General features: G+C 40.9%; 4 protein-coding genes across 7 annotated transcripts; 3 read left to right on the top strand and 1 right to left on the bottom strand.

Moving 5' to 3' along the window:
* Positions 1-15610: 15610 nt before the first annotated feature.
* On the top strand, positions 15611-33797 carry slc35f4 (solute carrier family 35 member F4). 3 transcript variants are annotated; one of them, XM_038729851.1, is made up of 8 exons: positions 15611-16111; positions 17230-17271; positions 30086-30386; positions 31017-31236; positions 31329-31454; positions 31556-31748; positions 32085-32174; positions 32744-33797. In XM_038729851.1, exons 1-8 carry the CDS (start codon positions 15895-15897, stop codon positions 32983-32985), a joined length of 1431 nt encoding a protein of 476 aa, XP_038585779.1. In that variant the 5' UTR covers positions 15611-15894; the 3' UTR covers positions 32986-33797. The 3 variants fall into 3 exon arrangements, with proteins under 3 accessions (XP_038585779.1, XP_038585780.1, XP_038585782.1); XM_038729852.1 differs by lacking the exon at positions 17230-17271; XM_038729854.1 differs by lacking the exons at positions 15611-16111; positions 17230-17271 and adding an exon at positions 24751-25320 and having other exon boundaries at positions 32744-33796.
* Positions 33798-36437: 2640 nt separating this feature from the next.
* Positions 36438-38670, top strand: LOC119910829. The gene is made up of 6 exons (XM_038729624.1): positions 36438-36759; positions 36895-36977; positions 37167-37226; positions 37321-37404; positions 38248-38362; positions 38462-38670. Exons 1-6 carry the CDS (start codon positions 36567-36569, stop codon positions 38668-38670), a joined length of 744 nt encoding a protein of 247 aa, XP_038585552.1. The 5' UTR covers positions 36438-36566.
* ap5m1 (adaptor related protein complex 5 subunit mu 1) lies at positions 38029-44617 on the bottom strand. The gene is made up of 8 exons (XM_038728356.1): positions 44402-44617; positions 43610-44270; positions 43284-43511; positions 43060-43199; positions 42032-42117; positions 41818-41930; positions 41543-41639; positions 38029-41452 (listed from the first exon to the last, which is right to left on the bottom strand). Exons 1-8 carry the CDS (start codon positions 44464-44466, stop codon positions 41370-41372), a joined length of 1473 nt encoding a protein of 490 aa, XP_038584284.1. The 5' UTR covers positions 44467-44617; the 3' UTR covers positions 38029-41369.
* A 74-nt stretch (positions 44618-44691) lies between these two features.
* Positions 44692-54443, top strand: exoc5 (exocyst complex component 5). 2 transcript variants are annotated; one of them, XM_038728355.1, is made up of 18 exons: positions 44692-44860; positions 45195-46269; positions 46713-46860; positions 46968-47162; positions 48588-48652; positions 48896-48924; positions 49056-49165; positions 49348-49392; positions 49482-49622; positions 49711-49793; positions 49898-50107; positions 50235-50382; positions 50500-50608; positions 51656-51776; positions 51923-52009; positions 52123-52231; positions 52348-52563; positions 53198-54443. In XM_038728355.1, exons 4-18 carry the CDS (start codon positions 47097-47099, stop codon positions 53384-53386), a joined length of 1728 nt encoding a protein of 575 aa, XP_038584283.1. In that variant the 5' UTR covers positions 44692-44860; positions 45195-46269; positions 46713-46860; positions 46968-47096; the 3' UTR covers positions 53387-54443. The 2 variants fall into 2 exon arrangements, with proteins under 2 accessions (XP_038584283.1, XP_038584282.1); XM_038728354.1 differs by having other exon boundaries at positions 44834-44860; positions 45195-45289.
* The last annotated feature ends 17234 nt before the right edge of the window (positions 54444-71677 follow it).

Genomic DNA, 71677 nt, shown 5'->3' with positions numbered 1-71677 from the left:
CGAACTGTGGGCCAGTCACCGGGTGTTTGGTCGTGGTCTGTAAACAGATCAGCAGGAGGGGGAACAGAAGCTCCCGGTGGAGATGAGACTAACTGACTATCCTGAGGCGGGAGAGCAAAGGAATGAGATATAAGGCTTATATGTATGCCTGTTAAATGTCCAAGTTGCTGTGCAAAAGATAAGGTTTTTGGTATGAGATTGTTTAGGCAACTAGGATGCAGGATGACCTAGTGGTTGGAAAGATCATCCTCAACCAAAGCACAAAGGTTAAGACCCCAATTTAACATGAATTTCAGCTCCTAAAGTGACTTTGAGTAAGACACCAAATCCCTACAAGCCTCTATGATGCTGCTCCGCAACTGAGCATGACATATGTGACTTTTGGACAACAAGAGAAAGATAACTTTGGGGATAAATACATATCTGTTCAGTAAAGTCCCTGACAACAAACTCAATGATTTAATTTTATTTATTCAAAGGGGAAGTGCTTTGATTTTCACATTAAAGTCTGTTTACAGGATTAAGGGAGTATTACTGCAAATGATAAAAAAAAAGCTTTGTGTCCAGAGGGAGCTGTGAAAAGTCTGATAAATTGCCTCAAGTGATGTGGGGAGGTAAAAGAAGTCAGTTTACCAGACCACAGTAGCCCGCTCCTCATCTCTTCTTGAGGCCAGTGGCTAAAGGCTACATTAGCCGCTTCTAGCATAACACACCTGAATCTCTGACAGAACTGTTGACGGACATGAACATGACATGAGCTTTTGGGAAAAAGGGCATTCTAGGAAAACAGTTTCACTAGAACATCTGGATGTTTTAGAACCAGTGTTTAGAGTCATAAGTCTGTGCACAAAGTGGGCCTTGGTTACATTCCATTAAACAGACACTTGTAAATACACTTCAACTATCGCTGCACTAATCATTAGTCATTTAAATCTTTTTCGAAATACACATCTTTACATTTTTTATGTCAAAGTTACAAACTATTGATGTCAATTGAAAATCAAACCCACCTAAACTAGAAAAATGTTCACTATAAACTTTACATTGCTGTGTACCATGCTATTATGATTATGAGCAAAATGCAATCTGAGGCTGAAGCCCGAGTCATGGTTAAAGGTTACTCAGGAAGATTACTGAGTCTGGCAGCATTAATAAGGCTGTGTTTACATTCTGTGGCTCCGTGTTTAAGTAGACCTGAATGACCCGGGATTAAAAGAAGGCTAGTGTTGGTTTGATGGCAGACACACACACCTACACATGCACACACACAGATGACAAAGTGGTGCCAATGAGGGTTTGAAGGCTGTGTTCAGGATGCATGTCATGGGAAACGCTGAATGCAGTAGCAGGTATGAGAGGTGTGGACCCAAATGCAGACCAAAGGCAGTTCAGTCAGAGAACAAAACAGGCTTACGTGCAAGCAAAGGCAAAATCCAAAACTGAGGTATATCCAAAAGTAATCCAAAGCACAGGCAGAGAAATACAAACATGAGGGAATAAATCCATGGAACAGAGAACAGGCAAAACACTCAACACAGACAAAAATCTTCACAGAGACTGAGAACAACAAGGGCAATATATACTGTATACATAGGCAAATGAGCAAAAGGGACATCCCAAAAGGGAGCAAAGGGAGGGAGTGCGCAGGTGAATGACATGAGGAGCTAATTAGACACAGACACACAGTGAAACAGCAAGGCAACCAGGCAGGAAACTAATACAGAACAGATAAAGAATAAACCAAAATGGCTAAAAACACAAGCAGACACAGATCCATAAACAAAAGCACAAAAACACAAGCAGGGGTAACAAACTAATAATCAAGACAAAAATACATTAACCTAACAACAGGAACAAAGCTAGACAAGAACACCAGGCACAGAAGATTACAAAATAAAACAGGAAGTAAAGTACATGGGAACACACAAGGACAGATTTACCAAAGTAAAACACAAAACATGGAAAGACCGCAAAATCAGGGCAGGGAACAGAGACAGGACCAAACAGGAGACAGGACTACACTAAAATATGGAGACATAGGACTAAGGACTCGAACCGGTAAAAAAAATGCAAATAAACATGAGAATAAACTAAGCTACAAAACCCCAAACAAGACAAGATCAAATAAAACTTACAGAACACAGAACTCAAAACCAAACCCATGAAAACAGACTGAACAGGAAAAAAAACATGAACACAAAACCACATTCCTAACAATGCATGTTCCCATCAGACACAGAAATGCTGCCTCATTAATTAGACTTTGGTAAACTAGGTCATTTGGTAAATACTGCATAAAGCCCCAAAGAACATGTACACCAAGATAAACTACTGCTGCTAAACTACTACTAGCAAATGACCCCCCACTTTCAGTGAAAACTAAACAAATTTATTTAACTTGGTTTAAAGTAAATGCCACACGACCTCTTCTTATAACTGATGAAGTTAACAACAACTCACAAATGCACTGGATCTGGGTGATCTGCTTTTAAATCAGCCGATGAAAGAAGAAAATGTGATTATCCTTTTGCTTTGCTTTTCAGACAAAGTTAAACACCCTCAAATGCACAAATTTGATACTTATATGAACTTGATGGGTACCCCTTATAAGTAAGTACATGTACTTCCTGCATAGCAGTAAGCAGTGCCCATCTAAGTAGATTCCCACACCAACAATCTGACAATTGTTTGACTGGTGAATTGTTTGAGATGGTGGCTGTCAGGGATGTTTTTGATTATTTAGGGCTTTTTATGACATGTTAGCCATCGTTACAAGTGGGTTATAGAGCATGGCTTTGGTGGGTTTGACCCTTATTCTCAAGTTGGAGCTTCAGTATATCTTCAGAAGAAACCGCGAGTGACAATCTGGAGCTGTAGAGATAGGAAAACCACTTGTCACATTAACTGGAGGATTTCATAATTTGTCAGACATTAATACAAGACCTTGGTAATCATCAGGTGTCTTTGTGCCTGTGATCAGAAGAAAAACACAGTCTTTTGTTTACACCTGATCCTGTATTCTCCCAACATACAAAAGCATGCACTTAGTGCTGACCTCATCAGTCATTTTGACATATTTTGGAAGTGAACAATTGCCACTCAACTCTAATGTTCCGCTGTCTAACCTCTGGGGTCCCTCCGCTTGCACTCCACTACACCTGGCTGTAAAGAAATACCAGGCCACAGGCACCTGCGCAGCCAGCACGCTGCAGATTGAGAGATTAATCACACAGCGGAAGAATGCTGGTGATTTGTGGGAAACTGTGACAGTGTGGTCATAACATGCAGAAATGTACATGCGGGATGTCCTGGAGACTAAATTGTACTAAATGGGCCATTATTTGAAATTCAAAGCAAGGACTCAAACCAAAGGGGGTTCTCCTGTCTCTTCAGCAGGGAAATTGAAGGGAGCTTTGATGGTGCAGTTACAAATGACTACCCCCTCCCCCATTGTCCTCCCCGTGGTTTTCCTCTGCTTCTTGTTATTCCTGCTTCCTCCTGAGAGGACATATTCCCACACTGTGCCAGAATGATTCTGGGTCCTTTCTGTCGTGACTTTGTCCAGTTTCACCGCAAAGATACCAAGCAGCTTTATGGCTCTGTCGGGGGCGAGGTTAGAGGGGTAAAAGGCTCGCCATCCCAAGGGAGTCCCTCCCCCACCTCTGTCCCAGTAAACTCTGACAAATGGGTTCTGGCAAGTGGTTTTTACTCACTCACGTGCTCCCCTCCTCTCCACCCCCCTCCCACACACACACACACACACACACACACACCACACCCCCACCCCAACCCCTCTACCGTGTCTCCTGGGAGGGCTCTTATCAATATGAAGAAGTCACTGAAGGAAATGCCAACTTAACTTGAGGAGCCTGCATACTGTTGTTCATCTGCAGTGACATGGTGCAGGGAGGGTGGTGGTTGGGGGTGGCATGTCTCGTAACTATTAGGCAGGGTGCCCTGTGGCAACTGGATGGTGTGCTTTCGGGTCTAGGATCAGATTACAGGCCTCGGAGACAGGGCACAGAGCATGTTAGCAACAGGATCAGGCTGAGCACACAACCATGGGAAATGTGCTCATGACTCGACAGACCTTTTTACTCTGGACAGGAAACACAAATCTGCAGATGTTGAACAGCTGGGAGACATCAGAAACCACCACATGGGAAAAAAGTCCTCATGAAATATAGTATTCAGTTCACACTGCTGAGTTTACATCTAATAGCCTGTGAGATAGGGTGTTACCATATGAATTGTCAAACTGAAATTAACTAATTGGATTTGGGAATGTAGAGGAGCAGTGGAATTGATCTTCACTGTTCCTGTTTCTGAGAAATTGTGTTTTTTCCTGTGTGCACATTCTAAACCTGACAGTAGATGCATATTTATCTGAGGAAAGTGGAGCAGGGGAAGAGATGAGAGCACTCTGTAATTTCAAAGATGCAGGCAGATAGGAGCTAAAATACTACACTCATTGTGTTGTCCCAAGCAGATGGTATCTGAAATGATGTGATGCATGCAAGCCAAGAGAGAGTCTCTTGAGAAATGGGAAACAAGTGAAAAACCTCAAAGTAACAAGAAATGGTCATTCCCATGAACTGGCTCATGATACCAGACAAGATATTATACAATTTGGTGTTTGGTCAGTTTTCTGCTGTCAGTTTGAGAACTGATTTACCTTTGATAGCAAGTCGAAAATAGAAAAAAATGTATACTGCACAGTACTGTATTGGATGTCAGAATCAGAAACATCTGTAATAGCGCACTACCCACTGTCCTGAAAATTTGAGAGAACACATATACACACTAAGAATAAGATCATAACTGGTCATCTGCAGTCATTTTCTGTCCAGATGATGTTATTGTTTTTGTGTTTTTATTTAGAATAAAATCTATGCAAGTGCTTAAATAACATATTTGCTATAAAACTCTCATAAATAAAGAATATCGCATAACAAGGATCTGTCTTAAGAACATAAACTATGTGACTTCAATAGTACAATGAAGATAATAACTTCAAAGCCTTTGAAAACCAACAGCTGTGAAGTTAGACTTAGATCGGTCCAAGCTTTTTTCACAACACATTTTCACATTTTCAATAAAAGAATTTAACAGATATCCTCTCTGTCTACATTATTAACACAAATATGAAGGAGCCACCAGGGAGGGCAGACTTTTCTTGGTTCAGCAGTTCACAAACTATCTCGTGCTATTCAACAACAAGTAGAAAAATTCCATCCATCCATCCTTTATCTATAACTGCTTATCCTTTGCAGGGTCACGGGGGCCTGGTACACCCTAGACCGGTCGACAGTTCATCACAGGGCTAGTAGAAAAATTCATAAATTGCAATTAATAAATATGTATAAGATATTGCCGGAGTCAATCTTGTGTTATGTTTGAAAATAGCTAACTTGGCATGGCTGACAGAAGCAAGTGCCAGAAAATAAACACCAACAAGTCAGTTATGAAGATTACAAGTTCTGATTTATGCCATCCTTCTAAAGACCCTCAACAGTATCTGCTCATGAAAATTATTATTTAGCTATTATTGACTGAGTGAAGGAATTTAAGAAATGTGAGCATTTCATAAATGTGATCAGTGAAAAGCGATCAACTGCATGTATCCTTTACAAAATTCAAATTGTCACATATAAATAGCAGACTGTGTGTCAAAGCAGAGTGATGTGAACATATATTTACAGCCCAAATGCATCACAAGTAAATCACCAAACGAGATTTGAGAAATTGTGCTATTTAGGATAATTGCAGCCTCTCATTTGGGTAGATTTTACTCAATTAAATAATCTATCTCAAATGATAATTTTATAAACTTCACTTGCACAAGCATCCAGATATATTACATGCAACGGTCCCAGTCTGTCAAAAGAAATATTGATCATTTAAAATTGTGGAATGCTTTATAGACAGATTTTATCTCACTGACTGACTATAGAAACTGGGGTTTGGACTCAGTTATGCTCTAGGAGACTTGGCAATCGCTATAATATCTGAAATTACTCCTAATCTCAGTTCCCAGAAAGTGGTTGGGAAATGCCTTCTACATGTGCAGTTGGATCAGTAAGTAAGACCAGCCAGTAAATTGTGTTTTTTGTGAGGTGCCAATGCGATAACCTTTGGCATGTGTATAAGAAAGTCAGGTCATTACACAGTGAACACTGAAATTGCATACTGAGTGATATACATATCAGATAAAGGTTCATCTGCCCTTGACCATAAGATTATAGTTCATCTATTCAAATTGAACGGCTAGCCAGCTAGCCGTCAGCTAGCAGTCCATATTTCAGATCTCTGTGAAAAACATGAATACAGATGACTCTTTAATGAGTGATGCATGCTGCCCGAGGAAGATAAGGAAGATAAAATCTACCTGAGCACCAGGATTTTTGAGAGTTGACCATTTGCCCACTTTTCAGCAAGATCCTGAATCTTCCTCTTTGCAGACCTCCGTGTCTGTCTCATGACAATGAGTGTTAAAGTCAGTGTTAGCACAGTACCTCAGAAACAGATGCCTGCTATCCATCAGCATAGCTCCATCCACTGAAGCTTCTTATGTTCATAGTGCAAGGGGGCATTGTAATTGAATTGCATACATTAAAGTTTGTAAGGTTCACACTGAACCACTAGATTCAAGGTGTGCATTGGATTTAATTGGAAAAGCATGAAACTTGAAATTAGGCTTTAATGATAAATTGAAGTTTGACAAGTTTAATTTGGACATTTGTTTGCTGAGTCTCGACTGCAAGGCAGCTGCCTCTCATAAAGGCTGTCACTGTAAGTAATCCTGTACAGGGCTCCCTTCCTATACTTTACTCATTCACATCTCTTGCCCAGCAGCTGAGCCTTATTCGCTAAATTTAGTTCACAGTCACAATAACTGTAGACTTACAGATAAAATTGTTATATACCAAATAATCCTTTATACAGGAAACTGTCTGGTGTTAGTGAGTCAATTACAACAGTTATAACCTCAGAACTTTAGCAACTAGGATCGGTACAATCTCAAATTAGCAGCAAAGTGTATGTAAACTCAAAATTTGCATGTAGAACAATACATGTAGGACAAAAGTAGTTGGTTTAGTGTTTGTACACCAGACAGGTGTACATCATCTTCTCTCAGATATTCACAGTGTTGACAAAGTAATGTATATAATTACAAAATGACTAATACTGTATTATTGTAAGTTTGGGTATTTGCAATGAAAGCACATAAATTCAATCTCACAACAATGATTATAATTATTTTAAGCCTCAGTTTTTCTCTTGGATTCTGAACAAAAGATTTTTATGAATAATAATCCAACTTAACAGAAAAACAAGATAACATACTGCTTATTATGGTTCATCCAATGCTGTGTCAAACTCCTGAAGTAATCAAAGTGTCATATTTTAAAATGTAAGATATAGAAACTCATAAAAGTCCAGAATTAAATCTTTATAAAAGACAGTGGATGTTTTGAAGCCCTGAAGCAGTAGTGGGATCTGTTGTTAGTAGCCACTAGTTTTAATAAAATGACTCTTGTGTCCCTCTAGAGGCAGTTTTCTGGTTTCTCAACATCAAAAAACATGTAATTAAATCACAAATAGCAATCTAAAAGAAATAAATCAAAGTTCAAACAGTAAAACATTTCCTTTTCTGTGAATATTGCATCAATATCACTTACATAAGTGAACACTGAATTCAATCATTCATATATCTATGATTACTGTATATTAATGCAGTTGAGAGAAACATAAGACAAAATGGAAGAGTTATTCTTTGATGGTTCTTCTGTAATGTACATCTCCCAATTGAGAATATCTACATAATTAAGAATATATTCGGTCCAAAATAAGTGCAAATAGCAAGACACAACTCTCTCTGCTTTTCATTCAAAAACATTTCAACATTTGTGTGCAAACTCTTTAACATTTTTACTACTACGTATTTCATTTCCTGTGGCAAAAAGTCCTAGTTGTGCGATTAACAGGCTCACCAGACGGTGGCACTCTGGTAACAGCTGTAAAATGAAAAAGTAAACAACACAATCTCTTGTCAAAGGAAAGGAGGATAAATAAAGTACCAACATTGTGCTCACACTATGGAACCAGGATCAGTATAGATGTAAGAAACTGTGCTCCAAAGCATCATCAGTCTTTAACAAAAATAAATGTATCATCATAATAATACTCCGATGCTTGAAATACAGTGGTGTGAAATAAAAAAATATCACAAGCTCAAATCATTCATTCATTATTAAGTTAATGAGATGAAACATAATGTACTGGTAATGGTTGCATTTACTGTTGTTACTGTTACTGTTTGTTGAACTAGAAGTTAAAAGATAACAGTTTGAATTAGAGATTCTAGCTGTGAAAAATCACTCTGTATGTGCACTATATTAATTTTCTGACATTTACTGTGTTTGAATTGCCAATATAAATTTTCTACACTGTATTAAAAATGTTATTGTAATTTTATTCATGCAAATTCTGTTGTAAAGTGTCAGATTCACCTCGGCGCCTGAAATGTTAGCATTATCCTGCCGCCATGTATCGCAGTACTTAAATGCTTTCTATGAGGACTACAAGATGTTAAAACAATAGTTCCCTAAATCGTCAGTAAGTTTCTCTTTTGCTCACTGGTAGATATGGGTTAGTGAGGGTCAACCAGAGCTAGAACTCAAGTGGTAGTTCACACATGGACTCTCTAAATGTACAGCATAGTCAATGTTGGTGAAACATTGCACAAAACCAAAGCAAATGATCTATTGATAACTCCATCACCAGGTGTCCTTTAGGGATTTCCAGCTATTAGCTGGCATCTATTCTCTGTAAACTCTCTCTGCTGAGACAGCGACCATGGGTGGGACCCTGCATCTTTACCACTTTAATAAACTAATTAGTTTAATCAAACTGGACCTGAGAAGGAGATGGGCATTATGGGCGACACTTAAGGGCGCACAGGGTCAGCGGGGATGAGGATCTATATTTTTCATTACTAAACTAGAACCCAAGAACCCTCAAGCAAATTACTGGACCCATGCATCATCAATCATTTTGACATTATTATCACAGGTAGAAAATTAAAGGATTAGTTTGACATTTTGGGAAATACAATCATGCGCATTCTTGCCAAGATTTAGATGAGAAGATTGATACCAATCTCATGTCTGTATGGTAAATATAAAGCTACAGCCAGCAGCCGGTTGGTTTAGTTTAGCATAAAGACTGAAAACAGGGGGAAACAACTAGCATGACTCGGTCCAAAGGTAACAAAATCACCAGTACCTCTAAAGCTTGTCGTCACTCTAAAGTTGCCAGGTAAACGGAGGAGAATCCAGATTACTGCGATAGACCCATGTTAGCTTTTTCCTACTGTCTCCTGTCTTTGTGTTAAACTAAGCTAACCGGCTGTAACTTCACATTTGCCATACTGACATGTGAGTGGTATCAATCTCATCTAACTCTTAGAAAGAAAGTGAATAAGCATTTTCAATCAAATGTCAAACTATTCATTTAACTTCATTTAAGCTGCTGAGATATCTCATGTTCTTCTGGCACAAATAATACCACAGAAACTCCATGACAGAGAGTTTAATGTATATGAAACCACATAAGGTGAGAACTATGTGAACTATTACACCATAACAGCTTCATTTCTGTTACGTTGAACAACAAGGGCATGTTGCTATCACAATAAAAAAAAAAACTACAACAGCCCTTTAATCACACTTATTTTCATCAGCTTTTATTCTCTGATTGCATGATCCCCAAATGTTGTTTTGTTGCATTTAGGCAGTGTTTGCTGACTAGCACTTCCTGACAACGCAAGTGACAAAGTCACTTGGTCAGTGGCTTTGTGTGTGTGAGGATCCAACAACCAGAGCTCAATGAATGAAAGTTGACATAGTGTAATGGCTGGGAGACGATGATTTAGAGCGACACTGGTTCTGACCCATGAGGCCGTGTGTTCAGCCATGCGTCTCCACCCCCTCGCCCTGGGCACCAGCCACTGAAGACCAATCTACTAGAACAATGGCAGCCTCCCACACCATTCTTCATTAGACAGCGGCCGTGGTACAGAGGGCTCTGTGGAGATTTTCCAAATCCCTAAATAGATCTCCCAGTCAATAGCCATTTTGAGCTTGAATTCCCGCTGTCAGTGTGCCTCTCTTGCATCAGAGTTCAGCGAGTTGGACTCTGAGAATTGACCCTCCTGGCTGATATCCTCCCATATTAGATCGTACTTAATTAGCTGTGGGGAGAGTAGCTTTAGGCTGAGAGTTCAATAGGACCATTAACCTGACTGTGAAGCAGGAAGAGAGACACCCATCTTCACAGACAACTTAACTGTAATGGAGCTGATGTAGCGCTGCGGATGGAGCATACAGTGTTAACATCACAAAATCAACTGACCATCCATCCACAGTGAAGTCAGCTGTGGTTCAAAGGCTGCTGTGTATTGGATTGAGGTTTAAGTCCTGACTGATTGTCTATTGACTTAGATTCAAATGACTAACTGTTTCTGGGGCATTGTAGCATGTGATGGGTTGTAGGAACTTGGATTCTCCTTAAAAATGATAAGCAAACCTTTTTCTCCTAGAGTGTTTGTGTCTGTTAGTGTGTGTGTTGCCACCAGATCAACAAGAATATGGGGAATCTGACTGGAGTACTGCATATCAAACACTGTAGTCAGACCCCTTTGCTAGATGCTTTCATTCAGTTTCACCTGTGGGTTTTCGCTCCACCACTTTGGTCCAGATTGAAGTATTTCATTAACTATGGAATGGCATAAAATGTTGTCATGGTCCCCACATGACAAATGATGAGTGACTTTTCATCCAAAATATCTCAACATACTGAACGGATTGCCCTGACATTTATGTGTCCCTCAGGAGCTGTGAAAACTTTGATCCCTCTGTTTCTTTGCAGAACAAACGTATTTTTCACAACCTATAGCAACCCAAAAGGTGTTCTTATTTTTGACTTCTATGTGATAAATAAATTATTTATTTACCATTAATAAAAACATTAAACTTAACGATGCTTTATTAAGGGTGTTTTATTGGAGCTGTACCAGATTTTCCATTGCAGCTCAAAACAGCTCAGGATATGTAAGTTTGTGAACTATTTTGTAAAGTCATGTTTCAAAACAAACAGATCTGTCAACTCCCCAATGGTGCAACTGAAATAAAATATATGGACGCAATCTGTTGAACAGCATCTGTTATAATAAACATCCTGAAACAATCGAAAGTCAGAGCGGGTGACAAGAGAGACAGAGCCTCAACTAATATCGATGTGAACGTTACGAACAATCTCGCCCAGTCAATCAGACTAAATGTCCTGTCCCTGCTGCTGTCGTCCAGCATTCGCTCCTCAGCCCCCTCACACTAGCAGTCTAATCCATCATCCTGACTGCAGTGAGGACAGATGAAGCATGCGGAAAAGCTGCACCGAGGGATTTAACTTTGTTATCTCCAGAAGCCATAAATCTCCAGCAGTTGCCTCCCAGATTCGACAGGTAAGATCAAGTGAAACAGAACACAGCCTTTGTCCATTTTTATAAAACGAGAACAGAAATAACCTGCATCATGGTAATATGATTTAAAAACATGGCATAGCGTAGCATGTATAGACCTCATGGAGAAAAATAGCATTATGATAACACAGTAGTAGTTTTCACCAGGTTGTGCATAAGCTTATGTATTGTGTAGTCCTTAAGTTAAGTTATTACATTATAACAGAATTATCTGGTCAACTTGTTCTTGATGAACAGTGTGCCCTAATGGACAGAAAACCTTTCCCCCAGTCAATGGACACATTTATATACTTATACAGTATTATCAGTATAACTTAAGGTCCCCATCCACTCAAAAATGTGTTTTGCTTACTGTTGCTTACACTGAGTAACACCAGAAGTTGGTTTTCAGATTAATCTGCTGAAAGGGTAAGTATCTGTGAAGCCTACAGCACACATACACTGAGAGTGGACTTTTCAGTGATGCAAGATGGAGAGCCTGTATATTGATTGTTATTTAACTATATAGTATAAGGTCAAAGGCTTGGTGCTTTTTCATGTACAGACACATGTTTAATACATATTGTGATTTCCATTTTGCTGGTGGTTTCAGTGATGGGCCTTCATTGTCACCTGTCAGGCAACATGGAATCATTTACATGATCTGCGATGCATGGTATCATGTGGAGATGCTGACCTTCAGAAAAGTGGGTACCTATACAGCTACTTATGAAACTTTTATGTGCAAAAACACTTTTAGTTACCTATAGTAGGTATGTGAGATTCAGGCTAATTGCCAGCTGTCTCTGTTGTACAGTTCATGTGACAGTGGCGTCTGAGGGCACTTCTGTGAACAGTAGCGAAGTAGTGAACTGTCTTCCACTAAAAGCATGTTCAAACAGTCATGAAACATAGAAGGGAGTGAATTGGCATGACAGAGAGGCTAAGCTCTGTGGGTGGTCTATTTTTAAACATGCAGTCTGGTCATTGTATATTTTATTTATGTGCGGACTGGCATCCTTAAAAGAGAGCAAGCACACTGACGCGCCAATTGCCTCCTCGAGGCAAATCAACTTTTGCTGCTGAAGAGAGACGAAGAGGAAATCCTTTAGGCCGTTCACTGCTCTGTGAGACTTCATAAGCAGGTGACTGTTTTTCTTTGCATGGAGACAACAAAGAAAGGTCATATGAGGCTTCAAAGGACATTATGATATTTTATCTTGTGCGCAACCTCAATGGATAAAGTGGGAAAGTAAAATCAACACCCCCTGTTGTAAGAAGACAAACATCATTTTCTTTCCTCTGTCATGATTACACATTCTTTGCCTAAACAATTGATCATTCATCCTGTAAATCTGCTCTGATAAGATTACTTATTCTTTATTGTAATCAAATTCCTTTCCCCTCCCTCAAATTAAAGCCATACATTACCACAGAGACCTGGTAATCAAAGTTATTAAATATTTACCAAGCTTTCAAATGTGACCTTTGCAGGCCAACTCCATGTAGCCACTGTTGAGCTCACTATATTCAAATGACAACCCCTTCTTCTGCCGAACAGCCCTCCTTCTCTCTCTCCCCACTACACCAGCCAGGTTATCTTTAGTGCGCATTGAATATTTATACAGCAGGTGGCTGGGGAGTCGGTCATAGATCTCTAAGGTGACTTGCTGAGCCTCTACGGGGGGTGCTGGTGCGCTGGGGTTGGCCTGGGAGTAAGTCACATGGGACATATTGTCTCCTCCTGTGTGTCCTGTGTGTCCTTTTATTCCACTTAGGCAAAGGATTATGTTTTCTGGTTGAATGCTTATCTCAAGCACAGAGGAGAAGAGTCAAAGAGGTGTCAGAGTGAGGCAGCTATGGTCAAACTATAATTTGACGAATCTCCAAACATCATCTCTCAGCATCAAAATCAGAATCAGGATCTAAAAATAGAAGGCACTCTTTGCACACACTAACTGTACAAGCTGCACAGAACAAGCACCGCTGTACAGTAACAGAGAAATCCCTTGTCATACCACATGAAAAAAACCCAACAAATAATAGCAGAGGTTTTGTAATGAACATGATCATTGGAGTTTTAGGGTCAGTCCCTTTCATCTACTCTCCTGAAATAGAAGAGGTTAGAGTAGAGGAAGGTGAGACAGTGTTCATCATGCAACAGAGGATTTGTGTCCGGGGATGCTCTGGCTGCTAATCATGTTGTCTGAGATTGAAGTCAGCCTCATTCCACCCTCATGGCTGGGGGACAATTAGACATGATATTAAAGAAGTTCCCAGAATCTTCCTTTCATGATAGCTTTTAAGATTTTGCTCCAAGGATTTAATAATTTCTGTGGAGATCACTCGACCATGATGCCATTTTCACGCACTGCAGTGCTGTATGAGTGCATTTAAAATGCTTGCATTGTCACAGCTCATGCATAAACAGTTTTCTTAATGTGGCTTACGGCTGCAAAGACTTTTAATGAACCCGCTGCTGTCTGAGAGCAATTCCCCCTTTGAGATGAATTCTTCTTTAATGTATTAGCAGCTGATAGAAAATGATACCTTAGACATGTACCTTAGACATGAAAGAAAGCAACCAACGCATAATCTTCTAATGTAGCTGTTTACATTTTGTATTGCATAAACTATACAGAATTGTTCCACAGCAAAAGTAGGCGATTGAAGAAAACTTTTTTTTGGACTGTAGCTGCACAGACTTGTAAGAAAGTGTCCAATAATAAACAAGCAATTCCCAAAAGGCGTGGAGAAACTTTCTGGGCATTGGCATTTCATTGTTGTAGCCACAAAGCTGTCCCTGAACTGAATGTGTGAGATAAGTGCTTTGGAGCACAAACAAACTGAAACAAAAGAACATGAGGTGGAGATTGTTTCAGTAAGTAAGAGAGGGGGAGGAAGCACTTCTGGCGTCCAAGGGCATCATAAACCCCAGCATGTGTCTGCACAACAATGCCAACAGGGGCGCAAATTCTCCACACACTGGGAATCGATTTCACACAGAGAGTGGAGGACTTGGAAAGAGGCGTATCGGAGAAACACTGAAATACTGCATCTTGTGTTATTGGATTTGGAGCCCATTTTTCAGATTTTTTTTTGCCCAGCATCTGCAAGCTGGGGGATCCAGTCAAGTGGAGCGTCCAAGAGCCAGACTGAGAACCAGTGGCCAAGGAAAAGAGAGGAGAGAGGAAAAGAGATTGTTTTGGGTTTTACTTTAGAGTAAAAATCATGTCACAATGAGTGCTTGAAAATAATAAGAAAAAAAACTTTATTTAGAATGGAATAAAAGTATGTGCACAAACTTCATAATAAGCTATTCTGTTATACTTTTTTTTACAGGAAAACAGTAAAAGTGCTTGAAAATAAAAATAACACTTCAAGCGGTCCACATTCAAGCGTAATGTGTCAGGAGTAAATAGCTGTGAATCAGTGTGTGAGACAAACCTTTCCCACATTTGTTTCTCTCATACATACTTTATTGTGAACAACAAATGGAGACGTCACTGAGAGGTTGAAAAAGGAACAGCAGCATTAGTCTACAAATATCTGTGACCATCAGAGGCAGTGAATAAATGCTCAAAATAGTGTCTTAAAAATACATTTTTGTGAGTCATTTCAGATATTTTTGTTCGGGGTTAAATGAGAAGTTAAGATTTATTTTAATCTGTCTTTTTTATGTTTCTAAAAACAGCTGTAGACATGCGTGCTTATTTTAGACTGATTATTATCCAGTGACTTGATTTTGAGAGGCAAATAGTACTTGAGAGTACTTGTTTTAGATCAATAAAGCTCACTTGAAAATATTACACACTTTAAAGTCAAAGGATCACCTGGGAGTGTAACAGGAGTATCATAGTTGTACAACTGATGCCATAAAATATAACAAATACCACTTAGTTGTCTCAATAAACATAAACAAGTATATAGAGTACCAAGAGTACCAAGTAAACAAGTATGGAGATATTACAGGAGGATAATTGAAAACCATATTTCACTGAATATTTTAGAGATGCAATACATGATGTAGAATACCGTGAAGATTTTTGTTTTAGGGAACTTGTCTTTATGAAGGCTGTAATGAATTTCACGTCTTCTGCTCCCCACTGCTGACTACATCCAATTTTTTATCCTTTATAAATTAAATTCAGAGCATGTGATAGTAGTGACACGCCCCCTAGTGTTTCATGTCTGCCAGGCTCCTGGAGTTTGATAACCTTGCTCAGCGTCCGGGAGCATCACTGAAGGAATGTGAATGTGGATTTGGATGTCCTCCTCTTATTGCTAATTATTGATGCAGCCCCAAGGGTCTCTCGCATGTTGATCAGGGCTCATCCCCGGTCTCTTCTGATCTCTGTCCACTCGGACCTACAATGATAAGCACCGGGAGTGTTTCGGAGAGTGGAGACGAGCCTTGCATTCGGTTGGAGCCCCTGAAAAGCACACACTTGCCGGGGAAGGCGGCACCAGGCGGTGTCTTAATGGGCAGCAGCCCCAAAGTAACAGCCAACGGGTTGCACGACATAGAGGACCGGATTCTGAGGATCACCGGCTACTACGGCTACAACCCGGGATACTCCAGTCATAGAAGTGAGTGAAAAGAAAATAAAGTATGCTGGTGGGATCATCAGTGGATGCGACAATGTCACGCGTGTCTTTGCCAGGTCATCCTAGAAACAAAAAAAAAAGGATTTGATGCGGTGCCAGAGGCGTGTGGAAGAAATACAGTGCACGAATCTTGTATCCTTGCAAATTAGTTTTCATTTTAATCGGGCTGTTGCAAAATCCGTTATTGTAAACTCAGGTGTTTTGACCGGGTTTAAATTATGGCTATTATAGAGCAGCATTATGTCAGTCACTGCAAATATCAGTTGGATGCTGGCTGATGCGCTGGCCCATCCATCTCTGAGACACAGCATTAGAGAGAGAGAGAGAGAGAGAGAGAGAGAGAGACAAATGCAACACTACCAGGCTCTGTAATTACACAGCAATGATGAATGCACAAATCAAGCTGCTGTTTTCAAATTCAATTTCAAAGTTAATTGTTTAACTGTAGCCTATAATGCTCTCCAGATCAAACACTTATGTTGTGAAACTCAACAAACGACCACATGGTAGCTTCCTATTGAATTCTGTAATGTTTGATTGAAAAAATCAGTCTTGCAAATAAATACAGCAACTTTTTCTGTGATGCATGTTGAACATTGCCAGCTATATCCTGTTATGCTTGACATATAGCAGTGCCCCAATGTGTTTAGCTCCTCTGTAATTTTCATTTGTCAACTTGGTTTTTATTGGTAGAGCAATACTCAGAATGTTGCTGACAGGGAGACAATAGCTGGGATAGGAGGAGAGAGCTGATGGTGCACTTTGTATGGGGATGATCTTTAAAATCTTGCCCTCCAGTTCTATTAAAGTATATTGCTAGTGCGAGTGGGTTTATAACAATGGGAAAGAACTGCAATGCTCTGTACATGGCCAATCAGTGGTTTTACAGTGTCTTTATGGTAATAAAGCAAAGTGTACAGAGTAGAATTTCACAAGGTTTGTAGCATTAGCTTAGTCACAGGTTCTCACCTCTGTTACATAATTGGCCTGTTCAATGTATTATGTCATCATTTTTTATTAAAGGTGAGGATGAACTGCTTTTCTTTAATAAATCCCCGAAATGTAATTGGTCATCTACCTGTAAGCCTCTTGTGTTTCAGATGCTGCCACACTTCACGCCTCAAATGAATTGGACTTGTCACGTAAGCTCCCCAACTTCTCCCTCTGGCTGTTTTAACATAAAAACTCAACTACAAATTCATGACTTACTGTAGAGATACACATCTGGAAGAGAGATGTAATCCTAATGTAATGACATTCCTTCCCAAATCTACTATTCAGCCCCCTTGTGACATAATACTCTGACAAACATGTTTCAAGTCTCAAAAGACATGTACGCATGCAGATTGGGCCTCATTCAATCAACAACAGTTCCTGCTGAGGCTCTCTTAGATTAGCTGAGAGTACCTCAATGGATTTTTAGACAGAAGCTGAGGAAAAGGAAATGGGCCTGTTTCTCATTAACTACCTCCTGTTTATTAGGGGTGTCAGTTGCAGTAGATTAACCAGGAACTCAATCACACACTTTCATTTGAGAATATATCTACTCATCCAGATAAATCTATTGAAAGAATACCTGATTAACGAGGAGCACCCTAAAGTTTAAATTGAGAACAGATTGAACATCTTTAGCAGCTCAAGCGCCTCTGAAACAACAGAGTTACTATGTAACAAACACAAGAATTTTGCCTCTGGTATTGAAAGTGATAACTAAGCAAATTCAGACTAATATCATTATCTGTGTGTATTTTTTTGTCAAATATAGAAGTCAGTTGAAACTCACAGCCACAATAGATGGAATAGAGGAAGTATGAATCATTTTAGTATTGTTACTACAAATATTTGCTTGTTTCACTGATGCTTTAATGGCATGACCCACGATGTGAATGTCAACATCCACTAACACGAAGGGCTGATCATGAGATAATAGTGTTTTCTATAGTGCTGCAACAATTATTCATCTATTCATAAATAAATTGACAAACCAAAAAAAATCCAACTGTTTCGAGCAAAAATGCCATAAAATGAATTAGTTCCAGCTTTTCAAATGTAAATTTTCTGTGAAGCATTTTTTGAAATATATAATAATGATAGTGATACTGAATATCTTTGGTGTTTTGAACTGTTGGAACAGTTAACAATTAATTAAGAGTATAATTGGCAGACTGAAAATAATCGTTAGTTGCAGCCCTCGCTTTCAGTATACAGACCTCTGTCTGTCCCATCTCATTGCCCACTGTAAACTGTAGCAGATGAAAATGAAAGATGGGGTGGCGTCTCTGAGTTAATTTCAGGAATGAGGAGCAGGTGTGGATTGCAATAGCATCCATACCAAGCTTATAAAAGCCAGTGTATCTGCGAACAGAGGGGTTATTTGACTTGAGAGACATTTCCCATCTCTCTGATAAAATATGCCATCTGTAGCCCTGTGTTTCTCCATCTATCCATCAACTGATCATTGTGCATGCCAGAGCCAACAGAAGGTATTCCTCAGGGCGGCATACTTGTCACCATATTTCCTGCTTGCACAGCTATTAAACATGCTGGTGCTGTTACTGTGAAGAAGTCTGACTAAAATGTTTGTGTGCACACCCGTCTTCCTCTCATTTGATCACTCTTAGAAATGAGAACGTGAAAAGTCGCTTTTCCTTTAAACGCTGCTTGCTGCCTGAAAGGGTCACATTGATTTACTTTGTTTTGTTTACACATTTGTAAACTTTGACTTGAGAATCACACGTCCCTCAATCTGTTGAGTATCGTTTTCCATACAGGGTAAGACAAAGGAGCACGTAAATAGAACAGTTGGCGCATCCTGCCAAGCCTATGGGGTAATGATATATTTAGTAAGATTCTATTGCCAGTTTATTATTGCCACTTGCCATCTGTTTTGAATTAGAAGATGCCTTTGAGGGGGATTGTGGACTACATTTGGTGACACTGACTAGGCTGTAATACATACAGTACGGCTATGACATAATAGCATATGTACAGTGATAAGATTGTTAAAGCAAGATGGTAATCCCATTCTATCCATAAAAGGTTCAATATTTCCTATGCATCACTATGTAGATAATAGCACAACTACAAGAAACATTTAAATGAAACCCTACTTGATTCCTGCTGGAGCAGACAACAATGCTGTGTGCAATAAATGCTTCCCTCAGTATCTCCCGGAAAACCATCATAATAATTTGCTGTGTATCTTGGTATCTTGTTTTGAGTAGCTAATTTTGAGAAGGGCAAGTCTGTTGTGCTGGCACACTGCCCGCTGGGTAAATAGGTATAGTGCAGGAGAAATGACAGGTACTTGTAGTGGCAGTCCCGCTCAGCACTGTGCCTGTGTTGTTCACAGCAGGCATCGCAGCAAGACGACAGCGTGCACACAGAGGAGAATTATGAAGGAAGGGCGTGAAAAGTAACCATTTATCACAATGGGGTGTGTTTTTATGTGGTAGTCTACAGAAAAGGATAGACATACAAAGAAAACAGACATGCAGTTGAATCCATTCATGTTTGTACTGATTGGTAATTCACTTTGCATCTTTGAAACCATTTACATCCACCGTTAACAGCAGGTGAATTTTCACTTTCTGCCTCAAACATTGCCTCAAACATTCTGTACTTGCATGCACTTATTTTGGACAGTCCCGTTCCCATGCCTGCTTACTCAGTGCTATTTATAACTAGCCCAGCATCGAATGGGATATGAGCTCCGCCTGAACGACTCTAGGAGTGCTGTTAGTTTCACATGCTCCTGGGAATGAACAAAAACACCCTGCAAGTAATGGGTGCAATATTTCTCCACAGGAACTGCTGACCTGGACTAATGCCACTGTGGTATTGGTCATATGTTGTACCACTGTATATCAGGAGACTAAATATTTGGGCCGGTCCCAGCAATTCGCTTCACAGTTGAGATTTTTTTCCTGCGTGGAATTCTTTGTAATCCAAAAGTAAAATTGCATAATAGAAGGGCACAATGTGTGAAAGGTTTGTAATGGCCTTTCTGTGATTCTGAGCACACCAGCAGCCCAACACTGCCCTCATGTGGTTTGTAAATCCAACAACATCAACAACCATAAACTGACCTACCACATCCCCCAGTGAAAAGCCAGACAGTAAACAGAAGTGCTTCATCTAATCACTACTCCTTGTTTAAAACAGCATGAAAAGACTAATCCATTTTTACACCACCGCTCATTGTGTATGCAAAAGTGAAGATGGTTGTTAGATTCTAAAACAAATAGTATTTCATGTATTAATTGTATTGCATACTGTGTAATTTTACATCCGCTATGTCTCCAGGGCTCCAGGGCCAAGTTAAGGGGGTATTTCACCCAAACCACTGTATCCACTTCCACATGGTGTTATTCATCCATTCAGATTCTTTCATTTTACATTTTATCTGCACCAGCTTTGGGATGTCTGTCCCTGAGATTTCTGCTGCAACCCCAAATCAACAGCTGTGACAGGAATTACATTTTTGGTGATCAAAGCATTAAATGAAAAATGTGATTTGACGAACTCAATAATACATATGACTTGTGTTGGCTGAATTATCAACTGCAACTGCACTGGGGCTCCAGACACTTAGGGGCCCCAAAAGCTCTACATTGAGTGTCTGTCAACTCTTTTTTATGGTAATTTGATTAATTGCTAATTTTTTGAAACATTTGCACCTCTAAAGTAGACCTAAGTATCATTTAAGACAGATCCTATATTATTACCTTTTCATGTGATGTAGAGAAGCCCTGTGTCAAAATCTAGTTTTGAGACCTTTATTATTTTAGTTTATATTGTGCTTGAAGTTGTATTTAATCACACTACAACAAAGCCATGTTCTTTCCAATGATTTCCCTGATACTAGGGGTAATCCACAGACCTCACAGTTTTCACCATGACTACTTTCTGCAGACCAAATAGGCCTTATGAAAACTATCAACAGTGATGCGTGTGAATTATCCTACACTGTTTCTGAAAGTCACATTGCTGGTGACCTTTACAAATGCATCTTTTCAGAACTATATCAAAACCTCACCAAATCAATGAAATAATATGCATAATAATGCACCCCTAAGGATACGTGAGGACCAGGTGAATTTGAGCAAAATAGTCTTATTAATAGGAACATCTGTCCTTTTTGTTTGCCCCTGTCGATTCACCTGTATTGCAATCCATCATCTTCACCACCAGGTGTCCTCATCTTCTAATGTTCTAACTACACTGAGGAGCGTTTAGGATGTGTCTAAGGAGTGGAAACACATCTAAGGATCAGCATTTGATTCGTGGTCTGTCTAATCCTCACTACAGCTAAAATCAGCTGCAGACAACAATAATGCCCCAGCCTCTCATCTCCCATCAGCGTTCTTTGCTCCTGGTCCTCACCGAGATGAGTAACAGAGAGAGGCTCAAGACAAAGGAGCTTGCATCATAAAGTGAGGCACACTGGTTAATCTAAATGACAAAGTGCCTGAATCAGTTGAGTGGGTTGCTGCACAGGAGGCCCACCGTTGCTATAGAGGTAAAGAGAGAGGATGCTGTGTTATTTTGCGCTTTGATCTGGGATGTGATGGAACCATTGTGTTATATACACTCAGTTTCCTGTTTATTAGTTACACCTAGCTATGTTATATGAGATCATGATGTTTGGGGGGGGGGGGTTCAAACCGTTTCAGAGAGGTATAGATGCAACTTTATGATCAGATTGCAGCTGTAGTTTGTGGTGCTGTTGAATTCTAGTGTTAGAAGAAAATATCTTCTGGTCTTTTTAGCTACGGATGTGAATAAAAACAAACAACACATACAAGTAAAATACACAAGGAAGGAACAGTCACTTTGAGTCCTTGGTCTAATATTTGAAAGTGAACTGTAGCCTCCTGAAGCGTCGGTACTCCAGGTATTTCTCTTAATCTGATAGCGATTAGCATCATGGGCTCTGCTGACTGGATCGTTTTTCTGTCTAGCTGTTGGCTCCAGACATCAGCAGGGCTATTTTTAAGTTTAACCCTCCTTGTCTTAGGGGATCCATACCCCCAGCTCATCCTCTGCTTACACCTGATAAAACATTTGTCTCAGCCATTCTTACATCACACACTTAAAGCACAAACATTGTAATCAAGCCTCATTCTCTCAACTTCACTTAAGGCTTTTCAATTAGTGTTGCACCAGTTCTGTCACACTGTGTGACCATGTGCCATTGTCCTAAAAAATGACTACAGCTGATTCTTCAATATTGAATTCTGCATTCAAACAAATATATTACCAATGTGTTTCTGGAATGTGGCCCTGCATTTTCCCCCCTCCCTTGTAACAAACAGCCAAACAATAACTGTGCTGTCTCTCACAGCCTGAAGAATGCTCAGAGATGTGCTCTGATCTGCTATGCGCTCAGTAGCAGCGCCAGAACTTTGGCTGATGAGCACTGGAGAGACAGACAGCAAGTGAGGGGCTCAGGGTGATACTGATATAATGACAGAGATCCTGGAGCAAACATGACTGCAAAATACCACTCATTTAGTATTCTTAACAGACCAATTTAGACTAAGTGTTAGTCCACTTTCTGTGTCACATGTATACTTTGAGTGTTTTCTCTTTCTCAGGTCATAGTGCTACTGTTCCTGGCTTGGCTAGTATTGATTTTACTGGTGAGAGGGTAAGCATGAAATTGCATAGGTTATATTAAGATTATATTACAGGCTGCAACGCCTCATGTGTCTGACCGCATACACTAGACACTGATATGTCGTTGATGTAGAGGCCCAAGCAATATTTAGATCCATTAAATCCTCAGGTAGATAAACCACAGCTAGAGATAGAATGGCCTGAGGGCTTTCCTTGAGATGGAAACTCCTGACCAGAGTCCCGAAGGTGACTCACATGGCCCAGGCAGACCCCCTCAGGTCCACACTGGCTGCGTATGAGAGGGTTTCCCTTGACTGTGCAACAGTGATGGGAAAAAAGTATTAAAATTTTTATCATCAAATTGTAAATATTGAATATAAAAACACTCCATTAACACTAAATGTCCATGTTTTTTACTTTTAAAAAGTGAAGAAGCACCACTCAAAAGTGCTTACAGGAAGTATGATGGTTTAAAGTAATGAAGCGTAGCATTTCTTAATGCAGGGCACTGAAGTTGCATCTGCTGATTGGCATTCATGCTTCACAATCACTGGCTGATTAACTGCTGTATCATAACAATATCCATGCGGGTGTATGGCAGTGCTTACTGATATGCTCATGCTAACACTGTTTGGTGCTGCACCTTGCTTAACATCACACATATGCGCTACTTTTTTTTACATTATTGATTGACCTAAGATTTGTATGCCATGTATGTTTATTCAGACGGGATCAGTTCTCGCAGCAGTATCCCTGTTGCAAATTCTTCAAGAGCTCACTCATAAATCAGAGCCTTTTCCTCCAAATCTAGCTGTGTAACCATTTGTTATTGTCACATACTGGAGAAATTATTTGATGTTAGTTCTATGAGAATTAATTAGCTCTAAGCCAACATATACTGAGTCCATAGGTTTAGCCACATATCCATAAAACAACAACATTTGAAAAGTTTTTGACATAGTAATTATAATTGTAATGTTTTGGTCTAACTACAGTTGGCTAGTTTAAAGTCTAGCAATGCATCATATCTTCCAAATTTAGTGGAGCTTTTGCACATACAGTCATCTTGTGCCCAGTCATCAGATGGATTTGGTGAGATAACTGGTACCATATGTCCCTCTGAAATGTAAAGTCTCACACAATGAAAATAGTCCAGTTATGTACAGACATCTAAAATTTTACTTAAATACTTATACAGTATTTGCTATGGAGAAGGTGAACTTGCAGGGTTAAAGAAAGTGTTGCTATGTCCAATGGAAAAGCAACATATGATCAGACTGAGGAATTACAAATAGAGATTGCGTTCACCTGATTTTTGTAGTTACCATAAGAGACATGTCCATGTCAGTAAGAGATAACTAGAGTGATAAAGATCTACAGGATCCACTCCTGATTTAAAATGGCAAATTTTAAAACAAAATTAAAATTAGAGATAGGTCTAAGCCACAATATAAACATGAGAAGTACTTTGAAATGTATTCCTTTGACTTTGTTTGTATTGCTGTCTCCTTTATGGCGTCCTTGGAAGATGGAAATATCATTTGGTTAGAATATCATAGTAGTGATGTGTAAATGTGTAATAGTGGTGTGAGTACAATGTGGGCTTCCCCAATACCTCTAAGAGCACTAGGAGTACTTTAGTGGATGACAGAATTGACATGTATAGGACTGGCATGTCTTTCTGATAGCTGTGTCTTTTTTGTAGCTGAACTGATTAATGCTGCAGCAATGAAAGCAACAGCGCTCTACTAATAATCTGACTCTCAAGTAGTGAAGAGCAGGAGATGTGCCAAGAAGACATAGAGGCATTAGAAGACAGAGGACAAGAATATATATAGGGAGGAAGGGGTGAGAAGAGCCTGGTCAGGTAGAAAAGAGAGGGGAGGAGGAAGGAGAAAATGAGGGGGCAGCAGCTAACGCAGCATAATTTGCCCAGGCTGCTTGGTTACCTTCCAAACAAAGCTGCTGATTTGTGGAGCAAAAGAAGAGGAGGGGAAAAGCGAGAGAGACAGAGAGAAAAGGGGAGGGAGAGGATGGAAAGAGATGAGGGGAGTGATTGCGCCATGCCACACATACTTGAAGCTCAGTCTCCCTTGGAGACAGTGGCAACTCTGGATCACGGCATGACAGTGAAACAGTAGAGTCTCCACTTCACTGCACTTCCACTGAGCTATCTCCACTGAGCTGTGTTACTATCCCGACAGACAGAGAGAGAGCACCAGTAACAGAGGGCTGGCCTGAAGAGGAACGGAGAGTCAGGACTGGAGTGCTGGGAAGAAGACAAAAGAGTTGACAGAGATCTGGAAAGAGGGGGGGGCGGGGGGACCATCAAGAGCGTAAAAGAAGAAGCGGAGGAGTCAGGAATCTGAGGATGCTCAGAGCTAGCAGGAGGAGCTGCTGAGCGTGCAGCAGACCGGGCACACTTACACAGTCAGACACACAGACATAAACTCACTTCCCAGGGAAGGAAAGTGTGTTGTGCCCCCAGTGGAGGATGAAGAAGCACTCAGCCCGAGTGGCTCCTCTCAGCTCGTACAGCACTCAGGTCCTGACCTGCCCCATCTCTGAAGGTAAACTGAAAGAACCACAGAAGCCCAATAAATCATTTATATTAAACTGTGTTTGTATGTGGTAGCATTAATTGAGTTATTGGCAGCATTAGATCAGATAGCTAAGCTGCTTAAAACTATGGAGTACTTTTATATTATTTGTATATTTTTTCTTTTACAGGTGAAGGCATATGATTTCCCATAAGGCATCATATGCACTGAGGTGTCATATAGAGTTTACAGGTATTCATATGAAATACAGATAGTGTGGTTGTGGATGTGTTCTACTTCTACATGTGGTATCAGAAATTAAAATCTAAGAAAAATCGGCAACTGAATAGAGCTACTTTCACCAGGACTTTTTTCCTCTGGATGGTGTAAAAAAACGTCATTTCAGTTTTCTGCCTACAGATTTTGAGAAGGTAAATGTGTTGACATGAAGTGTAGTTATAGCAGCAGCATATGTTTTGCTGTTTTTTAGCCACCATGTGTAGCAACCAGAATTGGTGTAAAAAGAAAAAAGGTAAAAGAAACAGGCAAAAACCAGCTGCTTTCGCATCTGTTCATTCTGTTCACCTCTCCTCCCTTCATCTAACTCAACATTTGTACTATTCAGCATCTTCCTCCATAAATGCCTAAATCCTTACACCTTTTAACTTTTTTAACAGAGATTACAGGGTGATACCGCTAATAACCTTTTAATCGGCATCATCCTAACCATGTCACATCTTCAGACCTAATCTAGATAAAGACATAATGCTGTTTGACCTGTAGTAAGAACGCCTCACGCTGCACATGTGACTATGAGTTTGATAATGGATTCAGTTGGGGCCCATCTATCAATGTCACTGGCATGCAACGTCAGTGGTGTGAATAAAACACAGAATGGATTGAAATGTCAGGTTCCAGCAGCATACTGCGTCACACAGAGTGGACAAGCTCTGTTAATGGGTGCCAGTAGTGAGTGATCCCATGCAGCACTGTGATTTCTGTAATGAAATTGTACAATGTTAACACTTTCACTTACTCCTTTTTCTAGCCGTAGTGAGCAATCAACAAGCCCATGTATGAATATAAACATTTTTTTCAAAAGTTAAGTGTAGTATTAGTGAGCATTATAGCAAACATATAGCTTTAAAAAAACACACTGTTTATGTATTTATCCATACTTTTATGCGATGGCATTTTAACTACAATCTGAATGAGCGTCTTAATGTAAAAGAAACACCGCTGGGTTCATAATTATGCCCCAAATGATTTCTGACAGCTAGTTTTCAATTAATAAGTCTAAACACTTTAATAACACTTTACTACTACTCTGTAATTTGAACAGTTTTCAAAATAAGTACACTTGACTGAAATTAACTTCAAATACAATTTTTCTTCTTTAGTTAGTATTTCACTGCAATACTGTGCTGACAGTCTGTGTATGTCAGGGATTATTGCTTCCTTTGCAATTTTTTTATCAGCAATGTTAGTCAGCAATAACACTGCTTCTTATGAGAATACAATTTTGGCCACAGGAGCTGTTTTTATGAGGCAGGGGAATAGTGGGGTTATAATATTACTGCATCTTGGCACCTGATAAACCAATAGTGGCTTCTTACCTCAGGACAGAAAAGCCCGTATCCAAGACAAAAAGTTTTAGGTTTTGTCAGTGGTATGAAATGCGAACCATCTTGCTTGGTAGATGAGGAGAAGCAGACATACAGGAAAAAATAATAAAAGAGCCGCTTCTCTCTTGCAGCAATATCAGATCTCAGTTTGCCAGTTAGCTAACCACCAGGCTCATTATGTTGATTAAGAATCCTTGCTGTGACAGAATGTAATTAGACCAAATCCTTCGATGATCCTGCAGAAAAGAAACGGTGTAGAACATATATACATACTGTAGCTCTGCTCCCAGCCGGGATATACTGTAAGGCAAAACATTTTATGTGAGAGTGTTTATCTGAGATCTCTGTTGAGGTCATAGTCATAGTCTGTAATGAACTAAACTATAAAGAAAGAAGAAAGAGTTCGACTTAATTAGTGGGAGTCATCATCGGTTTTTACAGAGGTTTTCATTATCACTTACAGTTTGAGGGGTTTTTGCTTCAAACACTGTACTATAAGAGGGGGGGGTTTAATTCTGCAATGTGGACAGACTCAAGGCCAGTGCTGCACTGATGCAGTACAGGAGAGTAACTAATAACATTTACTCAAGTACTCATGTACAGTTTTTAGTATTTCCATTCTATACTTCTACTTAACGACATTTCCGCGAGAAATATTGTACTTTTTACACCACCACATTTCTCTGAAAATTATAGTAATACACGTTTCCCTTCTAAACTTATCATATAGTTTTATATAAATAACTGTTCAAGACCCAAAGAGGTAGAATATTTTCACAAAAAGCAAAGATTAGACAAAAGTCCCACACATGAATATAAATGTGTATATCAGCAGTTTTGTTTTCCCTCTCTCCACCGACACTAATCTTCTGATGACCCCTCAGATTTACCACTGGACTTAACTGCCTAACCGTAAATAAAATAGTTAAAACAAGCTCCAACATGACCAGTTACAACAGTTAAATGCTATTTATGCACTGATACATCAGTATTACCAACCTATCACTGGGGCTAATTATCTGCAGAAGGTATATTCCTGCTTTTGATACTTTTAAGTACATTTTCCTGATAATACTTATGTACTTTAACTTAATTAGGATGTTTACTTGCAATGGGGTATTTTCCCATTGGGGTGTTTATTTATTTATTTATATTTATTTATTTATTTCAAGCAAAATAGTGTGACAACAGAAAAGATACACAATAATAATAACTTATACACTTATGCTTGAAATGGAGTGGGAAGAAGTAAAATTTAATTAATGTGTGTTAATACTTTAACTTAAGTAAAAGATCTGACTACTTCATGCACCACTGCACTTTTATGTGTTACTTTGTATTCAACCACTCTATCTCAGGTATAACACTTATAGCCATTACTTACCATTAATACACTCACTAGGTGCCAGCAATGATCTCATGTATTCATTAAGCTTATAAATTGAGTTTGGCCCTACTGTAAAAGACACTTACTTTGTGTTGAAAAGTCTGGTGGCATGTTTTTCACACTCTGTTTACTGGACATAGACACATCAAAACAAAAATAGCATCTTACCACTCTAAACGCATAACATAGACAACTGCTACCAATATTCTCACCACACATTACTTATTTGATCAAACAGTTTGTGCTCCATGCCCTGTTTTTTTTGGGTTTGTTCCTGCTGTGGTCTCTTTGCAGATAACAAACAAAAGACTATCAGATGCAATAATGAGCACCCCTGAGATGCCCTGCTACAGTAGAGGGGAGACACTACGGGTACGAGTTCCAGTGCTTGCAGGATTCAGTGTCTGTAGCCATGGTGGAAATGGCAGAGCTTCACGTGCTGAGCAAGCAAAGAGAACACGGCCAGCAAACATCCAGCACATGTCATCTTTTATTCCTGCCCTAGTGTAAATTGATCACACTGTTGAAAGTTAAAGAACGGATCTGAGCTCTCTCCGGAAATGCTCACACACACAGCACTTAACATATTACACAGCACAGTCAAGGTCCAGAAGCAATCCTGCAGTCCACTAAGGCACTGGGCCAGATCAACCATGCGTCACTGGCATACAGGGTTACAAATAAGTCCTTTCCTTCATTCTTTCCTTCGTTCTTTCCTATCTATCTATCTATCTATCTATCTATCTATCTTGTTGCAATATACATTTTCATAGCAGGAATGTACCAATAGGCAAAACACTGGCTGCCAAGGTTGACATGACTTTCTTGTGGAATGTCATGTGGTTAGGTTCACTTTTGCTTTCTGCGCATCAGGTTTCTGTGCACACCTGACTACAATGACTACAGTACGTGCTGCATCACGAGGTGACAAAGCTATTTATGACATGCTCAACCACAATGCTAACCCAACATTTTTAACAAAGCCTTGCCATCTGTATTAGTGCCTTTACAGCAAGAAACACAAACTGGTAGTGAACACTGAGGGCGATTGATCAATAAATGCCCATGTGCTGGACCCCAGCCAGGGAGACACAAGCTACATTGTATGTATATGCAGTAATACAAAGCATGCATAATATGAATAAAAGTTTGGCTATGAGGCTGTACTTATGCACAGGAGTGTTCCATAGGGCTTGAGCTAAATGCTAATGTCAGCATACTAACATGGTCACAACACTAACATACTGATGTTACATTGAGCAGGTATAATGTTTGCCATGTTCCCCCCATAGCTTAGCAGCATGCTAACACTTTCTAATTAGCACAAAATACAAACTACAGCTGAGACTGATATCATTAGTTTCCAGGTAATTGGTATATAATTATTGGACACATTTAAAATTTGATCATCAATGTTCTTTCATAAATTCATGAGTTTGACATATTGAGATATTACACTCAAAACCTCAAATGTGAATCTCTTGCCCCAAAGTCATTGGGCTTCATCCTCTTGACAACATGGGTATCTCTACCAAATTTCATGTCAATCCATTTAGTGGTTGTCAAGAGGTTTAACTAAAAGACACCTCTGGCATGGCTAGCATGGCTAAAAGATTGACATCTTGTAATTGAACTCTAAATAAAGGTACACTATAAGTTTATTTTTATATTTGAGGCTTTCTGTTCTCATTAGCCTTTGAACAGGAAGTGGAGCCCACATGTATAGATGCTGCAATGCATTTTCTTTCTTTTATTGTCCCCCCACCCCATTGTCTCCCTTTAGGAGAGGATGGTTCAGAGTCTCAAGCAGAGACACCGGGCAGTGAGACCAGCGAAGAGTGCCGGCCCTATCAGACATGTACCAACACAGCTCTGAAGGTGCTGGGTGGTCTGCTGATGGTGTTGTGTATCTCTTCCTCCTGGGTGGGTACCACTCAGGTAGTTAAGCTGACCTTCCAGTCGTTCTCTTGTCCATTCTTCATCTCCTGGTTCAGCAGCAACTGGAACATTCTCTTCTTCCCCATCTACTACTCTGGACATGTGGTTATCACACGGGAGAAGCAGACCCCAATACAGAAATTCAGGTAAATTACAAACAAAACTATTTAAAATTTTCAAATAAATAAAATATTTTGGAAAAGAACAGTATCTGCCCAATTGCATTTCTGAGAACCTTTCACGATAAGCTTTTTTGTGCTTGCCAGTTGCCAGTTTTGCTGTTACTGTTACATAAAAGTGCCACAGCAGATTAGAAGAATTTTTTGGTTGCCATATCACGCTGGTAGAGTAAAAATTAAATAGTCCTTCTTTAATTGACATTTACAGATGTGTCAATGAAGTCAGTCGCCATAATAAAGAGAAATAGTCATCTGGTTGTGTTTACATTTAGAAAAATAAGTAATAATGCCACTGTGTCATCCAAGACTCTTTTTATTATTTATTTATTTTTTACAACAAAACAGTATCAGTTACCATAACAGCTCCACTAGTGGCCCCTAGAAGCTTTGCTCCTCTTTACACTCAAGTGGAGCAAATTTGAAACCACCCGACTGTCCATGAGGAACCAGGAAACTAAGCAACCAACATTTCCATCCTCAAAGCGTAGTCCTCTTGACAGCAAGGCTAAAAGTCTGACAAACAAAGACACTGTTCCAAGAGGATAAACAGGTTGACATGACTTTCTTTACCCTTCTGTGGTTTGTTTCCTCTAAAAGGGAGTGCAGCAAACTCTTTGGGGAGGATGGGATGACTCTGAAAATCTTTGTAAAGAGGACAGCACCCTTCTCAATACTGTGGACGTTGACCAACTACCTGTACCTCATGGCCTTGAAGAAGCTGACCGCCACTGATGTCTCTGCCCTCTACTGCTGCCACAAGGCCTTCGTCTTTCTCTTGTCCTGGATTGTTCTCAAGGACCGCTTCATGGGTGTTCGGGTCTGTATAAAAACGCCAACAATGATACTTTCAAGGACTGTTTTTCTTACTTCTGGGTAAGGGTAGTGATGGCTCTGAATCTCTACCTGCAGATTGTGGCAGCCATAATGGCTATCACAGGTATAGTCATGATGGCTTATGCTGACGGTTTCCATGGTGATTCCTTTGTGGGCGTGGCGCTGGCTGTGGGCTCAGCCTCAACATCAGCTCTCTACAAGGTTAGCACATTACAGGTTAAACCATATGTGTGATTGTGTTTGCAGTGACTTTAAATACTGGCATAGTCACTGGTGTAAACAGTTGCCTCCTCACCACCCAGGTGCTGTTCAAGATGTTCCTGGGCAGCGCCAACCTTGGAGAAGTGGCTCACTTCCTTTCCACCATGGGCTTCTTCAATCTTATCTTCATCTCCTGTGTTCCCCTCATCCTGTACTTCACCAAGGTAGAGCACTGGGGCTCACTGTCCTCCCTGCCCTGGGGATACCTGTGTGGACTGGCAGGACTGTGGCTGGGTGAGAGTGCATATACATCCCTGAAGAGGAGTGAGAATCATGGTTTCCCTCATATGAAACCAACAATTATTTTCATCATCAACTAATTGAGTAAATGTTCCAAGCGGACATATTTAAATTGTTTGGTTTTCAGACCATAATATTTTGTAAGACAAGGAGAAGGAACAAATTCTCACACTGAGAAACCATCAAATGTCTTGCTTGAATAATAACTTGATGATTAATCAATAATCCAATCACAACAGCTGCAGATTATTTTTTGGTCAATCAACTAATCGATGCATTGACTAATAACTAATTTGTACATACTTTCAACATCTTTCATGCCTTTTACAGTGTTCAACATCTTGGTCCATGTTGGTGTGGTGCTGACATACCCCATTCTCATCTCCATAGGGACGTTGCTCAGTGTGCCGGGCAATGCAGGTAGGCTTTCTTTATGCAGTTCAAGTATTACCTCCCTTTATTGGTAATTATGTCTTGATTGTTGTGGCGGAAATTAGTAAGGTTGTGAAAATGAGAGTGCATGGCCATACATACTGTGGTTTTGTCTTGAGAGGTCAGCACTTAGGGCCACTGTAGCAAACAGACTACACAGCAAGTCTGCCTCTCTTGTCCTGGAAACCCAATCATCAATGTGCCTAAACAGACCCTGCAACTATTCTCTCGCTGAGGGAGGATCAGGTTGCCAAGGCGACACTAAATGCCTGCAGACGAGTTATTTTCTTCAACCACAATGGACTGTATGAAGGTCAGTGGGTTACGGCAACTTGTCCCTGGACTCCAGACCGCAAAGACATAAGGGATAAAGTGGATTGCTTGTGCTGATTATAAGCCGCATTTGCTACATTCATCCCCTACAGCCGCAGTGTCCTGTGGTTTATCTTACTTTATGTAATTAATCTCAGTTTGTTTTTGTTTCTCCCCCACCCCTCCTTCCCTGCCCTGCTCTTTGGCTCCCTCTTTTGTTCCTGTCTTTCTTTCACCTGCTGTAGCCGTGGATGTTTTGAAACATGAGGTGATCTTCAGTGTGGTGCGCCTGGCAGCCACCTGCATCATCTGCCTGGGCTTCTTGCTCCTGCTGCTGCCAGAGGAGTGGGACTCAGTCACGCTGCGTTTCCTGGCCACCATCGCAGACAAGAAGTCCGAGGAACACGGCGAGGACCTCACAGAGTCCAGTGGCCACACTCGGAGCCGCAGTCGAGCAAACGGCGCTGTCTCCATTCCCTTGGCATAAGATGGTTGAGCTCTGCTAGTAGCCTCTGTTAACCAGTCTTGAAGCCCTGTCTCCATTGCCCACTCAGGAGGTGTAGGTGGGATGTTCGGTGTCCACATGGACTCTTTACCAGGAAGGCAGGAAGTAATGTCTTGAACCTTCACTCTGGAGATGCATTTCTGCCTCCGCCACTTCACTGCAGGAGGTGAAAACGAGAACATTTATGGATCTTGCTAATTGAAAGGGTGGAAAGTGTTATTTACTTTCTTGAAGTACTTGCCACGCTCAGTCCCGTTCCTCGCACGCACCCAAACCAAGAGCTGACTGACCTCCCCTGACCTACTCTGTAGACTGTATTCTGTGAATATAAATATTTGCAGGGCCAGTTTGGCTCAATCTTATGTGTATTTATGATATTTATTTAGAGCTGCAGAGCTAAGAGTATTAAGAATATTATTTTATGTCTTATTGAATAGTATTACATACAAGATTGGCAATTATACTATGCGTACTGTACAGGCTTTTTTGGTTTCATAATAAAAACTTAAAACCCACCCTTAATCTCAGGATCACATGTATTGTATGTGGCTAAATCTTGTGTTATTCAACCATATTTTATAACATATTTTTGTTGCCCAAATCAGCATAGACAAGGATGCATACATTGCTGACAAAGTGTCACAGGTCCTTCATATTAAACAAACATTTTGGCTTCCTGTCATCAAAATACTGTTCTTTAGCTCAGCAACAAATTAGGACACTGAGGTCATGTCCTTGGGAATTTACAATTTAAGATACATATTCTATGCTTCAACCCTTTTCAACAGGGGAAAAACTGAAAGGAGACCTCATGGAGAGCAACATTCTCCCTCCAGGAGGACAGACAGACACACAACAGAGTAGACAGAGGTACCTGTAGTATAATGACAATATGGAACTGAAACAAATGACAATATTAAGTGAATAAAGAACATAACCAATCATTTCAAATAAATACTAAGCTTAATGCTTTAAAAACGCTTGGTCTGTATTTTAATAGGCTAGACTAGTATTTTATTTATTTGATTAAATATATTATAATGACTATTTTAGGTAAATAAATGAATATAAAGTAAAGCACCCAGCAGTGGGGACAAACAGTTAATAAATTATATTATTATATTATTATTAATGCCGTCTATGGCCCTGCTTGTGTTTTATTCCGATTGAATACACTCTCCCACATCAACATTAACAAATGACAGTATGGTCAATGGTCAAGTAATGTCAAACAGAAAATGTGGAAACAGTGCTATAATGTTAACAATAACATGTAAGATCCAAAGTTTTGTATCAACCATATACTAGTATCATGGCTGAATTTCAGCAGAACCAAGTATAAGAATTTATACAGCATTAGTAATCAGTAAAGTGGATTGCATTGATTTAGCAGCTTTGCAGAATTCTCCTCGCTATATTATGTAATGCTTTTCTGGGCTGCACTTATACACTAACACACATACATACACACACACACACGCTGAAAACTGAACAAGATGAGGAATGGTAGTTTCTACTATAATTTATCCTCTTTCATAGACACATACAATCTGTGGTAATAATGCATAGGCAATCTATCTTACTGGCAATGGAAAAAGCCCATGGGACATGTTTTGCCTGTAGAGCAGAACACGGTGATAGGCACACACCCTCCCAAGAGTCTAACACCACAGTGCCATTATGGTTGTGGGAGTGCATTCAGTGAGCTGAGAACTCTAATGAAGCATTTGCTGAGGTGACAGTTTCAGCTAAACAACTGCAGTGGCATTTTAACATATTAAAATAAATTAGCTAGAAGAAGCAGAGGAACATGTAATGTTCAAACCTTAATTCTTTGATAAAGTAGTTACACTGCTGCTGCACAGCTGGATGCTGATAAGAGACGTAGAGAGGGACCTTATGTGATGTACATCTTTAGCCACAATAACACATAATACATGCAAAATATGAAAAAGGTGAAAATTGCAAGAATGACAAAATACTGCTTAAAGTCTGATCATATTACAGGTTGAAAGCCAATCAGCATCATTTGCTAAAAGGGACAAGCAATCAGCCCTTTTACAAGTAACATGAGCTAACTAACTAATAATACTCCAAAGAGGCCATGGTGTTTCCAAGCTGCAGATGCATAATTGAAAAAAAGAAGCTAAATAATTTAAATAATAAGACAAGACAGCAGCCATGTAAGCTGCTTTGTAAGGCTGTACTTCAGCTACATGTTAATGTCAGTATGCTAACAAGCTCATAGTGCTAGCATGTTGATGTTTAGCAGGTACAATACACATTATAGGCTACCATCTAACTTTAGCATGCTAAGATGTCAGGAAATAGTGAAAAATGCCCATCACAATTTCCAGAGTCCAATCTGCTTAGTCTGACAACAGTTTACAGCCATGCAAGCGACTCAGTGAGTCAATGCTAACGTACTGATTTTTAGTATAATGTTTACCATATTAGTTTAGCATGTTAGCATGTAAAAATTTGTTCCGAAGATAGGCCTATTTGGTCACAAACCTAAGTATTTGACAAACAGAACATTTTGACCTGATTGTAGTAGGCCTAGATTAAAGTAAAAGGCATAAAAGTTTGTACAAATGATCCTCCTCCTCTATGGATAGGCTATCTGTACCAAATGTTACCAATAATTGTTGAGCTATTTCAATCAAAAATCTTTGGATATCTGAATTTCAGTTCACAACAATCAAACCAAGGATTTTTTAAATATATTTCAGTTTGGATCAAAGTAGCATATGTGAACCGCCCCAAGATCCAGGCCACTAGCATGCCTGATAACTAAAATAATGTAATATATAATAAGGGAAACAGTCTTGAAAGTAATCACCACATAATAGATACCAAACACACAGACACATTTTTCACAATTTGAAGCTAACCAGCAGGGATATGATGTAAGCTACAAGAGGGCTGATAGCCTACTATGACCCAACTTTTTAAAAGTGTTTATACCCCCTGTGGTTCTGAGCACTCATGAAGTCACATTTTTCAGTCAGTTAACAATTTCTTAAAGAACCTGTCTCTCTCCTCACCCCTCTGGGCTTTCCAATATGGAAGGGGTGCAGCGAAATAACATGTTCTTTCAAGCATTAACTTAAGAGTTACAGAGTAACCTGTAGGGACAGTTGCCATAGAAACCTAGCTCATTATAATGAGAAAGACAAGTATGAAAGCAGGGTTGATTTACACACCTACTATTTTAACCGCTACCAAAAGTGTTTGTTGCTTTTGTACTTTGGCATCAGACAGAGATGTGTCAGGACTAGCATTAAGTTCGTCAGCAGGGGAGATGAGAAGACCACCAGGTTTGCTTGGAAGCCGCTGAACACTTTCAGTTTTTCTGTAACTTACAGTTTTTTATAGAAGAGGCCAAACACCTGGGGAAAGTCCTGATTGACTGACAAGAAGGCAATAAATTGAAATTAGTAATTGTAACTAAAACTAAACTTGACGAAAGATACACCAACTGTGAAACTTTTCATATCTCACTTGTACTAGATCAGAATTTAGTATTTCAGTTTGTCAGCCTTAGGACAAGGAGAAGGACAATGGGATCCACAGGCTCCAGACGCAGGCTGCGTACAGTGGCTCCATGTAATAGCCTGCAACAAGAGGGGGCAAAACCTAAACCACAGTGGACACTCCCTGCTCTGCAGGTCGCTGTGGAGAAGCAGTCAGGATCTCAGAGGAAGACAACCTTACCTCCACTGAAACAGGAAATAACTCTCTCCACACTCTCAGGTTAGTAAGTCTCCTGTCTCTATTGTTCATTTCCACTCAGGCTTTGATTTTTTGACAGACTACTCTGTGTTGTGAGTCTGATTTTGATACAAGATAACTGTGTGTGTCTGTGTGTGTGTGTGTGTGTGCTGTAAGAACCAAGTTTTGCAGGAAACATCCTACCAAAGCACAGCAACAATTCAAGCATCATTCACTCCCATCCACCCCGAAGACCCCAGGTTAGCACAGCAAAATCAGCCTTTTATAGTTTTACAAACTATAACAGGCTATTCTTGTTGTGTGAGTCATACGAGAACTCTAAAAATCTATATAATCCTGAGCTGGGACTCCAGCAGACTTAATTTAGCATTATTGTTTCTGACTGGTTGTGATTCCTACCCAGACATCCCATCATTATCTCTCCTCAGGCACTGCAACCACTGGCCCTTCAAATTGGCCACACAAGCACTGCCAATCAAATTGCCATGGTAATAGAACAAATAATATATCGCTGCTGACCATCCCAACGTCACTACTTCATGCCATCCCAAAGCCCAATGAGGAATTTGATGTATGTTGTAGGGCAGGGACTGCAGAGATGGGGGTGCCCACCGGTTTTCTACAACCGGCCAGACAGGACACTCCGGCACCAGCAGAATGATTCAGGTAAAGCATATTGACAAAGTACAGAAGAGCTGAAGTGCATCTATAACATCAATAATTCAGATCTTACATTTTTATACTGAGGGGGAATTAAAGTGTGCAGCACTACTTATGAGGTATGGGGGGGATATGGTGGAAAAAAAAGAGAGGGGCAGCTGTGAGTTGTGAGTGTGGGCCCCCGCTGTCCCAGCGGATCTGATTAAAGTGTCTGTGGAGTGGAAAGTAGGGTGGTCTACAGCCGTGACTTGCCCTCAATGGGATCTATTTTCAGGGTACAAGAAACAGAAAAGCTCCCACTATTAGAACCACACTCATTGACACAAAGAAATGTATATATATATATATATGTCTTGACAGTCACATGATTCTTTCTATACAATGGATTGCTTTAAATCCACGTCTGTCCATAGGAACTATGTTTACTATAAATCACATCTATGTTTACTAAAAATCACATAAAGTAAAGACTCCCTGCAGATTTTGTATAGGCCTACAGTAGCCAATGGTTCTCAACATAGAGGGTCGTGATGATTAATGTGCCATAGGAAAGAAGAAAAAACAAAATCTTGTTACATAAATATATTTACATTTTTTGGACTATTTCTAAGGGGACACAAGCCAAAAAGGTTGGGTACAAGTGGTTTAATCTGAAACAATGCATTGTATTTTTTTATGTTGTTTTTTAAAGAACGAGTAACTACATCTGTCAAATAAATGTAGTCATAAAACGTACAGTATTCCCCTCTGAAATATAGTGAAGTATAAGCATAAAGTACCTCAGTAAGTGATTAAATGTACTTTATTACTTTCCACCACTGGTTGGTTATGACTCTGTGGCCTTTCTAGGGAGGGTTCCTGGAGGCCCAGACAGCTCTCACTCAACAGGCTCTTCGCCATCGGCGAGCTCACCTCCGACATGCCAGAGAGCAGAGAAGACATAAGGTTGTCTACACAGTTAATGGTAAGACTCCAAATTATTATTTTAAACAAGCAAAATATATCTGAATGTGGTCTACTGATCGACCCCAACATCATTTGGTCATTTAATTTGTCCCTGTAGGTCCAAATAGAGAAGGGATCCAGAGACTGAAACTTGTGAGAAGGCCCACAGAGAGGGACATCTTCTGGGATGAGACTACAGGAGAAAGTCTGGACCCCAGCTGCCTTCTGGACACCATGTCTCTGCCTCACCTCAGTGAAGAGAGACAACATAAGCAGCCAAAGAAACAGCTCCTGGACACAGGAGAGGACAGGATCCAGAGAGATTGAGCTCAAGAAGCCAGAAACAGAGAGGAAAGAAATCAACAAACTGGACATAGGGAACTGTCTTTAGAACACAACCTATCTTGTTAAACTGATTGGGAAATAGCAGGAATAGAAGTGTAAAACATAGAAGGATGGTTGGATGTGGCCTGAGTCAGCCAGAAGCTGTCAGACAGCGAGGATATGATGTGCAAGAGGAATATGGGATTATAAAATGGACATGCAGTCAACCAACAATATGCAATATAAACAAAACTCTTGATGCTCCAGGAATATTGCCTTGATGGCTGAGTTTATGGTGCCCTCTATGGGTGAAAGTGGTGCTGTTGAGGCAGTGAGTCTGAAGCTCGTTTAGCCTTTTCCACAATTTTGACACCAAATGTCCAAAAATACATTTTATATTTAATTCAAAGATTTGGGATTCAAATCAGCCAGCTTTGAAGCTTGTCTATTACTGGGAATTTGGTGTAAAGGTTAGTACAAAGGAATCTTTTAGTATACAAAGATATCCCCTTGTTTGAAAATCTGTGCTCTTGAAGAATAATTACACTGAAAACAGGAAACAGCTAACTGCACCATAATTATTCAAGTGGTCTCCCTGAGGCCAGCTCTTAGTGGGTTTAGAGAGGCTAAGAGTAACTGGACTCCTACCAAACACCTGAGGCCACAGTGGCCAACAAAAACCTGGTCCTCAGACATGGCGCGTTAGATGAACAGTGCTGAGATCACGACGCACAGCAGGCGGCTGCACAGGAATTAAATCAGTAAAGATTACCTGGCAGTGGTTGAGTAGAAGTATTTCAATAGAAGAAATGAGCATTAAACTGTATCAAAGAAAGCCAAACATTCTCAGATGAACTTTAGTGTACTCCACCACTGGGTGTCATTATTGGGCTGAGGGACACAGTGAGGTAAACTCCCACAGTTGAGTGGTTAACAGTTGCAGTGTTTGTAAAAGTGGAGTAAATGTTTTGGTTATCAAAACCTTTTGGTCTGAAAGATAATCTAAGCATTCAAGACTTTGCAACCTTGTAATATATATTAACCTGGTTTATGAAATCAACACTGCTGCTTTACTGTCACAAATTGCCTGTGTGAGTTTTATTTTGATGATTATTGTAAAAAAAATAAAAATAAAAAAGTGAAATCCCTTTCCTGTATGTGTGTATAGAAAAGCAAACAATGATGAAATAAATAATTAGTTAATTAATGATTCTGAAAAACACTGTACAATCAAAAGGCCCAAAGGTGTGTGCTGAAGGCACTGGAGTGAGGCAAAACATTAAAATGAGTCTGTCTACTTAGCAAGCCATTCAATCAACAAAGCAAAGTCTGCCAGTGAGAGGCCACTGACTTCAGACTTGAGGAGCCAGACTGACCACATATTGGGATACTGAGGAGATTCAGAGTGGCCCAACTCTTCAAAAAAACTTCTCCTTTTCCAGTTCGCTAGCCACACACACTGGGCCTTAAAGCCAAATCATCATGGAAGGGGAGAGCCGAGAGGTCTCGGTGTCTGCCACTCCGCACTGCTACATAAAAAGAAGGTGAAGGATGCCGTGTGAGCAATTGGTTCCAATTGACAGAGGATTGGTCATGGTCAGCCTTCTGAGTGGAAATCCACGTGAGAATGCAGCATTTGGACCAGCAAGGGGCACAAGAGGCCAACAGCAGACAATGAGGGCACTCAGAGGAGTCTGGCTGCTGCGGATATATGGAGCACAATCTCCTCTGATTTAACCCTTCATCGGCTAGTTATTTTTTCAGCTTAACACACTGAGGTGGAGCTTTCATGGTAGAAATGTAACAGTTCAGAAACTCACCGTAGTTCAGGTTAATAGTAAACAGTGAAAAATGTCTGGAACTAAATGCCCCTTTTTAAATAATTTCTTTATAATTAAGTACTGATTGTAAAAGTGGGTGTACCTTGACACGTGTGTTAGAACAATAAAAATTTAAATCATCATACTTAAAGAACTACATTAATTGAGTTAAATCACCTACGCAGCCCTACCATTTCCATCCATGACTTTGTCTCCAACTAGGCAGGTCCTGCTTACTGAATGGGACAGGGTGCTTTAAAGTCTCAGAGGGCCACAGGGTCAGACTGGTTGGAGAGGTTGTGTGTTTGAACTAGCCAGTAGTTGACAGGGCGGGGATGGAGTCAAAAGGGGTGGGGGAGTGATAGGTGGAGGGGGCAAGGACTCCTGCCAGCTCTAAAAGAGGAGCCTTTTGTAGCCAAGACACTGGCCCGAGGAGCCTGGCCTTTCACTGCCCGGCCGCCCCTCTCCTCCAGGCCCCAACAGCTGATGACAAGGACCCAGCTGCTAATTATCCGGCTGATGGAGAGTCACTGAAGTGGGACTGTCAGAGCAAGGGGTGGCCCTTGTGTCTGCAATGGGATAATTCTGAGGGAGGGTTGAAGGTTGGAATATAAAAGAAGCTGGACTACAGGGGCGGGTCCTTTGTTTTAAGTATCTATCCATCAACAAAATCAATACTTCTGCCAGTCAGAGTTTGCACATTGTGAACTGTGAGTGAAAGCAAAATGTCTTTTTACATTTTCTATCATTTGTCAGCTCATTTTCTATCATCAGCCAGTCCTGATCACTGTATATGCTTCTAACAGGGTCTTCAGTCCTATTATGTTCACATTATATATGAACTGTGCTCCTTTCCACCGAGCAGCTCTCAATGTAACCATGCTACAGCATCATCTGCCCAGAGGAAACCGGAGCAGTTCCTGTTGAATTCCATATGAAGTACTCTTTGGATAGAAGTTCTCGGGCTGAAAATAAGACAGACCATTTTTTTAGTTTCAGAAAATGTGTAGCCCTAGGCAGCAAAAGTTTTGATACACAAACTATTGTAAGCTTACATGTTACAATTCGCGGTTTGGCAGAGGAATAAACCTGCACTGAATGCGGGTCCACACAGCACCCAGACAGCGTCATGTCAGGCACTTTGAAATACAACTGTGAAGATAACAATAGAAGAGTTCATTACTTTACAACCTAGTGATTATATATCAATACATCCTTATACTATTAGAAATGATTTGTTGAAAAAATGCTGCAACATGCAGTAGCTGTAAATGAACAACACTTTGACTGTAACAGGCTTCTGATTATCATCACACACATATAAACTTACTTTGATATAGGCTGTAAGTTCTGTGCAGAGGGGGTCTGTGGGTCCTGGTGTCGGTCCAGAAAAGCTGATCTTGCCTTCCATTGTGACCTCGCGAGATTTAGGGAACTTTTGTCCTAATTATCAGCGAGGGGAAAACTTCGCATTAGTTTCTTTTTTAAATACACAGCTGCAGTAGAAGTGATTTGACATTGATGCTCAGGAGCACAGCGCTTACCCAGGCCCCAGACCAGCAGGTTCTTCTCCTTTGAGACATCCAGTTGTCCAGAGCTCACCTTCACATCCACAACTCCCATCTGATCCCTGCACAAGATGCAGAGCCCGTGCACGTGTTAGTGCAAACATACTGACTTTAAAGAGAGATATCAACACACAGGCAACTAATGAAAACAGATATGACAAAGCAAAGCTGTTTATCCAGACTGAATCCTTTTTTAAAATGACCTATTCTCTCCGCTCTATGAGAAAACTCACAGGGTCAATGTACTGTAAGAACTGGATAGCAGAATGGTCTACTAATAAAATAGATGTTTACAATATCTCTGGGCTATACTGACAGGAATATTTTATCCCATGGTTTCACATGAGTTGAGATGTGGATTAGGTTACTAGGTTTACTTGGCTGTTGGAGTACTAAATTATTCAGCTAATGTGCAATGTGATGAGATTAGTGCAGGTGTTGTGCAAAGAACATTGTGCAGTTTAAATAAGATACAGTAAGGTTCTGTTCCACATAACAAAGGCCAGTTTGAGAGACGATAAAATTGTTATAAATTATGGAATAGAAGTATTTTCAGCAATAGACAGAATTAATAATACATCACTAGTGTAAAATAGTGTATAATAACTGGTGTTTAAACTATTAGCATTTACAATTTCAACAGTTTAAAAAAAAAAAAGTCACTGATGCTTTTATTTGATTGCCAGCTGGAATTCATTTCATCAGTTTGCCAGCATAGCTAGGAAATGTGTGCTTCAGTAGTAAGATTATTTTAACCTACTTGAAAATCTGATTTGTTGATTATCCAATTTCTATATATATATAAATTCCTTTTTTAAGGCTCTAAAACAGAATGGCATCTTAAGTGACTTCATGTATTTAGTTTGTCATAAGGAAATTTTCTGGATGACATTTTACCCTCAAAGATGGCATGAACTGTGAGACATTAAACCTCTTTCCTCTACAGGAAAAAAATGTAGGCGGGTACTCAGATCTAAAAGATTACTTCCTCTTGTGTTGCTTACCTGTTGAAGAAAGGAAAATGTGCTTCACAGTACTCAAAGCTGTTCTTCACACTTTCGTGAAGTTTGAGGGTTACTGACACACACAGCTGGTTCTCATGCTCCTTCAGTTGATATGAACCAAGGATAGGGGGAACAGGGACCTAATGAAGAATTATAGGTATCACTTGAGACAAATAACAACATAAAGTGTGAGGAGTATGTTAGTATGTATATATGTTTTATACCTGAGATGTATAGCTGCATAGTCTGAAAAGTTCCAGAGGAGGAGAGAAGGGGAACTTATATGGCCCAGAGAAAGCGGAGCCATCCCAGCTATCCACACTACTGGCAGTCAGGATACTAGAATCCAGTGAGGTGACACAAGGATGGACCAGGATGTCCTGTAGTGGAGAACCATTTGGTGGCAGTGTGAGGGTCACCGTCACATTTGGGAGCACCCCTTCCACTTCACACTAATGACAGAAGGAAATAAATAGAATGAAGGAAAATAACATAAACAGGCAAAAACAAGTTAGAAATTCACTTGCTTTCCTTTACACCGTGCACTTACTTTGCATGTCACAGTGCCAAAAACATCCCACAGATCCTGTCTGCTCTGGTTACCATACTGCATGGAGCGTACTGTTTCTGTCAGCGCTACGTTCACAACAGCTCGACCGCGGTGGAGACCCATCTTCCAGGCTGGCTGCTTCTGGTTGCCAGCCGGATTGGGCACAGTGGGTGTAGCAGGTGTCCCCAGAAGTGGCACATCCAGGGGCGTGCCAAGTGGACAAACCTGCAAGAGTACAGAGGGCAGCATCGCCATGCGAGAGGCCAGCCCTTCGCTATCAGGCTTACTCCCAGCACCGATGAGAAAAGTCTGCAGACCTGCCAGGAGTGTGAGGCCTTGGGAGACAGAAAGCAGGCTGGCAAGGGGTGGCCGAGGTTCAGCTGGGGCATCCACTAAAGGCAGGCAAGCCAGGATAAGAGGCCCTTGCGAGATGGCCAACACTGGCCAAAGTGTTCCCTTTCCATGACTGTCCACACGCAGCTCCAGGGCTGGTGATCGCTGACGATGAAGGCAGTCATCTCTGAGAGCTACATAAGACTTATCTGAGTCTGAAAGTCCCAGCTCTGTGAGCAGTAGCTGCAGCACAGTGTTGTCTTCTGGGACTGCTACATAAGAGGAACCTGCCAGGCTCCTTGCACGGTGCTCCACAGTAGCATACCTCCTGTGTGGGTAAGACACAAGACATTACAAAACACTGTAGGCTGCATGCAGTGTGACAGCAGAGAATTTACAATATTACAATATTGTAAACAGGAAGTGGAATATAAGAGAAATCACAACTCAGACACATACCTTGAAAAAGTTGACACATGTTCTCCCTTCTCGTGAGAAATAATCCACAAAGCACGCACACTCATTTGCCTGGCTGCACTGAAACCCTCAATTTACAGACAATTCTCTGACTTCAATGTAGATGTTTGCATTATATCGTGCAGTTGTTGAACTCAAATGTTCCTCGCTGTATGTATTTGACCACCGCAGCGACTCACTTCCTGCTGTTGTTTCATGTGACAACAACCACCAATCAGCCGACACATGCGCTTGCGCACTTGCGAGCAGCTGTCCCCACCCTTCTCCACCCATACAGGAAGCTGGATTGCTAACCAGCTAGCTGTCAACAAAGGGCAAAACTGCACGAAATCCATGTGGAAGTCGGCGGTATTACCGAGTCTGAACCCCTTCCTCTAAAGTGCGTTTCACTCCGCCGCCAGCTGATTGTTGAACATGGCGACAACTGCTCAGCTGTTCGAGGTAAAATGACTTCTGCAGCGAAGAGCTGTGTTAGCTGTCAGGCTAGCTAGGGAGCTAACTACCATTAACGGTAATGTCCTCATTCACCCTGAGCGTGTAATACTAGAGAACAAGTAATGATTCACACAGCTGATAAGATGTTTGTTTGTTTGTAAGCTAGACATAAAAGGTGTAAAAATACATTTTAGCTGTGTTATTCGGGGAAACGGACATGGCATTGACTTTAGTGTGCCGTAAAACGTAACGTTATGCGTAAGTCTGCTCTTGTTGCGTTTGTAGCTGGTGTTTTTGTGAGTTAATCATCAGTACACTCACGATTTCACCTCCCCTTCAGGAGCCCTTTGATGCAGATGAGTACATTGAAAGGTTGGCATGGAGGACACCCGGAGGAGGCTCCAAAGGAGGAGCTGAGGCATTTGACCCCAAACGGTGCAGTAGGCTCTTGTCATTTCACATTTACTGTACACATCTTCTTTCCTTTCTGAACATGAGGCAGTAACTCAGTAGAATATCACACTCCAGGTTTTAACTTTGATTTTGGGGACAATATCGTTGCCAATGTGTCACCGGGTTCCTAAATATATCTAGTTGCTGTCTCATTCATTTAAAAACAACGCACCAGTGTAGCCCTATTGGGAGTATGTTTCCACTATTACAAATAATACAGCTTCAGAAATAAAGAAACTCCACTCTGCTGACATGTACCACAGCTGATCATCTCTATATGATCATAGATGCACTCTCTTGGTATGACTTAATACTGTCCTCCTGGCCAATTCTGTGATGTAATTTATGCCTCATCCTTTCATATTTTCACTTTAAGATATTTTTCCTCTGTCAGGTCAAGTCTTAAATAATCTGTCTGGCAATACACCAGACAATACCTCTATTTTCTCTGTTTTAATCTCCATTCACATTATATTATGCTTGTTCTCATTTCTAAGGGGTTAAGAGCAAACTGTTGGTTTCAGATTTCCAAAAGTAATACTTGAATATAATTAGATGTGTTTTTAAGTTGAAAGTATTTTAATATAAATTAGGATTTCTTTATTTACAGCTGTCAGTATCAACTTTAAGTACTCAGAGTGAAACAGAGTTAGTCCTCCTGCACTTACTAAACCTCATCTTGGTGTCTTCTATGCTAATGTAGTGCTTTTTTGATGGTTGGTTCAGAGAAAAACGGGACACATCTATACTTAAGATTTTTGTCCATGGCATTTTCACTGCTTGTTGTTATGTTTACACTCGGGGACCAAGTTCTTTCTCGTAAGCAAAAATGCCATAACAGTTTAACTGTACTGTGGATCCATCCTGCCTTATCTACTTCCTCCACAAAACTGTTGCCACCACCTCCTTGGAAGCTCTTAGCGAGGAGTCAGAGACAACATATCTGTGGAGGCCACCATACTGTGAGTCACCAGCCAGGGAATGAGTGTCTATTGGGAAGGGATGGGAGATGTCTTTAAGCTGTAGCCAGTGCTGAGGGAATTAGTCAAGAGATTATACACTCATCATTTTGGGATGTTTCCTACTCTGTGAAATGTGGTGCTGACTTAGAACATTTGCTCTACAGTCCTGATGGCACTTAAAATGCAGCTGACGAAGTTGCTAGTTTTCAGAGCTCCTTAAGTCTGGGGACCCAGGAATTAAGCATCTGGCACTATTCTGTAACTAACTATAACTATAACTGTGAGGTCAGTGGGACAGATTTAACCTTGTGGTCCACAATTACTCCTCCAGAGTTAAAGTGCTTTTTAGTGTGTGTTTTACCTGTTGTTAGTTGAGGATCTACTGTATGCTGATTAAACCACTGTGAGTTCTGGATCTACATTCTCTCTTTCCTCTGTGATAGGCTGTTGGAAGAATTTGAGAACCACATAGAAGAGCTGAAGCAATTGGATGAGAAGATCCAGCGGCGGGTGGAGAAGCTTGAGCATCAGTGTCATCGTGAGGCCAAGGAATTTGCCCACAAAGTACAAGACTTGCAGAGAAGCAACCAGGTCTGTTGTATGGCCAAGTAAAGAATGACACCCATCTGAATGTCTTTGAGCATTAATTTTTTCACATTACAGAATCTTTCAATTCCCCTCTGTTTTTGTCAATTCAGGTGGCCTTTCAGCATTTCCAGGAGCTCGATGAGCACATCAGCTATGTGGCAACCAAGGTTTGTCACCTTGGCGACCAACTGGAGGGGGTGAACACGCCTCGGCAGAGGGCCGTGGAAGCTCAGCGTCTAATGACTTACTTCAATGAGTTCTTGGATGGAGACCTACGCAGTGATGTCTTCAACAACCCAGAGAAGGTGAGTATGCTGCATGTGTTCCTCCCATTCACTTCAGTGGAGGTATGTGTGTGTGTGTGACCACTGACGAGAACCCCTGCTGTGATACTGCTGGAGGTGAGAATGAACAGGCTTATAAGGTAAACCGTCCATATTAATTTGTCAAGTTTATCCCTTTAGTCGGATCCCTCGTCTAATTTGGATTAATGAACTGTCATTTCCTCTCTGACAATAGCTGGCTGATTGACTAGCATGGATGTCAACATGCTCATGTCAACCCTAATTGCATTTGCAGAAGGTTGTCTGGGAACAAGTATTTGGTTGGTCCTCAGCTTTGTGTCACATTACAGCAGCAAAGAGCTTGTGGCATTATGGTACATGTAAGGGCGGTGATAACATGCGTGCTATCCACGCGGTGGATGAGATGAGATACACACTTTTACTAAGTTCCTGCCTACACAGACGCCATGTTGACGTTAGATGAGTGACCCCTGAAAGTTTGATTTTGCAGTTTTGTAAGTGACAGTAGAGAGATTGGGATGCTTTAGATTAATTCCTGTTAGTAGCAACATCGTTAGTGGATGCGGAGCAGTGAGTTTGGGGGTCAATCCCAGAGACGAGAACTGGAGATGGAGCTATTTTTCCGGAGAGGCATGCAGAAATATCTGGCCAGATTCCTATTCCTGAGCATACCTCCAGACGAAGGGGAAAGAGGAAAGCTGCAAGTGAATAGCTGATGGGGGATGGCTTTGCTAATCCTTCTGAAAGGGAGGGCTGGGCCGCCAGCGTGGAGACAAGTGCTGCTAAACCCTGACTGCAGGGAGACGGCTACATTACTTACATGGGATTTAGCTAATCTTAGCTGGGGGACAGATACTTAGAAAACCTTCGCCGAGCAGAAAGGCTGGATCCTCCTCACGGGAGCAGAGTAATGATGTTAGCTGAGGCAGGCATCTGCAGGAACAGAGGAGTTGCGGACGGCGGGCCTTTCGTAGGTCTGGGGCTTTTTTAGCCAGTGTGTATGTCAGGGGGGCGGGGGGAGGGGGGTACTCGACAGGGCCCCCTTTTTTTAGACAGATATCCCTGGCCGGACAGATTATTGAAGGCGATTTAGACTCCTGTGGGATTACAGCCCATTCAGAAAAGGCATGCCAATAAAGAGTTGGATGTGCTGCTAAGTCAGGACTGCTGCTGTTGCTGCTGCCGATGCCCAGGTGAGCGCAGCCTGTCTGTTATCAGCTCCTTGTTCAACATGGGGAGGTGGAGGAGGGCTGCTCTAAAATGATGATCCCCCAAGTGGAGACACTGCCGGCGGCCCGCCAGCTCTCTGTCTGGATGTCCACCTCTCATGGTCCTGTCATGCTCTCTCTCTTTTTTTGCCTCACCTGCCTCTGTCTCTCACACACACACACACTTACTCTTTCTCTCTCTCTCTCTTTCCTTCAGATTAAGGAGGCTGCTGATATAATTCAGAAGCTGCATCTCATTGCCCAGGAGCTGCCATTCGACAGGTGAGTCAGGCATCCTGGAGGCAGCTTTAGACAAGAGCATTGTCAAACAAGGGGAAGGGGGAGCATTAGTGATGTAGACTTTTCCTCACAGTGTAAGCCCAACGCATGAAGTATTAAAGCATTTTATTTCAGTATCAAAATATGTTTCTAGAAGTTAAACACACATTTACTTTTTTTAATATATATAGTGGGATATAATTTGTAATGGTCTCCTTGAAGATTAATTATCTTTTCCTCTGACAGATTTGCAGATGTCAAGGCAAAAATTGCAAGTAAGTTTGCGAAAAACTCATCATCTACTATACTGTCTCTGCTTAACAGTCCCCATTCCAAATACATCAGAAGTTAGCTTCAAATGATAGCATTATTTTATGTGTCTTTGTTTGTTTGCGTTCTTACCCAGGTAAGTACCATGACCTGGAGCGGCAGTTAATCCAGGAGTTCACTGCTGCCCAGCGCAGGGGTGAGATTGGACGTATGCGGGAGGTGGCAGCGGTTCTATTACATTTCAAGGTGAAATAAAATCTTATTTGTGTACATTTGATTTCCAGGCCACATTTAATCTTATCATTACTCTTGCTTGATACATTGTATGCTGTTCTAATATGCATGTTTTCAAATATTGCTTGAATCTGCACGTCAGTGATGTAATTTTGCAGAAAAGTAACTCCTGTTTCTTTCTTATTTTGTTCAAGGGCTATGCACACTGTGTGGACGTCTACATCAAGCAGTGTCAGGAAGTGGGTGTTCCTCTTAGACATACTATTCCACTTTTTTGTTGACAGTAATATCCAAAGACTTCGTGTTAACTCTTTATTTATCTCCCTAGGGGGCCTACCTGAGAAATGATGTGTTTGAGGACACTGCCGTCCTCTGCCAGAGGGTCAACAAGCAGGTGGGGGAGGTCTTCAGCAGCCCAGAGACTGTTATGGCCAAACTCATCCAGAACATCTTTGAAAACAAATTACAGGTATTTCTATTATCTCTACTTAATTTGTTTCGTTTCATTTTGACATGTCTTATTTGTCAGGTTATATGTGATACCTTTGCGTCTGCAGGCCCACGTTAAGGAAAAACTTGACGAGACTCGACACTCTGATGTAGAACAGTACCTCAAGAACCTCTATGACCTTTACACCAGGTATTTCACTTGTTCACATTTTTTTAAGTCACTTCCTGTCTACACAGTAAGTGTTTAAGGGCTTACATATTTACGCACTTTAAAAAAAAAAAAATGTTTTCCAGGACCACAGCATTGGCCACCAAGCTGACAGAGTTCAACCTGGGCTCAGACAAGCACACGTTCCTGTCCAAGCTGATAAAGAGCATCTTCTCCTCATACCTGGAAAGCTACATTGACATGGAGAGGGAATATATTCGTACTCGAGGTGCCATGATTCTGCAGCGCTACTATGACTCCAAGAATCACCAGAAACGCCCAGTTGGCACTGGCAGGTCAGATTTGGCAGCATCTTACTTTTTATTTTTAAGTTATTGCTTTACTTTTAAGGGTTAGGATTAGAATGTATTTTACAAAAGGACACGATATAACAAAATAATCAAAATCTCTGTCTTTCTACAGTATCCAAGAACTGAAGGAGCGGATCAGACAGCGCACCAACCTCTCCCTTGGCCCCATCATTGACACCCATGGGGAGACCTTTCTGTCCCCAGAGCTAGTGGTGAACTTGCTGCAGGAGACCCGTCATGCCTTTGAGAGATGCCACAGGGTGAGGCCACTAAAAATAATTTCCAGCCTGTTTTTAGAAAAGCCGATATAAAGAGGAAATCCTGCTGGACTAAAATTGTTAAATGTATTTCCTTTCGTTCTGTTTGGGGTGACACAGCTTTCAGATCCTTCGGACCTGCCCAAGAACGCGTTCTCCATCTTCTTGCTGCTGGTTGAACATCTCTGTGTGGAACACATCGACTACGCCCTAGAGATTGGCCTCTCAGGTAGATGCAATTCAGTTTACTTTCTGTGTGTTGATTTGACCCACTGTTAAGGAGTTAAATCCACACTCAGTCACACTGCGTAAAAACTGGTGCCGCACTGTAGCTGTGTCCCAAATCAGTGACTGGACTCTATGAGGGATGCAGGCCACAAGGGTGTGTCCGATCCAAAGGCCTCTTTCTTAGATGAGACAGTCCAGCGTCATAGAGACTAAAACTAACAGTACATTAAGGTGTTACTTGTCAACTCGTAAAGGAAACATTTTCAATCAAACAGCTGACAAATTGGTAGATAACAGGAATCCTCTCTATGTAAGTTTATTGAGACCACTGCAAGTTATCATATTTTACATAAACACATGATGGACAACTGGGAATTAATGTACTAGGTCAGGGGTAAATATATACAGCAAAATGTTTTCTTTTAATTGATGTAGAGGATCCTTTCAAATGCCAAAGCCTCGTCAGCCTGTGTGACTTATTTGGTCTTAAAACATGAACGTGAAGATGCATCATGTGATTTGAAACATGTGACATCACCACCTGACACCTGAAGCACAACATTCAACCATAGATACTTCGTAATTACAACAATGTAGATGAAGTTACATGCACCCACTACAGTTCATAGCCTTTTACTTTGTCAGAGACCAGATGACGTTTCTTGGTATAGATACCATTCGGTGATATAACCATCACATTTTATGTAAGTTAACAAAAAAAGAGAATCTCCAAGTTACCTTGATGCAAAGCAGGCTGTGCCTCTGTGGCTTTTCTTTGCATTCTGTATGTGGCTGAATGCAGGAGGTAGCTTATCATTTTCAGGCAGCTACAGTGGAACTAAACGTGTATTCATCTCCCAAAGAAATGCACTGATGTCTCCATAATTTGATTACTTTCTCCTATTGACGGTCGACATTGCTGTTGTATTTTTGTGGTTTGAACCCACAGACCCATATAGCAGGCAACAGTGGTTTTCTGCCCTGAATAATATTGATTTATCCTTTTTTGGTTAATTGTCTAGACTTACTCTCTCTCTTCGATCTACAGCAATTCCCTCATCAGATGCCAAGAATGCCAACCTGTACTTCCTGGATGTAGTTCAACAGGCAAACTCTATCTTCCACTTGTTTGACAAGCAGTTTAATGACCAGCTCATGCCTCTAATAAGGTCAGTTCTGGGTTAAAATAATATATATATATATATATACACCATATTTGGTTGTTATATTGCTGCTGCCTCTCATTAGCACATAACTTTTTTTTTAAAAAAAAGGGAGACCTCTGATTTAGCCTTTTTACAATCTACGTCTCCAGCTCATCTCCAAAGTTGGCCGAGTGTCTGCACAAGAAGAAAGAGGTGATTGAACAGATGGAAGTGAAACTGGACACAGGAATCGACAGGTCAGTGTGTTTATAAGTGGCCACTACCTGCTCTTACATTCAATGTGTTTCATATGTGCAGACAAAACCCCATAAATGAATGGTCTTTTCAATGTGTTTAATGCTACACACAGAACAATAAACTGCATGGTGGGGCAAATGAAGCACATCTTAGCAACCGAGCAGAAGAAGACTGATTTCAGGCCTGAGGACGAGAACAACGTCATGATCCAGTACACCACAGTAAGAAAGAGGAAAAAGGCCCTCAGCTCACACGCAAAACAAAACAAAAAAAATCAATCTTTCTCCCGACCTTTAAATTTTTTTCATGTTCCCCCTTGCGTCTCCCCGCCCGGCAGGCCTGCTCCAAAGTATGTGCCTACGTCAGTCGGCAGGTGGAGCACGTGCGGAAGTCCATGGATGGGAAAAATGTGGACACAGTGCTGACGGAGTTGGGCGTTCGTTTCCATCGGCTCATCCATGAGCACCTACAGCAGTACAGCTATAGCTCAATGGGAGGCATGCTGGCCATCTGCGACGTGGCTGAATACCGACGGTGCGCCAAGGACTTCAGGGTGAGTAGGGGGGCATAGGTCCAGGATACTCTGGTCACAGGGCAAAACATGGCTCTTCCAACAAAGACTCTACCTGTGTTTATTACATAAACTGGTTATGTCAGTTCAGGTTAATAGTGTAATCCTTTGGTAATATTATGCATCCAGTACAAACAAAAGGGGCTGCAAGTAAGGACTATTTTCATCATGGATTAATTGATCAAATCTATTTTAGTGCTTAGTCTATAAAATGTCTTAAGGTGTTGCGTATTTTGTGACCTACCGCTGTTATATTACACAGAAAAGCTGCAAATTGTCACGTAGGAGACTTTGGAACCCTTTATATGACATTTTTATTTGATAAAATGGTTGATAAGCTAAATTTCTCTGTTGATTGACTTTTGACCAATCATATCAGCACTGCAAACAAGTAAATACAGGACAGGAGGAGGAGATCGAGTGTTTTTCAAGCACTATGGCTAAAGAGATGTATTAGATATGACCTACTGTAAGTCACAATACAATAAAATCTGTGATTTATCTTTTGAAGCATTTGTCCTAACAGCCCTGTGTGTCCAGTTATCCAAGGACTAACTTTGTGTATGTGCTGTAGTTTACAAGGTATAATAGCTTGCATGTCTGTCTGTCCCTCCAGGTCCCTCTGGTTCTGCAGCTCTTCGACACACTCCACGCCCTCTGTAACCTCCTGGTCGTTGCCCCTGACAACCTAAAGCAGGTCTGCTCAGGCGAGCAGCTCACCAATCTGGAGCGAAACCTCCTGCACGCCTTCGTCCAGCTCAGAGTGGACTACCGTTCAGCCAGACTGGGCCGACACTTTAGTTAATGACTGATTCAACACCTCGACGCCCACTGTCCAGTAACCCATGCGTTGATGAGATGATGCACCTTGGAGATATCCATCCCTGCTTCAGAGAGTGCTTCGGCCTGGCCCCAGTGTACAGACTTTACTGGGATTGCTTTGTGCCACTGCTCCCTGAATGTGGGAAACGTGCATTTTACCTTTATTTTATTTTTTTTTCATTGTTTATTTCTCTGAGCTAAAGAAATTTAAATGTCTATTGACTTATGATTTCATTTGTTTTTAAATACTAATCCACCTCCAAACCACGTCACTAAAATGTCTGATATAAGTAAATGGACAACATGGATTTCTGTGCTTATGTGAATAAGAAACTTTTTTTTGATTGTGCCAAATATATAAGTCCTGCGGCTGCACTTGTGCATGGGAATAGACCCAGAGCTGCTATAAAGGGAGACGTCTACAATCACGCTGTAAAGTCAGACATCAGGCCTGCAGTAGCACTGTGTGTTTGGAACAGCTACCCTTTGTAATGAACTGTAGGGGAGCCGTCAGAGGCAGCCCCAACCAAGCATGAGATAGAGCTCTGTCTGGCAAAGAGAGACACATGACCACCTCTCTAACCTTTACCCTCCGATCACAAAGTAGAGGTCGAGAGGCCTTTGTAGAGAAGTGTGATCTGAACTATAAACAGGTCTGAGAACCTCTCTGGAGGTTTGGGTGGTCCCTTGTGCACAGATGACTGGTGTGATGGGTCATTGAGTATGTGTCACTGTAATTGCACAGATCAACACTTGCTTATCCAGCAGTGCACACAGTCCGAAGACATTATTGGCTGGATATGCAGTGTTTCTGGGTCAGGAGACATTGAATTGTTGACCTCCACTGATTAAGGAAACAAACTAAAGGGGACTTCTTCACACAGGGCTTATGTGAGGTTCTCAGTCACCGTTTTCTGCACTAAAAACAAAAGAAGGCAGATAATTTCCCTGATGCCTGAAACCGTCTCCTACGCAGAGCTGCTCCCACTGTACTGCTGTTTACCTTTATTAGTGACTCATTAAAAAGATGTTGCATTTTATTTCTATCCTTCTTCTGAATATCCTTCATAAATGAGGAGCTATGAATACAAAGTTAGGCAAGTTCTCTCCGCGAATGTCACTTTCAAAGTGAGATGAAACAGTCTTCCTTTCTATAGAAGTCATCAAGTATTCATGGGAATTCTTGCCACCAGAGTAAAGTTCTTTCTTAGACTTCAGGAAGTGAGCAGAGCCAGAGGGGATTAGATATCTACGAGTTGATGAATTGTGTGCAGTAGTCATGGACTGGGGGAGAGCCGGGGAGATAGAGACGCCTGAGAGCTCGGTTCCAGCTCCGGCTGGTTAGTGTTGTGTAGAAGGTACACACAGTGCTGTGCAAGTTCAAACAACATAATTAATTAGGCTAATATTAATATTATCAATGCCACATAAATTCAATTCTCTCAGCCCTAATCACAACTGGATAGCTTGTAAAAATTATTTTGTTAGGCCCTGATGCAAACAGTGGGTCTTTTCCAAACATGCGAAAACTATTTGTTTTTGCAGCGATTAATGTGTGCGGCGCGGGAAGGGGTTGGGGTAGCGGAGCCGGGCTAGGGACGATAACTGGTGTGGAGACGAAGGCAGAGGCGCAGCCTGGCCCCAGGGACTACCAGCGCAGGCACATGGAAGAGGGGGAGGGGTGTGTTTTTTGGGGTGGCTGTTTGAGCAGGTGGAGGGGATTAGTAATACTGTCAACACTGGAGAGCTGGATAAGACTGTCCTCTCTTACTCGTCGGTTTGAGCAGCTCTTGCTTACACATTCAGACACGTGAAGATGGCAACACATACAAACACAGGGGCGGTCAGGCCAGGGAAACATATCTGCGGTTGAACTGATCACAGACAAGTTGTTCATGCTCCACCTTTGATTCTTTATTTCCTGCTGCAGGAGTTTTACTTATCCATATCTTTCCATGAAGCCCACAACACTCCATAAGCACCTTCAGTATATTTCCTTCAGTCATTAAGTTACTTGGAAACCTTTCTAATATCACAGTGATGATTTGCCCTGAATTGGTACTCCGTACAATATTTCCCTAAGTAGAGTATTAATCTTCAATGTGATGCTCTTTGCTCTGTGCAGAACCTTTTTAAACCCTTAAATAGGAAAGTACTGCTATATTTTTTTATTTATGAAACAGGTGATTTCTGGAAGTTAAGATTTAAACATACGATACGTTTTAAACACAATTTTTATGCTATAATGAGGTCGCATGCAAATCATTTGATCTTTCGGTTAAAGGGACATTCTCATGTGCACATTCGGGCATCCTGGGTCTGTACAAACACACATCCATGTTCAAGTTAAGATTCAAACTGCAACTGAATCCTCTTTTCCACTGACCACAGATACCCTCACTTCCTCATTCCCCCTCTTTTCATGCATCTCCCTCCATTTGTCTCTTCTGCCAAATCATCGACCATACTATCCGTTTTTTTCCACTGTTTCTGCACACCCGGCTAGTCCTCCAACATCCCATAAATCCTTGCTTTCGGCGCATTGCTGCTACCCCAACTAGGCCGGCCCTCCCTCTGCCTCCTGGAGCACTGACAATAAAGCATTACAGCAGTCAATCCATGTCAACAACAGCTTTGCTTAATTCCTGCTAAACACGTTTAAACTAAATCTTCACCTAATGATGCATAATGATTTGCTCTTTAGTGTGCTGGCGGCTCGTATCAATTTCGGTGGTTTATTTTACTGCCATCGGAAAGATGACTCAGGTGGTCTAGCTGTAGCAGACAGACAGGGACGGTATTAAGGATCCCCCTGTTAAAATTAGTCATTAGGTAAATTAGGTAATTGTGACTAGATACACTGGAGAGCGTGTTGCCTCATACAGAACTCGTGTAGGTTTCACATGCAGGTAAATGTCAAACATAACAACGTTCTGCATTTATAGATCATGCAACAGATGTGATCTGTGTCAAATATTTGCTGAGTATCCAGTTTAACTACAAGAAAGGTCAGAGTATTAATCATGAAAATAACTGTAGAATTGTAGAACTGTAGAATGTGAGAATGGTGTATAAACTGGGTATCCCCAGCAAGCACTTTGTGGTACTTTTTAAAATCTATTCTTTAGGATTTCTCTGTCAGAGCCTTTCATGATGTGGGCACACAGCCAGGCCCTCTGATGTGATGCAGATGTTGCCCTGGCCTTGACCTCGTGCCCATACGATGCTGGGGCCAAAACGGCACAGGTGCCGCACCACCTTCAGTCTTGGGCAGCCGGGAGCTGCACTGTGCAGGATGTGAATGGTGCCAACTCTCCTCCTTTGCTCACTTTTCTCATTATCAAGGTCTAGTATGATGGGCCTAATGAAACTCTCCTCTGATTCCTGCAGTCGTACAGAACCGTACTTTTTGATGATGCTAAACTAGTGCTTGTCCTCCCCCCACCCTCCCCCATGCTTTTTCTCCTATAAGAACACTATTAATTCTCTGCCAGAATGGAGTGTTTTCCAGTGCTATTTCCTGGCCCGGTGCCTGTGCCTTGCTCTCTCTTGGCTGGGTTTGTCTGGTTGACTGCTCCACAGGAACAGACTGGCACTCTAGCTGAGGGCTCCAGGGTCTGCACACACAATCCACTAAACATGTCTCTGTGTGAGGAGCCGCTCCGCTTCCGAAATATGAAGTAGAAGACCTGATTTACTTCAAATTAAGCATATTTATTCAGCTGTAATTATAATTATTCCTGTGTACTATTTGTTATTATTATTAATATGTATGACCATCTTTATTAATAGTAGTTTTTGAAGTATTTGTAGTAGCATTTGTAGAATTCAGTATAATTAAAAGGGCAAAAATGCATTTTATTATTATTATTATTATTATTATTATTATTATTATTATTATTATATACATGCATATAGGCTTAAAATTATTCAACATACACCACTGGCTGTCAAATTGGCAGATGTACACATAAAAATGCATATTGTATACAGCACATGTTAAAATATAATTGATTCTGATGGTTAAGGGTCTCTAGTGCTAAACACATTCACTCACAGGGCAAACAAACATCTGTTTTACGTTTGTAAGGCCTATGGCCCTCCTAACCCACTGATGTTGAACCAAGCCTGCACACACGCCAGAGAAACAAATGAGGTCTCTCTCTCCTCCACTGAAGATGAAACACTGCATCACCAAAGCATGTTCATTTGTCTAATCAAGCTTTTTGCCTGCGGCTAAAGTGAATGTAAATGAATAGGCTTGTGTGTGCCAGCCTCTATTTCTGTTCAGACTGGTTGGTGTTTGATGATGAAATGGTGCGATGAACATCAGACAGAAGGGGGCACTAGTGCTCCAATGTTGCTCTCCTCCCCTGTGGAGACCTCTCTTCCTCAGAGCTCCTCACAATGGGGATCTGCCTGAGGGGGGAAATGTTGCTTTTTTAGGTCTGTGAGCCCATATCCCTTAATCCCCAGCCATGATTGACAATCATGATTTAGGGTATATGGTGTCCCATTCTAATCCACGAGCAATGATTTCATTTGCATACCTTCCGTACGTGGCCTCATTTTGGAGGAAACGGCTGCCTTTGTAAGTGATACAGAAAGAGAGAGTGAGAAAGCTGAACAGAGTGAGTGCAGGATAGAGAATAAGGAGGAGAAATAGAATGGATGGGGGAATGTTTGTGTTTTTTTTCTTTTTTTGCCAGAAGGATGATAGCAGTTTCCATGCCTAAGCAAACATTCCTGTATATATATATATACATATATATATATATATATATATATATATATATATATATGTATATATATGCCTTTCCTCTGCAGCACTTCCCCCTGACACACAGTCACACACACACAATGCATGTGCATATTCAAACTCTCAAGCACAATCACAAGTATATTCAGAAATGTGAAGATGTATGGAGACGCAGGAACACGGAGGAACACACAGAGATGCTCCCTCACACGATGCAAAACTAAATTGCTATTTGCTCATTTTATAACCAAGTCAGGCTTAATTATAATCATGGGAGTTTGGGAGTTACCGTATAATCTCTAGAAGGTATTAAGCATTACCCAGAGCACACCACAGTGAAAAAGAAACAAATACAAATACGTACAATTATTTCCCAGTCATAACACCCAGGGGAGTTTGAATCAAATAATGCTCAGTGTTTGGTATGCCCACAGAGACCATTCATCCTCGCTTTTATCTACTGAGGAAGTGGAACAGAAGTGAAACACAAGATAAAAGGTCAAAAAGGTTACATTTTAGTGTAAGGTAAAGGTACAAATTAAAGTCAGAGATGGAGAAGGTAAGATGAAGTAATTGGATATAATCTACTATTGAATATCCAAACATATAGAGATTTTTTAAAGACTTTATGATAATTTATGTTGCTAATAATTTACTATACTGACAACTATATAGTAATTTTAGATTAAGTAAAGTAAGGAGTAAAGGAAGAGTAAATATATCTAAATGCAAAATTACAAATTACATCACTTTTTTCTGTAGTTTAATATATCCAATACTGAAAAATTTATTTTGAATTACATTAATTATAAATATTACTCATAATTCCAACATTGTTCTCTTATTACAAAAAGAAAAGATATATTCTTTTTGAGAACAAATTATTTGAATTCAAATTAAAAGTGTATTGTCTCAGATTGTATTACCTAGATGCAAAGTGTGACGGAATACATTAATTACTCACAACAATTATAAATAATATAGTTTCAATAAAATAAAACAATAAAAATAAAAAATTAAATTTCCAAACAAGCAGCCAGGTGATTGATTTGTGGGAAAAGTGAATAAAAGTATGCACAAGACATCTACAATATTTGCATTTGATGAAATGGTGCAGCCATAAAAATATGTATGATATGTAAAAGAATTATACTGTAGATATATGGTAATATACAGTACAGTCTAAATTAAGTGATAGAACTGGCTGATACATGATTTATATATATTAAACTATCAGACAGTGTAGAAAAAGATGATTTTAACAAAGCAACTTAAAGGAGAAAACTGAATATTAATGTTATTATCTTCTTATGATTCAGCAAAAGATTGCATTAAATGCACAGCCCCTGCATTGCACATATTTACATGCACACATCAGTTCACACTTAAAATATAATAATATAATATAACAATAATGTCATTTTTAAAACAAATGTCAAATGTCTCTCATTTATATTCATCTGATTTGGCGACTGTGCCGAAGTTATACTTACACAATGAGGAAGAGATAGTGAGGGATCCTCTAAGTAATCACCACCACCACCACCTCTGCATACTGTACCATCCATCCATCTCTCCTTCCTCTCTCACTGACTGAGCCTAGCCAGGTCTCTGTGACAGAGGACTCCCCTTTGGAACAATAACAGTCTGATAATCTCCTCTTATCTCCAGTGTGTTTAGTGCTTGGTTAACAGGCTGTCTACTTGATGGGTGTCTTTCCACCCATCAAGGACCTGAGGAAAAAAGAGCAGCACTCTAGTGAATAAAGGCAACACTACAGCAGGTAGGAATGCAGGGAAATAACCAAACTCAAGCAGAGAAATCTTATGGTATGTGTTTTAGTGTGAGTAGCATAATAAAATATGTTAAAAAAATAAATAGCCTAATGCACAAGATTCATTTGGGAACAGACAAACTTCTTCTCCTTTTAAGAACCAAAATGTAGCATGACAGTGAGGGCAGGGGTATGGACAGAGTTGTGTGTGTCTACCTGTCCTGAGTTTCCTCCCCTTCTGGTCTCACGCAGCCCACTTCTCAATCAGGATGTCAGTGTGTGAGGTGGTGTGGAATTAAGCCGCCTGAGGGTGTGAGCACTTGAGCATCGCACCCACCATCCCAACCTCCATGGGCCATCCCACCCTCTTAGCACTGTTTACCAGGCCCGGCCTAATTGATTCCCTCTCTTTATCTTTTTACCTCCTTAATTTTGTTATTAAGTGTGCGGGAGAGGCGCGAAAGCTCCTCTTTTTCCCATTTTGAGAAATTATACTCTTGTACTTGATCCAGCTAACAGGATTTTCTTAAATTACTTTATAAAAGACCATCTTTTAACTTTCTTCTTTCTCTCTCTATCCATTCATTAGCAGGTCTGCCTCAAGGCCTGCTCACATCAATTTCTTGGGTTAAAGTTACAAACTTAGGCAGCTCAGCTCAACGCTCACGGTGGTTTGCGGACGAGTGGGGGTGGCTGGGGGTGGATTGGGGACGAATTATTAATTTCTAAAGTATTAGAAAAATAAAGAGATTGAATTAAGAGTATTGGTCCTCTGTTATCCAGCATGGCTAGCCTCAGGGACTTACTGTGGTGGAGGACATTATGCAAATACTCTCCCTCACTTTCTCTCTCTCTCCCATAGCCTGCAATCATCCATTCTCTCTCTATCCTCCCTCCCCTTTTCACCCTTTCTCTCTCTCTCTCTAGCAGTCAATCTCCGCTCTCCTATAATCTTTCTCTCTGTGTGTCTTTGTCTCTTTAATCTTCATCAGTCAGCAGAGACAGAGTAAGTGTAGAGAGAGTGTCTCTGTTGCTATTCTCTCCTATCTCATTCTCCTACTCGTTCATGAAGTGTTCTTAAAATCTCCAAAAGCAAACTAAAGGTCACGAAGAGGAAGCCAAGACAGCCACAGTTCCTTATAAAAATCAAGGTTTTGAAGACAGAAATCTTCACATGCTTCACATTTTCTATCACTTTATCAATGGTGAGGTGCATGTATAGAGTGGAAGAGGAACTCCCGTGGGGGGTGCTACTGCATATGTGATAAAGCCTTTTGTGTCTTCGGTGGGAGCTGTGTGAAATCTGATAAATTTTCTCAAGCGATGTCACTTGAGTCATTGTCATTCGGGCTGAAATTTGGTTGGGGACTAGAAATTTTAAAACAAATCTGGGGGTGTGAAGAAGTAAGGTTATCAGGCTCCTCATCTCTGCTTGAGCCTTGTGGCTTGAGGCTACGTGAACAGCTACCAACATAGCACACTTAAATCTCCTGCTGAACTGTCGGTGGTCGAGTTGTATTGTGGGTAATGTAGGCACCAGTTTTTGACAAGGAACAAGAATGCATGGAATAAAAAAGATGCTATTTCTGGTTCTGCTGCATTGATCTTTGGTCCTTTTTGTTTTAAACTGTGCATTGTGAGTCCAACAATGTTACAGAGTACTCTTTTAATGGTGTTTTACCCATCTGTGGGAGTGGTTGTGTGAAAAATGGGGTGGAAGGTGGTTTGGTTGAGGGGTGGCATAGACAATGAAAGAAGTGTTTGTTTACACATTATGATGCAGAAACCAAGCTCAACAGACTTCATGTATTCATATTATTTTTTGTGTTATCAATAGTCTGTTGTATTATGAATTATAGAATTCAATATTCTAAGTGATCAAAACACAAGTGAAACAACAAAGATATGAACAATGAATAAGTTTTGAATGACTCCTCACACATCACACACGTATACCTACATGCTTGTGCTCCTACCCCCTCTTGCACGAGTCAGTGCATACAAAGCCATACATATACACACACAAATCTGAATCTGTTGTAACTTGTTATTAGCTGTTTTAACATGAATTTTAACACCTATTCAGGGACAGAGACTGCAAATTAAGTTGTTATTTGACAGTCTGTGTAAAACAAACTAAACCTTGAGATAAATAACTGCAGAGCCAATGTATACGAACGAAATTGGAAGAGAAAAAAAGCTATGATCAGAATATGACTCCTAGAAATACTCTCATTTTTCACAAGTACAAAAACCTACAGATATAATCAAATCTCCACATCTATTTATTGATCCTTAGGCTTCTCCTCAGTGTAGATAGTTAAGCCAATAAAATACCACAAAATACTGAATATTTTCCCATTTAGGACAGGCAAGTAAGGGCAGGTTAAATGTACTCATCATCCACGAGCCATACAAATTCAGATAGCCTAAGCTGACATGCTAAACTTTGGTCACTATTAATGTTTATTAGAGAAGGCTGATGAGGCCCATGTCATTTAAGTTGGTCAATTAAACTTTAATAGAAGAGATACAAGAAGAAGAAGAGGGGGATGTCTGGATGATAAGAGGAGGATGGCAAAGGGGAGTCAGAGAGGAGGAAGGGAGGAGAAGCAGGAGGGCAGCGAGGCATGGTGTCAGTAACAAGGCCCGTAATCTTACAGCAGGAGGGGGAGAGGTTCCTATCAGCACCAGTGGCATCCTGCTCCAGTGGCATACACTGCAGTAGAGGCAGAACAGAAAGGTTTGATGTTAGCAAATATTAGCTTTATGCAGGACTTGGGTGTATTCTCTTTGGCACGCTCATTGCATATTCAGAGACAGATGTTTCCGAGGAAGAGGGCAGGAGGCTGAATGAAAGGCCTGGGATGGCAGAGTTGCTCTCGGAGGAGCAAGTAATTGGCCCCTTGACGGTAGCGGCGACAGAGAGAGACACACATTTACACACAGACACAGACACACACACACACACACACACGTACACACACACACACACACACATCCCTTTCCCCTCGCTCATCTCCTCTGCCTCTCTTCCCAGATCTGATAAAGGTAAACGTGTAGCAAATTTGTCATTTGATGAGGGAGGATTTCCACAAACAGAGCTGACATGATGAGCCTGTGATCTGCCTGTATGAGAGTCAGCAGGGGCCCAGGCAGGCAGAGATCTCAATCCTCCCTCTTCCTCTTCCCCCCTCACGCTCTGTGCCTCTCTCTTCCTCACATACTGTCACACACACACACACACTTGGCTGTGTTCACATGGAGCCTCAGACTCAGTAATTGCAGCCTGCCATCCATATCTTTCCCCTTCTCTGTCTCTGAGTCCCTCGCTCCGCTGCTGTATATCTCTCCTCCTTAGAGACATCCTCCTCTCCTTTTTCCCCCGTTTTCTCTTTTCTCCATCAAATAAAGGGCCTGGCCCTCGCCTCAGCATCACAGTCAGTTTCTGACTCTTTCACTTATCTCTGAAGAGCATGCCTGCAGACTGCTCAATTATCCACACTCACCTAGCTTCCTCTTCTTGTTCTCGCCCATGGAAAGAAAAATCAAATATTTCCAGTGCCATATTGACTAGTTAAAGGGGTTAATGGTCAGGAGCTTGGTTGTAGACATGAGCTGAGTGATAAAGTTGCAGCAACTTCAGTTGATAACAGTCCCATTGTAATAACACAGGGATTTATGAATGTTTTTTTTGGGGACTCGTATCAGATGGATACAGAAGGACTTAAATGAATTTTAGTGGCCCCTCAGCCAGAAATGGATGTCCATTAACACAATCATTCTCACTACAGTAACCCCTCCGTAGAAATTATGAACACACTCCTTGAAAGTGATCACGAGACCATCCTCTGACCATAAAAACACATCTTCCCCATCCCACCACACCTAATTGCTCTGCACTCTGCAATCCTCTTCTCGGACGCCGACCCCCTCCTTCCATCCCTCTCTGCTTCTCTCTCTCTCTGAGTCTTTTTCTCTCCATCTGATCTGAGAAGAAGTCACTGGGTTTGAGCCTTTCCACTCAGAGGTAATGGTGCTGCCTCTGCCTAGTCCCATGACTCTAATCCTGGGACTCGGGACCCAAGCCACTGCTCTCCTCCATGCTGCCTGCTCAATGCCCCTCTGTCTCTCTGAAGTCCCTTGGAAAATGTTAACCCTTTCGCACAATTTATGTATGCAAATGAATTGTATAACATCACTGAAGTGGACAGGGCTAAAGCAAAAAGGAAGTTAAAGGACCGTTAAAGAGAGAGCTGTGATCAGCAAAACAGGGCGGACAATTGCGGCAATTTCTTTTGGTAATAATAAGATTGCACAAAGTAAAAACTTTTGGGAAACTCTCTATTTTGCTGAAACTTAAATGAGAAAATCAACAGTACTCGCATATTTGCATGATAAATATGAAGATAGAGCAGCAGCTGGTTAGCTTAGCTTAGCAAAAAGACTGAAAATGGAGAAACAGCCAGGCCTGGTTCCATTCGAAGGTAACAAAATACACCAGCACCTCTAAAGCTTACTAATTAACACATTACATCACATTATATCTGTGGTCAAGAGCACAAAGCCAAACAGCCAAACCTATTTGGAACAGAAAACAAGGGGAAATGATAAATTATTACCCAAACTGTCTGTTGTAAACATCTCAGTTTAAAGTAAGTAAGTATGTTTGTATAGCCTAAAATCACAAATCTTGTCTCAAAGGGCTTTACAATCTGTACGACATAAGACACCGTCTATCCTTAAACCCACAAACAACAGAGGAGAGATCCCTCTTTAGAGTGGACAGACATGCAGTAGATATCAAACAGTTTATACAGAGCAGAAGCAGAGGCAGCCTTAGCTATGTTTCACCTGTTTCAAAGGGCCCCTACTGACATGCAAGAATTGAATAATTCACCCACTTTTTAAAATAAGCAACATATTTCACTGTATGTGTAGAGACATGGACACAGGAAGAAGGTGTGCCGTACCCCTAAAACCAGGCATTTTGCAATTGATAATAAAAAAAGTGTAATGCAGTCTGTGGACCTCGCAGCAGAGAGAGAGAAAGAGGGAGAGGAAGCATGCGAGCACTCTACAGTTCTGTGGTTTATCAGTGAAGTGTATGAACTATACTGCAGACTGGAGTCTCTGTTAACAGTGACAGACAGACACTTGTCTCCTCTATGAATCGTCTGTATGCTCACTGCGCTGAATTATTATAAACTATGATGAACTGGACGTGGGTCAAATCTCTCTCTCGCCCAGGTGCTGTCTCTCCCTCTTCATCTGCTTGAGTTCTCATTAGTTCCTGTTGTTGATTGTGTAGCTGCTGTGGCTGTTTTCCCATGGTGGATGTGTGTTTTTTTTTGTTTAGTTTGCAGTGTTCTCAAATGGTTGTAAAGTGTTGATAATGACTATTAGTTATCCTGGCGATTCAAATAAATACGAAAAACAAAGCACATTAGCTCATGAAACGGGTCCCCTGATGCTTAAGGCCGCCAATGGTAAGAAGTAACAATAGTAAAATTGTAATGCGGAAAAACAGAATGACAATTTTAGGTGAAACATTCCACCATTTTTTTGTGTGTGGAATTATTACTAACATTTCAGGTGCACTCATATGAGGTACAACCTCAAAATACAGTGGTTTAGGTGAGTTATTCATCCAATTAGAATTTTTTTTATGTAGCTAGGACTGAATGAATGTAACTGATGCAGAAACACTGAATTTCATGACAGTGATGAACAAACATCCAAGCCTCTCAATAAAGTCAATATTGTCACTGATACTGTTCCAGTATCCAGTGCATGAGATCAGTGTTTCCTTAGTTAATATAATCTGGCTAAACTATTGAATATTAAAAACAAGTTTTAATAATCTGACAGATTATGTTTGCCCCAGCTTCATTTTATGATGATGTCCATGTTTCCAGATCTAGGCAATTAACTTGGTGAGTACAATGTTATAATAACCAATAGAAATAATGGCCTAACTAGGAAAATATATTTTCCAAGATTTCCAGATTTCACAAAAAACAACTAGACTTTCAGACTCAGCCTGCAGCTTCCTCAGTCAACTGTTTTCTCTCTTATGTACATTCTTCCTGTATATTAAGACACAGCACCCTGAAACAACATTAGGGAAAAAAACAGCTGTGCTGCCTGGGAGAGGTCTTCTGTGGTGGGAGAGGGGTTGGGGGAGAGAGGGGGTAGTGAAGGGGGGGGGGGCTCAGAGGAGAGCTGAACTTTGTTAATGGAGTGTTTCTCCGTGCAAGTCACTCAGCTTTGAAAGCCAAGCCCCCCGGGTGAGGACTCTGAAGCGCAGGAATCAGACATGCACAATCAGTTCCACTCCTTAAATCTCCTTCAGAATCATATCTTTTTGAGCAGCCTTTCCTTAATTTATTTCTCTATCAGTTAGTGGGTTGTGATCTGGCGAAGTGCTTCGGGAATAGGAGGCACCGATGACTGGTGAAATGGAGAAGGTTCCTCTTTTTCTGTTTTCTGCTCCCTCGCTGATTTCTACACACTCTCATACTCCTATCTCTCCCCCTGTGCCCTCACCATCCATTTAGGCAGCGCCTCTGACTAATTTGCCCATCACGCTTGCTGTCTGGTCCTTTACGGTTGAAGATGTTTTGACGTGTCTCTCTCGGCTCGCTCTCTCCACTGGCACTGTCTCCGCTATGATTAAGAATATTCTGATAATAAGCAAATGCCAAGAGTCACCGAACGGCTGAGGAATCTGGAGTGCCACAGCGTGAGAGAGAGCGTTCCTCTGCATCAGTGGAAAAAATGTTTAGAGTGAGCAGTGCCTGCACAGCATTTTCTGTCAAAAGAAAATGTAATCCAAACTGCAGAAAGAGTGGGGCTTCCAGAGGGCAGATTCTTTATGCTGAAGATGAAAGAGGTGCACACTCACAATGATCATTTATATCTCCGATTTCACATTTAGATCAATGTCAAATGGAGTCAAATGGCTTATTAATTTCAGCCATTTGTTCATGGGAGTTTAGGTGGATTTGGAAGAACCAGCATGGATGTGGGTGCCACATGTATGCACCCACGTGGCCTTTCTCTAGGGCCTGAATCAACGCCTCCTGCCATCCAGCGGCTGGCTCCGGAGGTTGCCCTGTTTGACTCTTCCCACAATCCCCTTGGAAAAAAGGGCGTGTCGCTGACAGGAAGAATGTGCCAGGCCACCGTGGCAGCCCCCCTCAAATAGCCCTCAGAGCCCCCCTCCAACCCCAAACCTCCATCCACTGGGCTCACCAAGTGATTAGTTGGGGATTAAAATATTTGCTGGGCAAATATCTGCCTTGGCTGTCTGACCCAACATCATAGTTCAAAGACATGGGCTTAACCAACTTTTCTCTTTACTTGACAAACTATCAAGACTTCCCCAGACCACACCCAGGAGACAGGCCATGAATCATTTATAATCTCTAATCAGAATAAAAGTAACTATCTGAAAAAAAAGTTTTGTATTTAAACAGCAAATCATCTGATCACACTGAATATGAGTGTTGTTGGGTATTCAACATGCGCAGCTGAAATGCTGAGAATGCAAGTGAAGTGTTGATAGATCTTGTGCTCCATTGAAACAGAGATAATTGCTAGAGGAGTCTAAAGAACAAACATGTATAATGTGGATTACTAAACACAAATTCTCACTGGCTGCTGGGAAACACAAACCTTGAAGTAAAAGAATCAGGGTAGTATAATAATATATTACATTGTGTAGAATAATAATACTACAAAGTCCAAAAGTATACTATAGAAGTACATTAAGCAGAAAGCAGGCCATGTGAGGGCTGTTTTATCATATATTATATTATAGGATTATTATTACTGATGCATTAATGTGTTAGTAGCATTTTAATGTTGTAGCTGGTCAAAATGGAGCTAATTCTGACCAATTTATATTATTTTGGGAAGTTTATCCTGTCATTTATTAATAAGCTGTTTGTTTGTTTTTTTATATAAAATCTACACGTGCAAAGTAAATGACTAAAGCTGTCACATAAATGTAGTGGAGTAAAAAATACACTATTTACCTCTGAAATGTACAGAAGTAGAAGTATTGTACTAGTAGCATAGTAGTATGTAAAAGTAAGTGGTAAGTACCAGGACATCATTTATTTGTCAAAAGAGCTTCTTCGTCTACTACTACTTCTTTTTTTTACTTCTTTTTATTCTTGAGTATTATTAATATTATTATAGTTAGTAGTAGCAGCAGTTATAGTGCTAGCACTATAATAATTAATTACAATAAATTAGTATCTCAAGCAAAAATAATAGATGTATTGAAATTTTGCAAAATACTAAGTGTACTATAGCCGTGTACACAACTTTAAAATGTAGCAATATTATCTCCAATGTCTCAGTTTAAATGTAAAGTTCGTCTCATTTCTTTATGCAGTCTTAGTTCTGTATAGGATTGCATCTAACAATTATTGTCATTATTGATTTATCTGCTGATTACTTTCTCCATTAACCGATGGATGGTTAAATCCTTAGAATGTCAGAAAATCGCGCCTAATAATTTCCCAGAACCCAAGGTGACATAATCAAACTGCTTGTTTTGTCCGATGATGCCCAAAGACAATAAAAAATAACCTGTGTTTGCTTAAAAATAACTATTGATTTGATTTGATTGATTTTATGGATAATTACTGTATTGAAGCTATAAAAAAAACTGGAGACTCTCAGTGCTAAAGCAGCAGTGAAGTTTGAACCATGTTTTTTTAATAAATGAAAAGAAATGTACATATAAGCTTTTAGATTATCAGTACTGAGTATCTTTTTTTTTTTGAATGCAGGGGAGACGAGGACAAGTTGCCAAGTACATTATTACCCCTCAGGGCCAAACAACACGCACCCCTGAGGACTTACATCACTCAGCAAATTAAGAGCGGGCTCTGAGTCTGGGGCCGTCCACCTCAGCAGCCTCCACCTCCCTGCTGAACAATACAACCTGCACTACCACCGCAGAGCATTCATCTCAGCTCTATGCCTGGTCTTGTTATTCCTTTATTATGAGTCCTGGCCACAAACTCAGGGGGCTAATATTGTTTTGCTTCCGACGGCCATTTGGCACTGAGTGTTCTTAATTTCTTGCGCCCCCTCTCTCCATCCTACCTTTCCTTTGTGTCTGGTGAGGGTGGGGGCAGACGAGGCATGTCGGCAAAATGCAAAGGTTTAATTACTTTTTGTTGAATTAATTAAGGAGAAAAAACTTGTTCTTGGTGAACAAAAGTGAGGCTGGCTGGAGGCAGTGGTCGAGAATGGGCGTGGGGCACAGAGAAAGCGTAACAGTAGCCTGGCAGCCTCAGAGGATTTAATTTAGAGTGGGTCTCCTGGAGGGCCCATCTACTGGAGCCCTGGGCCCCAAATCGACCACTTGGAGGCTCTTATTGGTACCAAGCTTACAGCTATCCATCACTGTCACGCCACCCTCTGAAAACCAGGGCACACTGCGGAGAAACTGCATCAACACTTGTGGCTTCAGGAATCTAGAAGTCACTGTCTGCAGAGTGGGCACTTTCAACCTGAAAACCCAAAACAAACTTCTTCATATGCCTGCAGACAGTTTGCTGGGAATTTGTGAAATTAACCAGTTCCCTAAGTGAGAAAAATATGACCCTGATTTATTGTGTTACTTTGATGTGTTGCCTGGAGCTGCTGCATTGACAGAACATAAAGTCACTTTGTTAATACATCAAATCTTTGTTTTAGGTTGTACACCCTAAGGGCTGTGAAGCTTGAACCAGAAAATGTACTCACACCCCAGTAAAAATCTTTCTCAGTGCTGCTACAGATTAGAAGGAAAAGGAAACTCTTCTTTCTCTTGTATGCATAAAAAGTGATGTTGTGAATGTTCGATAAACAACTACTTCCAACTACCTTCCCCCGTTTCCAGTCTTCATGCTAAGCTAAACTAACCCGTGGCTGACCTTAGCTTCATATTTACCTTATTATTTATAATTATTTATCTTCAAAGCAGCCTGGCCGCCCATTAGTGTTATACATCCTTGAAACCTTAATGTCCAAAACATTGTAAAGATGTAACAATCACAAATAGTCCAACTGTTTTAACAGCCTGTGGTTGTCACAGGGCTAAAAAAACAAGATCCTATATATTGTGAGACACACCCTGTCGTTCGTTTTTGACTTAATTTAATACACCTTTTATGTTTTATAGTAACAGGAGGTGGTGTCTTCATGTCCAAATAACAATTAACTGTGTGTAAAGTAGGGTTGCACTGGGGGTGAGGATGATGTGTTTTCTAACTTTATGAATATTCACCTTTACTGCAAATCTTTACAGGCATCTGTCAACCACATGAATGCTATCATTAGATGTTATCTGTTTGTTGCAGTTTGGGGCTTTGTCCAGATCGTTCAGTCTTTTTGTTTTTCCCTCTTATCTGGATCCACTGGCTCACATGTGGGCTCCAGTGTGCCTCTGCATTTCATTTTGGAAATAGTATTTTTCCCCTCCTGTCCCTATTTTGAACCCTTATCTGCCTATCACACCCTAATGTAGATGTCCAATGAAGACTTGAACATGAGATTCTTTCAAGCACATGAGACTATGCTTAGCTTGGCAAGCAAGATAACTACACGATGTGATGCAGTGTATCTGTCTTTTTGTGTGTTTTTGTGCTTGTGGCAAAGGGGGAGGGGAAGACTGTTTGAATACTACATCCAAAGTGTGCATGACAGAAATATCACCAAATTAGATGTCTCTAATCCCTCGGGAATATGAATTAGCCTGGAATGAATCAGTCCTCAAATGAGTAGGTGTTTTGAGGAAAGAGAGGCACTGATATAACACGCAGAAGCCAGTAAACAACAATCCACAATGAAAATACAAAAAGGAAAGCGAGTGAGGCTGCCAGAGGAAGATGCCAATGAGATCTGAGACATTACATTCAGTATCACAAACAATGAGATAGTGGCATTGTCAACTGAGGATTTTTAGTCTCATGTTTCTTACCTTTTGGCTTAATATGAACAAAATCTTAGGAAAATATGGCACCGTTTTTTGCTCAGCTTCTTGGTGAAGGTTTTACTTTTGTTTGATTTGTCAGTGGATCTCATATATAGTTCCAAAATGACATTTATAGACTGAATGGTACTTTTTAAATAGAGATGGAACATCACTGGACAAAACAGCCTCGTGTTGTTTGACTACTTTGATGCTAAAAAATGTATTTGAGTTTTAGTGATTTAGTGGAAGTGGGTTAAATGGAACTGGTAGATATGTTCATGTCGTCACTGCCAGTGATTCAGTGATCAAAGCCGCTACTTCTGCAGCCTTTGGGTTTGTCAATGTGTGTGTGAGCCGAAGAGCTGGTGCTGAACTAATGCCTACCGTCGCCGGGGTGTAGAGTTTCTCCTACCGGGTGGCCATGCAGCCCCTTAGCTCTGTGTCTCTCCATGTGTCTGCCCACCCACAGTATGGAGGTGTTCAAATCTCCATTGGGACAAATCTGCATCTCTCTGGCCCACGGCTCCCTCTCTCCCTCCTCTCTCTCACTTTCTTCTTTCTCTCACACACACACAAAGATCCACTCCTCCCCTCTGACGGCTGGTAAGTGGCGGTGATGGCAGCCAGAGTTAGTGCTACATCTACAGTTTGTCCTTTTGAGAAGCTTCAAACGGTTTTATGCTGGGGGGCAGCCAAAGTGGCATATAATTCTTTACCGTTCTCTTCTTCTCCCCTACACTGTAACACTGCATACAAAGAT

Source organism: Micropterus salmoides, unplaced genomic scaffold (assembly GCF_014851395.1).
Source record: "Micropterus salmoides isolate LMB-PRFRI ecotype aquatic unplaced genomic scaffold, ASM1485139v1 Ms_hic_scaffold_19, whole genome shotgun sequence".
Lineage (NCBI taxonomy): Eukaryota > Metazoa > Chordata > Actinopteri > Centrarchiformes > Centrarchidae > Micropterus > Micropterus salmoides.
This window is presented reverse-complemented; position numbering and strand designations above follow the sequence as displayed.

Bases quoted from the DNA above. Each gene is read 5' to 3' on its own strand.
- ap5m1 (XM_038728356.1), bottom strand. From the start codon at position 44,466: ATGAGTGTGCGTGCTTTGTGGATTATTTCTCACGAGAAGGGAGAACAT. The intron at 44,271-44,401 runs GTATGTGTCTGA...TTACCCACACAG, and splicing joins CATGTGTCAACTTTTTCAAG to GAGGTATGCTACTGTGGAGC. The intron at 43,512-43,609 runs GTAAGTGCACGG...TTCTGTCATTAG, and splicing joins TTGGCACTGTGACATGCAAA to TGTGAAGTGGAAGGGGTGCT.
- LOC119910829 (XM_038729624.1), top strand. From the start codon at position 36,567: ATGGGATCCACAGGCTCCAGACGCAGGCTGCGTACAGTGGCTCCATGT. The intron at 36,978-37,166 runs GTTAGCACAGCA...ATCTCTCCTCAG, and splicing joins ATCCACCCCGAAGACCCCAG to GCACTGCAACCACTGGCCCT. The intron at 37,405-38,247 runs GTAAAGCATATT...TGGCCTTTCTAG, and splicing joins GCACCAGCAGAATGATTCAG to GGAGGGTTCCTGGAGGCCCA.
- exoc5 (XM_038728354.1), top strand. From the start codon at position 44,834: ATGGCGACAACTGCTCAGCTGTTCGAG. The intron at 46,861-46,967 runs GTCTGTTGTATG...TTGTCAATTCAG, and splicing joins ACTTGCAGAGAAGCAACCAG to GTGGCCTTTCAGCATTTCCA. The intron at 52,232-52,347 runs GTAAGAAAGAGG...CCCGCCCGGCAG, and splicing joins TCATGATCCAGTACACCACA to GCCTGCTCCAAAGTATGTGC.
- slc35f4 (XM_038729851.1), top strand. From the start codon at position 15,895: ATGATAAGCACCGGGAGTGTTTCGGAGAGTGGAGACGAGCCTTGCATT. The intron at 16,112-17,229 runs GTGAGTGAAAAG...CTTGTGTTTCAG, and splicing joins GGGATACTCCAGTCATAGAA to ATGCTGCCACACTTCACGCC. The intron at 31,455-31,555 runs GTTAGCACATTA...CTCACCACCCAG, and splicing joins CAACATCAGCTCTCTACAAG to GTGCTGTTCAAGATGTTCCT.